This window comes from Lampris incognitus, chromosome 10 (genome assembly GCF_029633865.1).
Source record: "Lampris incognitus isolate fLamInc1 chromosome 10, fLamInc1.hap2, whole genome shotgun sequence".
Taxonomy (NCBI): domain Eukaryota; kingdom Metazoa; phylum Chordata; class Actinopteri; order Lampriformes; family Lampridae; genus Lampris; species Lampris incognitus.
The window spans coordinates 40,153,710-40,225,798 of record NC_079220.1 but is presented as its reverse complement, the minus strand read 5'-3'; positions in this window follow the sequence as shown (position 1 = coordinate 40,225,798).

Sequence of the window (72,089 nt, the reverse complement as noted above, 5' to 3'; positions counted from 1 at the left end):
CTCGAGAGAAACATGATTTCACTAAAAACGTTATAGTTAAAACATGCCTGTTGTACAAGTCTGCAAACATTCAGAGCCTTAAAATAGGGGTTTTACCAATGTGTTTTTTGGTGAGAAACCTTCTATTTCAAGGTTCTCTGCGTTTTCAGACACGTACAATATGTATTTTAAGTGTTTCTGATGAAATCCCTCCTTTTAAAGCATTTTGTCACAGAAAATGATTTTCTCGCCATGGGAAAATGGCTTTTTTGAAAAAGCATATTCTGCTCGAGAAATCGTGTTTTAAACAATAAAAACGACTCCCGGCCTTATTTAGTTCACATTTTTACTTTTGGTAACCTAGCACGTATTCATAACGCACTAAACCTTTTTATCGCGTTAAACGCCTTTTCTCGACAAGAAAAGCACAATTTCATCAAAAACAAACAAAACAAGAAAAATGAATCTATTCAACAAGTCTGCAACACATCCTTAAGAGTTACATGATTTCACCCAATGTCAATGTGTAATTTCTCCAGTTCTGATCATTTTTTAGGTTGTTGGTAGCTTGGTCAATGCCAAAACACAGTGAAATCTTTTTATGGCTTTAAACGCGTTTTCTCCTCGAGAGAAACATGATTTCACTAAAAACGTTTATAGTTTAAACATGCCTGTTGTACATGTGTGCAAACACTCAGAGCCTTGAGATAGGGGTTTCATCAATGTGTTTTTTGGTGAGAAACCTTCTATTTCAAGGTTCTGTGCGTTTTCAGACAAGTACAATATGTATGTATAGTGTTTCTGATGAAATCCCTCCTTTTAATGCATTTTCTCACAGAAAACGAGTCTCTCGCCATGGGAACATGGCTTTTTTGAAAAAGCATATTCTGGTCGAGAAATCGTGTTTTAAACAATAAAAACGACTCCCGGCCTTATTTAGTTCACATTTTTACTTTTGGTAACCTAGCACGTATTCATAACGCACTAAACCTTTTTATCGCGTTAAACGCCTTTTCTCGACAAGAAAAGCACAATTTCATCAAAAACAAACAAAACAAGAAAAATGAATCTATTCAACAAGTCTGCAACACATCCTTAAGAGTTACATGATTTCACCCAATGTCAATGTGTAATTTCTCCAGTTCTGATCATTTTTTAGGTTGTTGGTAGCTTGGTCAATGCCAAAACACAGTGAAATCTTTTTATGGCTTTAAACGCGTTTTCTCCTCGAGAGAAACATGATTTCACTAAAAACGTTATAGTTAAAACATGCCTGTTGTACATGTGTGCAAACACTCAGAGCCTTGAGATAGGGGTTTCACCAATGTGTTTTTTGGTGAGAAACCTTCTATTTCAACGTTCTGTGCGTTTTCTGACACGTACAATATGTATTTTAAGTGTTTCTGAGGAAATCCCTCCTTTTAAAGCATTTTGTCACAGAAAATGATTTTCTCGCCATGGGAAAATGGCTTTTTTGAAAAAGCATATTCTGGTCGAGAAATCGTGTTTTAAACAATAAAAACGACTCCCGGCCTTATTTAGTTCACATTTTTACTTTTGGTAACCTAGCACGTATTCATAACGCACTAAACCTTTTTATCGCGTTAAACGCCTTTTCTCGACAAGAAAAGCACAATTTCATCAAAAACAAACAAAACAAGAAAAATGAATCTATTCAACAAGTCTGCAACACATCCTTAAGAGTTACATGATTTCACCCAATGTCAATGTGTAATTTCTCCAGTTCTGATCATTGTTTAGGTTGTTGGTAGCTTGGTCCAATTCCAAACACAGTGAATCCTTTTTATGGCTTTAAACGCATTTTCTCCTCGAGAGAAACATGATTTCACTAAAAACGTTATAGTTAAAACATGCCTATTGTACAAGTCTGCAAACATTCAGAGCCTTAAAATAGGGGTTTCACCAATGTGTTTTTTGGTGAGAAACCTTCTATTTCAAGGTTCTCTGCGTTTTCAGACACGTACAATATGTATTTTAAGTGTTTCTGATGAAATCCCTCCTTTTAAAGCATTTTGTCACAGAAAATGATTTTCTCGCCATGGGAAAATGGCTTTTTTGAAAAAGCATATTCTGGTCGAGAAATCGTGTTTTAAACAATAAAAACGACTCCCGGCCTTATTTAGTTCACATTTTTACTTTTGGTAACCTAGCACGCATTCATAACGCACTAAACCTTTTTATCGCGTTAAACGCCCTTTCTCGACAAGAAAAGCACAATTTCATCAAAAACAAACAAAACAAGAAAAATGAATCTATTCAACAAGTCTGCAACACGTCCTTAAGAGTTACATGATTTCACCCAATGTCAATGTGTAATTTCTCCAGTTCCGATCATTTTTTAGGTTGTTGGTAGCTTGGTCAATGCCAAAACACAGTGAAATCTTTTTATGGCTTTAAACGCGTTTTCTCCTCGAGAGAAACATGATTTCACTAAAAACGTTATAGTTAAAACATGCCTGTTGTACATGTGTGCAAACACTCAGAGCCTTGAGATAGGGGTTTCACCAATGTGTTTTTTGGTGAGAAACCTTCTATTTCAAGGTTCTGTGCGTTTTCAGACACGTACAATATGTATTTTAAGTGTTTCTGATGAAATCCCTCCTTTTAAAGCATTTTGTCACAGAAAATGATTTTCTCGCCATGGGAAAATGGCTTTTTTGAAAAAGCATATTCTGGTCGAGAAATCGTGTTTTAAACAATAAAAACGACTCCCGGCCTTATTTAGTTCACATTTTTAGTTTTGGTAACCTAGCACGTATTCATAACGCACTAAACCTTTTTATCGCGTTAAACGCCCTTTCTCGACAAGAAAAGCACAATTTCATCAAAAACAAACAAAACAAGAAAAATGAATCTATTCAACAAGTCTGCAACACGTCCTTAAGAGTTACATGATTTCACCCAATGTCAATGTGTAATTTCTCCAGTTCTGATCATTTTTTAGGTTGTTGGTAGCTTGGTCAATGCCAAAACACAGTGAAATCTTTTTATGGCTTTAAACGCGTTTTCTCCTCGAGAGAAACATGATTTCACTAAAAACGTTTATAGTTTAAACATGCCTGTTGTACATGTGTGCAAACACTCAGAGCCTTGAGATAGGGGTTTCACCAATGTGTTTTTTGGTGAGAAACCTTCTATTTCAAGGTTCTGTGCGTTTTCAGACAAGTACAATATGTATGTATAGTGTTTCTGATGAAATCCCTCCTTTTAATGCATTTTCTCACAGAAAACGAGTCTCTCGCCATGGGAACATGGCTTTTTTGAAAAAGCATATTCTGCTCGAGAAATCGTGTTTTAAACAATAAAAACGACTCCCGGCCTTATTTAGTTCACATTTTTACTTTTGGTAACCTAGCACGTATTCATAACGCACTAAACCTTTTTATCGCGTTAAACGCCTTTTCTCGACAAGAAAAGCACAATTTCATCAAAAACAAACAAAACAAGAAAAATGAATCTATTCAACAAGTCTGCAACACATCCTTAAGAGTTACATGATTTCACCCAATGTCAATGTGTAATTTCTCCAGTTCTGATCATTTTTTAGGTTGTTGGTAGCTTGGTCAATGCCAAAACACAGTGAAATCTTTTTATGGCTTTAAACGCGTTTTCTCCTCGAGAGAAACATGATTTCACTAAAAACGTTTATAGTTTAAACATGCCTGTTGTACATGTGTGCAAACACTCAGAGCCTTGAGATAGGGGTTTCACCAATGTGTTTTTTGGTGAGAAACCTTCTATTTCAAGGTTCTGTGCGTTTTCAGACAAGTACAATATGTATGTATAGTGTTTCTGATGAAATCCCTCCTTTTAATGCATTTTCTCACAGAAAACGAGTCTCTCGCCATGGGAACATGGCTTTTTTGAAAAAGCATATTCTGCTCGAGAAATCGTGTTTTAAACAATAAAAACAACTCCCGGCCTTATTTAGTTCACATTTTTACTTTAGGTAACCTAGCACGTATTCATAACGCACTAAACCTTTTTATCGCGTTAAACGCCTTTTCTCGACAAGAAAAGCACAATTTCATCAAAAACAAACAAAACAAGAAAAATGAATCTATTCAACAAGTCTGCAACACATCCTTAAGAGTTACATGATTTCACCCAATGTCAATGTGTAATTTCTCCAGTTCTGATCATTTTTTAGGTTGTTGGTAGCTTGGTCAATGCCAAAACACAGTGAAATCTTTTTATGGCTTTAAACGCGTTTTCTCCTCGAGAGAAACATGATTTCACTAAAAACGTTATAGTTAAAACATGCCTGTTGTACATGTGTGCAAACACTCAGAGCCTTGAGATAGGGGTTTCACCAATGTGTTTTTTGGTGAGAAACCTTCTATTTCAACGTTCTGTGCGTTTTCTGACACGTACAATATGTATTTTAAGTGTTTCTGAGGAAATCCCTCCTTTTAAAGCATTTTGTCACAGAAAATGATTTTCTCGCCATGGGAAAATGGCTTTTTTGAAAAAGCATATTCTGGTCGAGAAATCGTGTTTTAAACAATAAAAACGACTCCCGGCCTTATTTAGTTCACATTTTTACTTTTGGTAACCTAGCACGTATTCATAACGCACTAAACCTTTTTATCGCGTTAAACGCCTTTTCTCGACAAGAAAAGCACAATTTCATCAAAAACAAACAAAGCAAGAAAAATGAATCTATTCAACAAGTCTGCAACACATCCTTAAGAGTTACATGATTTCACCCAATGTCAATGTGTAATTTCTCCAGTTCTGATCATTTTTTAGGTTGTTGGTAGCTTGGTCAATGCCAAAACACAGTGAAATCTTTTTATGGCTTTAAACGCGTTTTCTCCTCGAGAGAAACATGATTTCACTAAAAACGTTATAGTTAAAACATGCCTGTTGTACATGTGTGCAAACACTCAGAGCCTTGAGATAGGGGTTTCACCAATGTGTTTTTTGGTGAGAAACCTTCTATTTCAACGTTCTGTGCGTTTTCTGACACGTACAATATGTATTTTAAGTGTTTCTGAGGAAATCCCTCCTTTTAAAGCATTTTGTCACAGAAAATGATTTTCTCGCCATGGGAAAATGGCTTTTTTGAAAAAGCATATTCTGGTCGAGAAATCGTGTTTTAAACAATAAAAACGACTCCCGGCCTTATTTAGTTCACATTTTTACTTTTGGTAACCTAGCACGTATTCATAACGCACTAAACCTTTTTATCGCGTTAAACGCTTTTTCTCGACAAGAAAAGCACAATTTCATCAAAAACAAACAAAACAAGAAAAATGAATCTATTCAACAAGTCTGCAACACATCCTTAAGAGTTACATGATTTCACCCAATGTCAATGTGTAATTTCTCCAGTTCTGATCATTGTTTAGGTTGTTGGTAGCTTGGTCCAATTCCAAACACAGTGAATCCTTTTTATGGCTTTAAACGCATTTTCTCCTCGAGAGAAACATGATTTCACTAAAAACGTTATAGTTAAAACATGCCTGTTGTACAAGTCTGCAAACATTCAGAGCCTTAAAATAGGGGTTTTACCAATGTGTTTTTTGGTGAGAAACCTTCTATTTCAAGGTTCTCTGCGTTTTCAGACACGTACAATATGTATTTTAAGTGTTTCTGATGAAATCCCTCCTTTTAAAGCATTTTGTCACAGAAAATGATTTTCTCGCCATGGGAAAATGGCTTTTTTGAAAAAGCATATTCTGCTCGAGAAATCGTGTTTTAAACAATAAAAACGACTCCCGGCCTTATTTAGTTCACATTTTTACTTTTGGTAACCTAGCACGTATTCATAACGCACTAAACCTTTTTATCGCGTTAAACGCCTTTTCTCGACAAGAAAAGCACAATTTCATCAAAAACAAACAAAACAAGAAAAATGAATCTATTCAACAAGTCTGCAACACATCCTTAAGAGTTACATGATTTCACCCAATGTCAATGTGTAATTTCTCCAGTTCTGATCATTTTTTAGGTTGTTGGTAGCTTGGTCAATGCCAAAACACAGTGAAATCTTTTTATGGCTTTAAACGCGTTTTCTCCTCGAGAGAAACATGATTTCACTAAAAACGTTTATAGTTTAAACATGCCTGTTGTACATGTGTGCAAACACTCAGAGCCTTGAGATAGGGGTTTCATCAATGTGTTTTTTGGTGAGAAACCTTCTATTTCAAGGTTCTGTGCGTTTTCAGACAAGTACAATATGTATGTATAGTGTTTCTGATGAAATCCCTCCTTTTAATGCATTTTCTCACAGAAAACGAGTCTCTCGCCATGGGAACATGGCTTTTTTGAAAAAGCATATTCTGCTCGAGAAATCGTGTTTTAAACAATAAAAACGACTCCCGGCCTTATTTAGTTCACATTTTTACTTTTGGTAACCTAGCACGTATTCATAACGCACTAAACCTTTTTATCGCGTTAAACGCCTTTTCTCGACAAGAAAAGCACAATTTCATCAAAAACAAACAAAACAAGAAAAATGAATCTATTCAACAAGTCTGCAACACATCCTTAAGAGTTACATGATTTCACCCAATGTCAATGTGTAATTTCTCCAGTTCTGATCATTTTTTAGGTTGTTGGTAGCTTGGTCAATGCCAAAACACAGTGAAATCTTTTTATGGCTTTAAACGCGTTTTCTCCTCGAGAGAAACATGATTTCACTAAAAACGTTTATAGTTTAAACATGCCTGTTGTACATGTGTGCAAACACTCAGAGCCTTGAGATAGGGGTTTCACCAATGTGTTTTTTGGTGAGAAACCTTCTATTTCAAGGTTCTGTGCGTTTTCAGACAAGTACAATATGTATGTATAGTGTTTCTGATGAAATCCCTCCTTTTAATGCATTTTCTCACAGAAAACGAGTCTCTCGCCATGGGAACATGGCTTTTTTGAAAAAGCATATTCTGCTCGAGAAATCGTGTTTTAAACAATAAAAACAACTCCCGGCCTTATTTAGTTCACATTTTTACTTTAGGTAACCTAGCACGTATTCATAACGCACTAAACCTTTTTATCGCGTTAAACGCCTTTTCTCGACAAGAAAAGCACAATTTCATCAAAAACAAACAAAACAAGAAAAATGAATCTATTCAACAAGTCTGCAACACATCCTTAAGAGTTACATGATTTCACCCAATGTCAATGTGTAATTTCTCCAGTTCTGATCATTTTTTAGGTTGTTGGTAGCTTGGTCAATGCCAAAACACAGTGAAATCTTTTTATGGCTTTAAACGCGTTTTCTCCTCGAGAGAAACATGATTTCACTAAAAACGTTATAGTTAAAACATGCCTGTTGTACATGTGTGCAAACACTCAGAGCCTTGAGATAGGGGTTTCACCAATGTGTTTTTTGGTGAGAAACCTTCTATTTCAACGTTCTGTGCGTTTTCTGACACGTACAATATGTATTTTAAGTGTTTCTGAGGAAATCCCTCCTTTTAAAGCATTTTGTCACAGAAAATGATTTTCTCGCCATGGGAAAATGGCTTTTTTGAAAAAGCATATTCTGGTCGAGAAATCGTGTTTTAAACAATAAAAACGACTCCCGGCCTTATTTAGTTCACATTTTTACTTTTGGTAACCTAGCACGTATTCATAACGCACTAAACCTTTTTATCGCGTTAAACGCCTTTTCTCGACAAGAAAAGCACAATTTCATCAAAAACAAACAAAGCAAGAAAAATGAATCTATTCAACAAGTCTGCAACACATCCTTAAGAGTTACATGATTTCACCCAATGTCAATGTGTAATTTCTCCAGTTCTGATCATTTTTTAGGTTGTTGGTAGCTTGGTCAATGCCAAAACACAGTGAAATCTTTTTATGGCTTTAAACGCGTTTTCTCCTCGAGAGAAACATGATTTCACTAAAAACGTTTATAGTTTAAACATGCCTGTTGTACATGTGTGCAAACACTCAGAGCCTTGAGATAGGGGTTTCACCAATGTGTTTTTTGGTGAGAAACCTTCTATTTCAAGGTTCTGTGCGTTTTCAGACAAGTACAATATGTATGTATAGTGTTTCTGATGAAATCCCTCCTTTTAATGCATTTTCTCACAGAAAACGAGTCTCTCGCCATGGGAACATGGCTTTTTTGAAAAAGCATATTCTGCTCGAGAAATCGTGTTTTAAACAATAAAAACGACTCCCGGCCTTATTTAGTTCACATTTTTACTTTTGGTAACCTAGCACGTATTCATAACGCACTAAACCTTTTTATCGCGTTAAACGCCTTTTCTCGACAAGAAAAGCACAATTTCATCAAAAACAAACAAAACAAGAAAAATGAATCTATTCAACAAGTCTGCAACACATCCTTAAGAGTTACATGATTTCACCCAATGTCAATGTGTAATTTCTCCAGTTCTGATCATTTTTTAGGTTGTTGGTAGCTTGGTCAATGCCAAAACACAGTGAAATCTTTTTATGGCTTTAAACGCGTTTTCTCCTCGAGAGAAACATGATTTCACTAAAAACGTTATAGTTAAAACATGCCTGTTGTACATGTGTGCAAACACTCAGAGCCTTGAGATAGGGGTTTCACCAATGTGTTTTTTGGTGAGAAACCTTCTATTTCAACGTTCTGTGCGTTTTCTGACACGTACAATATGTATTTTAAGTGTTTCTGAGGAAATCCCTCCTTTTAAAGCATTTTGTCACAGAAAATGATTTTCTCGCCATGGGAAAATGGCTTTTTTGAAAAAGCATATTCTGGTCGAGAAATCGTGTTTTAAACAATAAAAACGACTCCCGGCCTTATTTAGTTCACATTTTTACTTTTGGTAACCTAGCACGTATTCATAACGCACTAAACCTTTTTATCGCGTTAAACGCCTTTTCTCGACAAGAAAAGCACAATTTCATCAAAAACAAACAAAACAAGAAAAATGAATCTATTCAACAAGTCTGCAACACATCCTTAAGAGTTACATGATTTCACCCAATGTCAATGTGTAATTTCTCCAGTTCTGATCATTGTTTAGGTTCTTGGTAGCTTGGTCCAATTCCAAACACAGTGAATCCTTTTTATGGCTTTAAACGCATTTTCTCCTCGAGAGAAACATGATTTCACTAAAAACGTTATAGTTAAAACATGCCTGTTGTACATGTGTGCAAACACTCAGAGCCTTGAGATAGGGGTTTCACCAATGTGTTTTTTGGTGAGAAACCTTCTATTTCAAGGTTCTGTGCGTTTTCAGACAAGTACAATATGTATGTATAGTGTTTCTGATGAAATCCCTCCTTTTAATGCATTTTCTCACAGAAAACGAGTCTCTCGCCATGGGAACATGGCTTTTTTGAAAAAGCATATTCTGCTCGAGAAATCGTGTTTTAAACAATAAAAACGACTCCCGGCCTTATTTAGTTCACATTTTTACTTTTGGTAACCTAGCACGTATTCATAACGCACTAAACCTTTTTATCGCGTTAAACGCCTTTTCTCGACAAGAAAAGCACAATTTCATCAAAAACAAACAAAACAAGAAAAATGAATCTATTCAACAAGTCTGCAACACATCCTTAAGAGTTACATGATTTCACCCAATGTCAATGTGTAATTTCTCCAGTTCTGATCATTTTTTAGGTTGTTGGTAGCTTGGTCAATGCCAAAACACAGTGAAATCTTTTTATGGCTTTAAACGCGTTTTCTCCTCGAGAGAAACATGATTTCACTAAAAACGTTATAGTTAAAACATGCCTGTTGTACATGTGTGCAAACACTCAGAGCCTTGAGAGAGGGGTTTCACCAATGTGTTTTTTGGTGAGAAACCTTCTATTTCAACGTTCTGTGCGTTTTCTGACACGTACAATATGTATTTTAAGTGTTTCTGAGGAAATCCCTCCTTTTAAAGCATTTTGTCACAGAAAATGATTTTCTCGCCATGGGAAAATGGCTTTTTTGAAAAAGCATATTCTGCTCGAGAAATCGTGTTTTAAACAATAAAAAAGACTCCCGGCCTTATTTAGTTCACATTTTTACTTTTGGTAACCTAGCACGTATTCATAACGCACTAAACCTTTTTATCGCGTTAAACGCCTTTTCTCGACAAGAAAAGCACAATTTCATCAAAAACAAACAAAACAAGAAAAATGAATCTATTCAACAAGTCTGCAACACATCCTTAAGAGTTACATGATTTCACCCAATGTCAATGTGTAATTTCTCCAGTTCTGATCATTGTTTAGGTTCTTGGTAGCTTGGTCCAATTCCAAATACAGTGAATCCTTTTTATGGCTTTAAACGCATTTTCTCCTCGAGAGAAACATGATTTCACTAAAAACGTTATAGTTAAAACATGCCTGTTGTACATGTGTGCAAACATTCAGAGCCTTAAAATAGGGGTTTCACCAATGTGTTTTTTGGTGAGAAACCTTCTATTTCAAGGTTCTGTGCGTTTTCAAACACGTACAATATGTATTTTAAGTGTTTCTGATGAAATCCCTCCTTTTAAAGCATTTTGTCACAGAAAATGATTTTCTCGCCATGGGAAAATGGCTTTTTTGAAAAAGCATATTCTGGTCGAGAAATCGTGTTTTAAACAATAAAAACGACTCCCGGCCTTATTTAGTTCACATGTTTAGTTTTGGTAACCTAGCACGTATTCATAACGCACTAAACCTTTTTATCGCGTTAAACGCCTTTTCTCGACAAGAAAAGCACAATTTCCTCAAAAACAAACAAAACAAGAAAAATTAATCTATTCAACAAGTCTGCAACACATCCTTAAGAGTTACATGATTTCACCCAATGTCAATGTGTAATTTCTCCAGTTCTGATCATTTTTTAGGTTGTTGGTAGCTTGGTCAATGCCAAAACACAGTGAAATCTTTTTATGGCTTTAAACGCGTTTTCTCCTCGAGAGAAACATGATTTCACTAAAAACGTTATAGTTTAAACATGCCTGTTGTACATGTGTGCAAACACTCAGAGCCTTGAGATAGGGGTTTCACCAATGTGTTTTTTGGTGAGAAACCTTCTATTTCAAGGTTCTGTGCGTTTTCAGACAAGTACAATATGTATGTATAGTGTTTCTGATGAAATCCCTCCTTTTAATGCATTTTCTCACAGAAAACGAGTCTCTCGCCATGGGAACATGGCTTTTTTGAAAAAGCATATTCTGCTCGAGAAATCGTGTTTTAAACAATAAAAACGACTCCCGGCCTTATTTAGTTCACATTTTTACTTTTGGTAACCTAGCACGTATTCATAACGCACTAAACCTTTTTATCGCGTTAAATGCCTTTTCTCGACAAGAAAAGCACAATTTCATCAAAAACAAACAAAACAAGAAAAATGAATCTATTCAACAAGTCTGCAACACATCCTTAAGAGTTACATGATTTCACCCAATGTCAATGTGTAATTTCTCCAGTTCTGATCATTTTTTAGGTTGTTGGTAGCTTGGTCAATGCCAAAACACAGTGAAATCTTTTTATGGCTTTAAACGCGTTTTCTCCTCGAGAGAAACATGATTTCACTAAAAACGTTTATAGTTTAAACATGCCTGTTGTACATGTGTGCAAACACTCAGAGCCTTGAGATAGGGGTTTCACCAATGTGTTTTTTGGTGAGAAACCTTCTATTTCAAGGTTCTGTGCGTTTTCAGACAAGTACAATATGTATGTATAGTGTTTCTGATGAAATCCCTCCTTTTAATGCATTTTCTCACAGAAAACGAGTCTCTCGCCATGGGAACATGGCTTTTTTGAAAAAGCATATTCTGCTCGAGAAATCGTGTTTTAAACAATAAAAACGACTCCCGGCCTTATTTAGTTCACATTTTTACTTTTGGTAACCTAGCACGTATTCATAACGCACTAAACCTTTTTATCGCGTTAAACGCCTTTTCTCGACAAGAAAAGCACAATTTCATCAAAAACAAACAAAACAAGAAAAATGAATCTATTCAACAAGTCTGCAACACATCCTTAAGAGTTACATGATTTCACCCAATGTCAATGTGTAATTTCTCCAGTTCTGATCATTTTTTAGGTTGTTGGTAGCTTGGTCAATGCCAAAACACAGTGAAATCTTTTTATGGCTTTAAACGCGTTTTCTCCTCGAGAGAAACATGATTTCACTAAAAACGTTATAGTTAAAACATGCCTGTTGTACATGTGTGCAAACACTCAGAGCCTTGAGATAGGGGTTTCACCAATGTGTTTTTTGGTGAGAAACCTTCTATTTCAACGTTCTGTGCGTTTTCTGACACGTACAATATGTATTTTAAGTGTTTCTGAGGAAATCCCTCCTTTTAAAGCATTTTGTCACAGAAAAAGATTTTCTCGCCATGGGAAAATGGCTTTTTTGAAAAAGCATATTCTGGTCGAGAAATCGTGTTTTAAACAATAAAAACGACTCCCGGCCTTATTTAGTTCACATTTTTACTTTTGGTAACCTAGCACGTATTCATAACGCACTAAACCTTTTTATCGCGTTAAACGCCTTTTCTCGACAAGAAAAGCACAATTTCATCAAAAACAAACAAAACAAGAAAAATGAATCTATTCAACAAGTCTGCAACACATCCTTAAGAGTTACATGATTTCACCCAATGTCAATGTGTAATTTCTCCAGTTCTGATCATTTTTTAGGTTGTTGGTAGCTTGGTCAATGCCAAAACACAGTGAAATCTTTTTATGGCTTTAAACGCGTTTTCTCCTCGAGAGAAACATGATTTCACTAAAAACGTTTATAGTTTAAACATGCCTGTTGTACATGTGTGCAAACACTCAGAGCCTTGAGATAGGGGTTTCACCAATGTGTTTTTTGGTGAGAAACCTTCTATTTCAAGGTTCTGTGCGTTTTCAGACAAGTACAATATGTATGTATAGTGTTTCTGATGAAATCCCTCCTTTTAATGCATTTTCTCACAGAAAACGAGTCTCTCGCCATGGGAACATGGCTTTTTTGAAAAAGCATATTCTGCTCGAGAAATCGTGTTTTAAACAATAAAAACGACTCCCGGCCTTATTTAGTTCACATTTTTACTTTTGGTAACCTAGCACGTATTCATAACGCACTAAACCTTTTTATCGCGTTAAACGCCTTTTCTCGACAAGAAAAGCACAATTTCATCAAAAACAAACAAAACAAGAAAAATGAATCTATTCAACAAGTCTGCAACACATCCTTAAGAGTTACATGATTTCACCCAATGTCAATGTGTAATTTCTCCAGTTCTGATCATTTTTTAGGTTGTTGGTAGCTTGGTCAATGCCAAAACACAGTGAAATCTTTTTATGGCTTTAAACGCGTTTTCTCCTCGAGAGAAACATGATTTCACTAAAAACGTTATAGTTAAAACATGCCTGTTGTACATGTGTGCAAACACTCAGAGCCTTGAGATAGGGGTTTCACCAATGTGTTTTTTGGTGAGAAACCTTCTATTTCAACGTTCTGTGCGTTTTCTGACACGTACAATATGTATTTTAAGTGTTTCTGAGGAAATCCCTCCTTTTAAAGCATTTTGTCACAGAAAATGATTTTCTCGCCATGGGAAAATGGCTTTTTTGAAAAAGCATATTCTGGTCGAGAAATCGTGTTTTAAACAATAAAAACGACTCCCGGCCTTATTTAGTTCACATTTTTACTTTTGGTAACCTAGCACGTATTCATAACGCACTAAACCTTTTTATCGCGTTAAACGCCTTTTCTCGACAAGAAAAGCACAATTTCATCAAAAACAAACAAAACAAGAAAAATGAATCTATTCAACAAGTCTGCAACACATCCTTAAGAGTTACATGATTTCACCCAATGTCAATGTGTAATTTCTCCAGTTCTGATCATTGTTTAGGTTCTTGGTAGCTTGGTCCAATTCCAAACACAGTGAATCCTTTTTATGGCTTTAAACGCATTTTCTCCTCGAGAGAAACATGATTTCACTAAAAACGTTATAGTTAAAACATGCCTGTTGTACATGTGTGCAAACACTCAGAGCCTTGAGATAGGGGTTTCACCAATGTGTTTTTTGGTGAGAAACCTTCTATTTCAAGGTTCTGTGCGTTTTCAGACAAGTACAATATGTATGTATAGTGTTTCTGATGAAATCCCTCCTTTTAATGCATTTTCTCACAGAAAACGAGTCTCTCGCCATGGGAACATGGCTTTTTTGAAAAAGCATATTCTGCTCGAGAAATCGTGTTTTAAACAATAAAAACGACTCCCGGCCTTATTTAGTTCACATTTTTACTTTTGGTAACCTAGCACGTATTCATAACGCACTAAACCTTTTTATCGCGTTAAACGCCTTTTCTCGACAAGAAAAGCACAATTTCATCAAAAACAAACAAAACAAGAAAAATGAATCTATTCAACAAGTCTGCAACACATCCTTAAGAGTTACATGATTTCACCCAATGTCAATGTGTAATTTCTCCAGTTCTGATCATTTTTTAGGTTGTTGGTAGCTTGGTCAATGCCAAAACACAGTGAAATCTTTTTATGGCTTTAAACGCGTTTTCTCCTCGAGAGAAACATGATTTCACTAAAAACGTTATAGTTAAAACATGCCTGTTGTACATGTGTGCAAACACTCAGAGCCTTGAGAGAGGGGTTTCACCAATGTGTTTTTTGGTGAGAAACCTTCTATTTCAACGTTCTGTGCGTTTTCTGACACGTACAATATGTATTTTAAGTGTTTCTGAGGAAATCCCTCCTTTTAAAGCATTTTGTCACAGAAAATGATTTTCTCGCCATGGGAAAATGGCTTTTTTGAAAAAGCATATTCTGCTCGAGAAATCGTGTTTTAAACAATAAAAACGACTCCCGGCCTTATTTAGTTCACATTTTTACTTTTGGTAACCTAGCACGTATTCATAACGCACTAAACCTTTTTATCGCGTTAAACGCCTTTTCTCGACAAGAAAAGCACAATTTCATCAAAAACAAACAAAACAAGAAAAATGAATCTATTCAACAAGTCTGCAACACATCCTTAAGAGTTACATGATTTCACCCAATGTCAATGTGTAATTTCTCCAGTTCTGATCATTGTTTAGGTTCTTGGTAGCTTGGTCCAATTCCAAATACAGTGAATCCTTTTTATGGCTTTAAACGCATTTTCTCCTCGAGAGAAACATGATTTCACTAAAAACGTTATAGTTAAAACATGCCTGTTGTACAAGTCTGCAAACATTCAGAGCCTTAAAATAGGGGTTTCACCAATGTGTTTTTTGGTGAGAAACCTTCTATTTCAAGGTTCTGTGCGTTTTCAAACACGTACAATATGTATTTTAAGTGTTTCTGATGAAATCCCTCCTTTTAAAGCATTTTGTCACAGAAAATGATTTTCTCGCCATGGGAAAATGGCTTTTTTGAAAAAGCATATTCTGGTCGAGAAATCGTGTTTTAAACAATAAAAACGACTCCCGGCCTTATTTAGTTCACATGTTTAGTTTTGGTAACCTAGCACGTATTCATAACGCACTAAACCTTTTTATCGCGTTAAACGCCTTTTCTCGACAAGAAAAGCACAATTTCCTCAAAAACAAACAAAACAAGAAAAATTAATCTATTCAACAAGTCTGCAACACATCCTTAAGAGTTACATGATTTCACCCAATGTCAATGTGTAATTTCTCCAGTTCTGATCATTTTTTAGGTTGTTGGTAGCTTGGTCAATGCCAAAACACAGTGAAATCTTTTTATGGCTTTAAACGCGTTTTCTCCTCGAGAGAAACATGATTTCACTAAAAACGTTATAGTTTAAACATGCCTGTTGTACATGTGTGCAAACACTCAGAGCCTTGAGATAGGGGTTTCACCAATGTGTTTTTTGGTGAGAAACCTTCTATTTCAAGGTTCTGTGCGTTTTCAGACAAGTACAATATGTATGTATAGTGTTTCTGATGAAATCCCTCCTTTTAATGCATTTTCTCACAGAAAACGAGTCTCTCGCCATGGGAACATGGCTTTTTTGAAAAAGCATATTCTGCTCGAGAAATCGTGTTTTAAACAATAAAAACGACTCCCGGCCTTATTTAGTTCACATTTTTACTTTTGGTAACCTAGCACGTATTCATAACGCACTAAACCTTTTTATCGCGTTAAATGCCTTTTCTCGACAAGAAAAGCACAATTTCATCAAAAACAAACAAAACAAGAAAAATGAATCTATTCAACAAGTCTGCAACACATCCTTAAGAGTTACATGATTTCACCCAATGTCAATGTGTAATTTCTCCAGTTCTGATCATTTTTTAGGTTGTTGGTAGCTTGGTCAATGCCAAAACACAGTGAAATCTTTTTATGGCTTTAAACGCGTTTTCTCCTCGAGAGAAACATGATTTCACTAAAAACGTTTATAGTTTAAACATGCCTGTTGTACATGTGTGCAAACACTCAGAGCCTTGAGATAGGGGTTTCACCAATGTGTTTTTTGGTGAGAAACCTTCTATTTCAAGGTTCTGTGCGTTTTCAGACAAGTACAATATGTATGTATAGTGTTTCTGATGAAATCCCTCCTTTTAATGCATTTTCTCACAGAAAACGAGTCTCTCGCCATGGGAACATGGCTTTTTTGAAAAAGCATATTCTGCTCGAGAAATCGTGTTTTAAACAATAAAAACGACTCCCGGCCTTATTTAGTTCACATTTTTACTTTTGGTAACCTAGCACGTATTCATAACGCACTAAACCTTTTTATCGCGTTAAACGCCTTTTCTCGACAAGAAAAGCACAATTTCATCAAAAACAAACAAAACAAGAAAAATGAATCTATTCAACAAGTCTGCAACACATCCTTAAGAGTTACATGATTTCACCCAATGTCAATGTGTAATTTCTCCAGTTCTGATCATTTTTTAGGTTGTTGGTAGCTTGGTCAATGCCAAAACACAGTGAAATCTTTTTATGGCTTTAAACGCGTTTTCTCCTCGAGAGAAACATGATTTCACTAAAAACGTTATAGTTAAAACATGCCTGTTGTACATGTGTGCAAACACTCAGAGCCTTGAGATAGGGGTTTCACCAATGTGTTTTTTGGTGAGAAACCTTCTATTTCAACGTTCTGTGCGTTTTCTGACACGTACAATATGTATTTTAAGTGTTTCTGAGGAAATCCCTCCTTTTAAAGCATTTTGTCACAGAAAAAGATTTTCTCGCCATGGGAAAATGGCTTTTTTGAAAAAGCATATTCTGGTCGAGAAATCGTGTTTTAAACAATAAAAACGACTCCCGGCCTTATTTAGTTCACATTTTTACTTTTGGTAACCTAGCACGTATTCATAACGCACTAAACCTTTTTATCGCGTTAAACGCCTTTTCTCGACAAGAAAAGCACAATTTCATCAAAAACAAACAAAACAAGAAAAATGAATCTATTCAACAAGTCTGCAACACATCCTTAAGAGTTACATGATTTCACCCAATGTCAATGTGTAATTTCTCCAGTTCTGATCATTTTTTAGGTTGTTGGTAGCTTGGTCAATGCCAAAACACAGTGAAATCTTTTTATGGCTTTAAACGCGTTTTCTCCTCGAGAGAAACATGATTTCACTAAAAACGTTTATAGTTTAAACATGCCTGTTGTACATGTGTGCAAACACTCAGAGCCTTGAGATAGGGGTTTCACCAATGTGTTTTTTGGTGAGAAACCTTCTATTTCAAGGTTCTGTGCGTTTTCAGACAAGTACAATATGTATGTATAGTGTTTCTGATGAAATCCCTCCTTTTAATGCATTTTCTCACAGAAAACGAGTCTCTCGCCATGGGAACATGGCTTTTTTGAAAAAGCATATTCTGCTCGAGAAATCGTGTTTTAAACAATAAAAACGACTCCCGGCCTTATTTAGTTCACATTTTTACTTTTGGTAACCTAGCACGTATTCATAACGCACTAAACCTTTTTATCGCGTTAAACGCCTTTTCTCGACAAGAAAAGCACAATTTCATCAAAAACAAACAAAACAAGAAAAATGAATCTATTCAACAAGTCTGCAACACATCCTTAAGAGTTACATGATTTCACCCAATGTCAATGTGTAATTTCTCCAGTTCTGATCATTTTTTAGGTTGTTGGTAGCTTGGTCAATGCCAAAACACAGTGAAATCTTTTTATGGCTTTAAACGCGTTTTCTCCTCGAGAGAAACATGATTTCACTAAAAACGTTATAGTTAAAACATGCCTGTTGTACATGTGTGCAAACACTCAGAGCCTTGAGAGAGGGGTTTCACCAATGTGTTTTTTGGTGAGAAACCTTCTATTTCAACGTTCTGTGCGTTTTCAAACACGTACAATATGTATTTTAAGTGTTTCTGAGGAAATCCCTCCTTTTAAAGCATTTTGTCACAGAAAATGATTTTCTCGCCATGGGAAAATGGCTTTTTTGAAAAAGCATATTCTGGTCGAGAAATCGTGTTTTAAACAATAAAAACGACTCCCGGCCTTATTTAGTTCACATTTTTACTTTTGGTAACCTAGCACGTATTCATAACGCACTAAACCTTTTTATCGCGTTAAACGCCTTTTCTCGACAAGAAAAGCACAATTTCATCAAAAACAAACAAAACAAGAAAAATGAATCTATTCAACAAGTCTGCAACACATCCTTAAGAGTTACATGATTTCACCCAATGTCAATGTGTAATTTCTCCAGTTCTGATCATTGTTTAGGTTCTTGGTAGCTTGGTCCAATTCCAAACACAGTGAATCCTTTTTATGGCTTTAAACGCATTTTCTCCTCGAGAGAAACATGATTTCACTAAAAACGTTATAGTTAAAACATGCCTGTTGTACAAGTCTGCAAACATTCAGAGCCTTAAAATAGGGGTTTCACCAATGTGTTTTTTGGTGAGAAACCTTCTATTTCAAGGTTCTGTGCGTTTTCAAACACGTACAATATGTATTTTAAGTGTTTCTGATGAAATCCCTCCTTTTAAAGCATTTTGTCACAGAAAATGATTTTCTCGCCATGGGAAAATGGCTTTTTTGAAAAAGCATATTCTGGTCGAGAAATCGTGTTTTAAACAATAAAAACGACTCCCGGCCTTATTTAGTTCCCATGTTTAGTTTTGGTAACCTAGCACGTATTCATAACGCACTAAACCTTTTTATCGCGTTAAACGCCTTTTCTCGACAAGAAAAGCACAATTTCCTCAAAAACAAACAAAACAAGAAAAATTAATCTATTCAACAAGTCTGCAACACATCCTTAAGAGTTACATGATTTCACCCAATGTCAATGTGTAATTTCTCCAGTTCTGATCATTTTTTAGGTTGTTGGTAGCTTGGTCAATGCCAAAACACAGTGAAATCTTTTTATGGCTTTAAACGCGTTTTCTCCTCGAGAGAAACATGATTTCACTAAAAACGTTTATAGTTTAAACATGCCTGTTGTACATGTGTGCAAACACTCAGAGCCTTGAGATAGGGGTTTCACCAATGTGTTTTTTGGTGAGAAACCTTCTATTTCAAGGTTCTGTGCGTTTTCAGACAAGTACAATATGTATGTATAGTGTTTCTGATGAAATCCCTCCTTTTAATGCATTTTCTCACAGAAAACGAGTCTCTCGCCATGGGAACATGGCTTTTTTGAAAAAGCATATTCTGCTCGAGAAATCGTGTTTTAAACAATAAAAACGACTCCCGGCCTTATTTAGTTCACATTTTTACTTTTGGTAACCTAGCACGTATTCATAACGCACTAAACCTTTTTATCGCGTTAAACGCCTTTTCTCGACAAGAAAAGCACAATTTCATCAAAAACAAACAAAACAAGAAAAATGAATCTATTCAACAAGTCTGCAACACATCCTTAAGAGTTACATGATTTCACCCAATGTCAATGTGTAATTTCTCCAGTTCTGATCATTGTTTAGGTTCTTGGTAGCTTGGTCCAATTCCAAACACAGTGAATCCTTTTTATGGCTTTAAACGCATTTTCTCCTCGAGAGAAACATGATTTCACTAAAAACGTTATAGTTAAAACATGCCTGTTGTACAAGTCTGCAAACATTCAGAGCCTTAAAATAGGGGTTTCACCAATGTGTTTTTTGGTGAGAAACCTTCTCTTTCAACGTTCTGTGCGTTTTCTGACACGTACAATATGTATTTTAAGTGTTTCTGAGGAAATCCTTCCTTTTAAAGCATTTTGTCACAGAAAAAGATTTTCTCGCCATGGGAAAATGGCTTTTTTGAAAAAGCATATTCTGGTCGAGAAATCGTGTTTTAAACAATAAAAACGACTCCCGGCCTTATTTAGTTCACATTTTTACTTTTGGTAACCTAGCACGTATTCATAACGCACTAAACCTTTTTATCGCGTTAAACGCCTTTTCTCGACAAGAAAAGCACAATTTCATCAAAAACAAACAAAACAAGAAAAATGAATCTATTCAACAAGTCTGCAACACATCCTTAAGAGTTACATGATTTCACCCAATGTCAATGTGTAATTTCTCCAGTTCTGATCATTGTTTAGGTTGTTGGTAGCTTGGTCCAATTCCAAACACAGTGAATCCTTTTTATGGCTTTAAACGCAATTTCTCCTCGAGAGAAACATGATTTCACTAAAAACGTTATAGTTAAAACATGCCTGTTGTACAAGTCTGCAAACATTCAGAGCCTTAAAATAGGGGTTTCACCAATGTGTTTTTTGGTGAGAAACCTTCTATTTCAAGGTTCTCTGCGTTTTCAGACACGTACAATATGTATTTTAAGTGTTTCTGATGAAATCCCTCCTTTTAAAGCATTTTGTCACAGAAAATGATTTTCTCGCCATGGGAAAATGGCTTTTTTGAAAAAGCATATTCTGGTCGAGAAATCGTGTTTTAAACAATAAAAACGACTCCCGGCCTTATTTAGTTCACATTTTTAGTTTTGGTAACCTAGCACGCATTCATAACGCACTAAACCTTTTTATCGCGTTAAACGCCCTTTCTCGACAAGAAAAGCAAAATTTCATCAAAAACAAACAAAACAAGAAAAATGAATCTATTCAACAAGTCTGCAACACGTCCTTAAGAGTTACATGATTTCACCCAATGTCAATGTGTAATTTCTCCAGTTCTGATCATTTTTTAGGTTGTTGGTAGCTTGGTCAATGCCAAAACACAGTGAAATCTTTTTATGGCTTTAAACGCGTTTTCTCCTCGAGAGAAACATGATTTCACTAAAAACGTTATAGTTAAAACATGCCTGTTGTACATGTGTGCAAACACTCAGAGCCTTGAGATAGGGGTTTCACCAATGTGTTTTTTGGTGAGAAACCTTCTATTTCAAGGTTCTGTGCGTTTTCAGACACGTACAATATGTATTTTAAGTGTTTCTGATGAAATCCCTCCTTTTAAAGCATTTTGTCACAGAAAATGATTTTCTCGCCATGGGAAAATGGCTTTTTTGAAAAAGCATATTCTGGTCGAGAAATCGTGTTTTAAACAATAAAAACGACTCCCGGCCTTATTTAGTTCACATTTTTAGTTTTGGTAACCTAGCACGTATTCATAACGCACTAAACCTTTTTATCGCGTTAAACGCCCTTTCTCGACAAGAAAAGCACAATTTCATCAAAAACAAACAAAACAAGAAAAATGAATCTATTCAACAAGTCTGCAACACGTCCTTAAGAGTTACATGATTTCACCCAATGTCAATGTGTAATTTCTCCAGTTCTGATCATTTTTTAGGTTGTTGGTAGCTTGGTCAATGCCAAAACACAGTGAAATCTTTTTATGGCTTTAAACGCGTTTTCTCCTCGAGAGAAACATGATTTCACTAAAAACGTTTATAGTTTAAACATGCCTGTTGTACATGTGTGCAAACACTCAGAGCCTTGAGATAGGGGTTTCACCAATGTGTTTTTTGGTGAGAAACCTTCTATTTCAAGGTTCTGTGCGTTTTCAGACAAGTAAAATATGTATGTATAGTGTTTCTGATGAAATCCCTCCTTTTAATGCATTTTCTCACAGAAAACGAGTCTCTCGCCATGGGAACATGGCTTTTTTGAAAAAGCAAATTCTGCTCGAGAAATCGTGTTTTAAACAATAAAAACGACTCCCGGCCTTATTTAGTTCACATTTTTACTTTTGGTAACCTAGCACGTATTCATAACGCACTAAACCTTTTTATCGCGTTAAACGCCTTTTCTCGACAAGAAAAGCACAATTTCATCAAAAACAAACAAAACAAGAAAAATGAATCTATTCAACAAGTCTGCAACACATCCTTAAGAGTTACATGATTTCACCCAATGTCAATGTGTAATTTCTCCAGTTCTGATCATTGTTTAGGTTGTTGGTAGCTTGGTCCAATTCCAAACACAGTGAATCCTTTTTATGGCTTTAAACGCATTTTCTCCTCGAGAGAAACATGATTTCACTAAAAACGTTATAGTTAAAACATGCCTGTTGTACAAGTCTGCAAACATTCAGAGCCTTAAAATAGGGGTTTCACCAATGTGTTTTTTGGTGAGAAACCTTCTATTTCAAGGTTCTCTGCGTTTTCAGACACGTACAATATGTATTTTAAGTGTTTCTGATGAAATCCCTCCTTTTAAAGCATTTTGTCACAGAAAATGATTTTCTCGCCATGGGAAAATGGCTTTTTTGAAAAAGCATATTCTGGTCGAGAAATCGTGTTTTAAACAATAAAAACGACTCCCGGCCTTATTTAGTTCACATTTTTAGTTTTGGTAACCTAGCACGCATTCATAACGCACTAAACCTTTTTATCGCGTTAAACGCCCTTTCTCGACAAGAAAAGCACAATTTCATCAAAAACAAACAAAACAAGAAAAATGAATCTAATCAACAAGTCTGCAACACGTCCTTAAGAGTTACATGATTTCACCCAATGTCAATGTGTAATTTCTCCAGTTCTGATCATTTTTTAGGTTGTTGGTAGCTTGGTCAATGCCAAAACACAGTGAAATCTTTTTATGGCTTTAAACGCGTTTTCTCCTCGAGAGAAACATGATTTCACTAAAAACGTTATAGTTAAAACATGCCTGTTGTACATGTGTGCAAACACTCAGAGCCTTGAGATAGGGGTTTCACCAATGTGTTTTTTGGTGAGAAACCTTCTATTTCAAGGTTCTGTGCGTTTTCAGACACGTACAATATGTATTTTAAGTGTTTCTGATGAAATCCCTCCTTTTAAAGCATTTTGTCACAGAAAATGATTTTCTCGCCATGGGAAAATGGCTTTTTTGAAAAAGCATATTCTGCTCGAGAAATCGTGTTTTAAACAATAAAAACGACTCCCGGCCTTATTTAGTTCACATTTTTACTTTTGGTAACCTAGCACGTATTCATAACGCACTAAACCTTTTTATCGCGTTAAACGCCTTTTCTCGACAAGAAAAGCACAATTTCATCAAAAACAAACAAAACAAGAAAAATGAATCTATTCAACAAGTCTGCAACACATCCTTAAGAGTTACATGATTTCACCCAATGTCAATGTGTAATTTCTCCAGTTCTGATCATTTTTTAGGTTGTTGGTAGCTTGGTCAATGCCAAAACACAGTGAAATCTTTTTATGGCTTTAAACGCGTTTTCTCCTCGAGAGAAACATGATTTCACTAAAAACGTTATAGTTAAAACATGCCTGTTGTACATGTGTGCAAACACTCAGAGCCTTGAGATAGGGGTTTCACCAATGTGTTTTTTGGTGAGAAACCTTCTATTTCAACGTTCTGTGCGTTTTCTGACACGTACAATATGTATTTTAAGTGTTTCTGAGGAAATCCCTCCTTTTAAAGCATTTTGTCACAGAAAAAGATTTTCTCGCCATGGGAAAATGGCTTTTTTGAAAAAGCATATTCTGGTCGAGAAATCGTGTTTTAAACAATAAAAACGACTCCCGGCCTTATTTAGTTCACATTTTTACTTTTGGTAACCTAGCACGTATTCATAACGCACTAAACCTTTTTATCGCGTTAAACGCCTTTTCTCGACAAGAAAAGCACAATTTCATCAAAAACAAACAAAACAAGAAAAATGAATCTATTCAACAAGTCTGCAACACATCCTTAAGAGTTACATGATTTCACCCAATGTCAATGTGTAATTTCTCCAGTTCTGATCATTGTTTAGGTTGTTGGTAGCTTGGTCCAATTCCAAACACATTGAATCCTTTTTATGGCTTTAAACGCATTTTCTCCTCGAGAGAAACATGATTTCACTAAAAACGTTATAGTTAAAACATGCCTGTTGTACAAGTCTGCAAACATTCAGAGCCTTAAAATAGGGGTTTCACCAATGTGTTTTTTGGTGAGAAACCTTCTATTTCAAGGTTCTCTGCGTTTTCAGACACGTACAATATGTATTTTAAGTGTTTCTGATGAAATCCCTCCTTTTAAAGCATTTTGTCACAGAAAATGATTTTCTCGCCATGGGAAAATGGCTTTTTTGAAAAAGCATATTCTGGTCGAGAAATCGTGTTTTAAACAATAAAAACGACTCCCGGCCTTATTTAGTTCACATTTTTAGTTTTGGTAACCTAGCACGCATTCATAACGCACTAAACCTTTTTATCGCGTTAAACGCCCTTTCTCGACAAGAAAAGCACAATTTCATCAAAAACAAACAAAACAAGAAAAATGAATCTATTCAACAAGTCTGCAACACGTCCTTAAGAGTTACATGATTTCACCCAATGTCAATGTGTAATTTCTCCAGTTCTGATCATTTTTTAGGTTGTTGGTAGCTTGGTCAATGCCAAAACACAGTGAAATCTTTTTATGGCTTTAAACGCGTTTTCTCCTCGAGAGAAACATGATTTCACTAAAAACGTTATAGTTAAAACATGCCTGTTGTACATGTGTGCAAACACTCAGAGCCTTGAGATAGGGGTTTCACCAATGTGTTTTTTGGTGAGAAACCTTCTATTTCAAGGTTCTGTGCGTTTTCAGACACGTACAATATGTATTTTAAGTGTTTCTGATGAAATCCCTCCTTTTAAAGCATTTTGTCACAGAAAATGATTTTCTCGCCATGGGAAAATGGCTTTTTTGAAAAAGCATATTCTGGTCGAGAAATCGTGTTTTAAACAATAAAAACGACTCCCGGCCTTATTTAGTTCACATTTTTAGTTTTGGTAACCTAGCACGTATTCATAACGCACTAAACCTTTTTATCGCGTTAAACGCCCTTTCTCGACAAGAAAAGCACAATTTCATCAAAAACAAACAAAACAAGAAAAATGAATCTATTCAACAAGTCTGCAACACATCCTTAAGAGTTACATGATTTCACCCAATGTCAATGTGTAATTTCTCCAGTTCTGATCATTTTTTAGGTTGTTGGTAGCTTGGTCAATGCCAAAACACAGTGAAATCTTTTTATGGCTTTAAACGCGTTTTCTCCTCGAGAGAAACATGATTTCACTAAAAACGTTATAGTTAAAACATGCCTGTTGTACATGTGTGCAAACACTCAGAGCCTTGAGATAGGGGTTTCACCAATGTGTTTTTTGGTGAGAAACCTTCTATTTCAACGTTCTGTGCGTTTTCAGACACGTACAATATGTATTTTAAGTGTTTCTGAGGAAATCCCTCCTTTTAAAGCATTTTGTCACAGAAAAAGATTTTCTCGCCATGGGAAAATGGCTTTTTTGAAAAAGCATATTCTGGTCGAGAAATCGTGTTTTAAACAATAAAAACGACTCCCGGCCTTATTTAGTTCACATTTTTACTTTTGGTAACCTAGCACGTACTCATAACGCACTAAACCTTTTTATCGCGTTAAACGCCTTTTCTCGACAAGAAAAGCACAATTTCATCAAAAACAAACAAAACAAGAAAAATGAATCTATTCAACAAGTCTGCAACACATCCTTAAGAGTTACATGATTTCACCCAATGTCAATGTGTAATTTCTCCAGTTCTGATCATTTTTTAGGTTGTTGGTAGCTTGGTCAATGCCAAAACACAGTGAAATCTTTTTATGGCTTTAAACGCATTTTCTCCTCGAGAGAAACATGATTTCACTAAAAACGTTTATAGTTTAAACATGCCTGTTGTACATGTGTGCAAACACTCAGAGCCTTGAGATAGGGGTTTCACCAATGTGTTTTTTGGTGAGAAACCTTCTATTTCAAGGTTCTGTGCGTTTTCAGACAAGTACAATATGTATTTTAAGTGTTTCTGATGAAATCCCTCCTTTTAATGCATTTTCTCACAGAAAACGAGTCTCTCGCCATGGGAACATGGCTTTTTTGAAAAAGCATATTCTGCTCGAGAAATCGTGTTTTAAACAATAAAAACGACTCCCGGCCTTATTTAGTTCACATTTTTACTTTTGGTAACCTAGCACGTATTCATAACGCACTAAACCTTTTTATCGCGTTAAACGCCTTTTCTCGACAAGAAAAGCACAATTTCATCAAAAACAAACAAAACAAGAAAAATGAATCTATTCAACAAGTCTGCAACACATCCTTAAGAGTTACATGATTTCACCCAATGTCAATGTGTAATTTCTCCAGTTCTGATCATTTTTTAGGTTGTTGGTAGCTTGGTCAATGCCAAAACACAGTGAAATCTTTTTATGGCTTTAAACGCGTTTTCTCCTCGAGAGAAACATGATTTCACTAAAAACGTTATAGTTAAAACATGCCTGTTGTACATGTGTGCAAACACTCAGAGCCTTGAGATAGGGGTTTCACCAATGTGTTTTTTGGTGAGAAACCTTCTATTTCAACGTTCTGTGCGTTTTCTGACACGTACAATATGTATTTTAAGTGTTTCTGAGGAAATCCCTCCTTTTAAAGCATTTTGTCACAGAAAATGATTTTCTCGCCATGGGAAAATGGCTTTTTTGAAAAAGCATATTCTGGTCGAGAAATCGTGTTTTAAACAATAAAAACGACTCCCGGCCTTATTTAGTTCACATTTTTACTTTTGGTAACCTAGCACGTATTCATAACGCACTAAACCTTTTTATCGCGTTAAACGCCTTTTCTCGACAAGAAAAGCACAATTTCATCAAAAACAAACAAAACAAGAAAAATGAATCTATTCAACAAGTCTGCAACACATCCTTAAGAGTTACATGATTTCACCCAATGTCAATGTGTAATTTCTCCAGTTCTGATCATTTTTTAGGTTGTTGGTAGCTTGGTCAATGCCAAAACACAGTGAAATCTTTTTATGGCTTTAAACGCGTTTTCTCCTCGAGAGAAACATGATTTCACTAAAAACGTTTATAGTTTAAACATGCCTGTTGTACATGTGTGCAAACACTCAGAGCCTTGAGATAGGGGTTTCACCAATGTGTTTTTTGGTGAGAAACCTTCTATTTCAAGGTTCTGTGCGTTTTCAGACAAGTACAATATGTATGTATAGTGTTTCTGATGAAATCCCTCCTTTTAATGCATTTTCTCACAGAAAACGAGTCTCTCGCCATGGGAAAATGGCTTTTTTGAAAAAGCATATTCTGCTCGAGAAATCGTGTTTTAAACAATAAAAACGACTCCCGGCCTTATTTAGTTCACATTTTTACTTTTGGTAACCTAGCACGTATTCATAACGCACTAAACCTTTTTATCGCGTTAAACGCCTTTTCTCGACAAGAAAAGCACAATTTCATCAAAAACAAACAAAACAAGAAAAATGAATCTATTCAACAAGTCTGCAACACATCCTTAAGAGTTACATGATTTCACCCAATGTCAATGTGTAATTTCTCCAGTTCTGATCATTTTTTAGGTTGTTGGTAGCTTGGTCAATGCCAAAACACAGTGAAATCTTTTTATGGCTTTAAACGCGTTTTCTCCTCGAGAGAAACATGATTTCACTAAAAACGTTATAGTTAAAACATGCCTGTTGTACATGTGTGCAAACACTCAGAGCCTTGAGAGAGGGGTTTCACCAATGTGTTTTTTGGTGAGAAACCTTCTATTTCAACGTTCTGTGCGTTTTCTGACACGTACAATATGTATTTTAAGTGTTTCTGAGGAAATCCCTCCTTTTAAAGCATTTTGTCACAGAAAATGATTTTCTCGCCATGGGAAAATGGCTTTTTTGAAAAAGCATATTCTGGTCGAGAAATCGTGTTTTAAACAATAAAAACGACTCCCGGCCTTATTTAGTTCACATTTTTACTTTTGGTAACCTAGCACGTATTCATAACGCACTAAACCTTTTTATCGCGTTAAACGCCTTTTCTCGACAAGAAAAGCACAATTTCATCAAAAACAAACAAAACAAGAAAAATGAATCTATTCAACAAGTCTGCAACACATCCTTAAGAGTTACATGATTTCACCCAATGTCAATGTGTAATTTCTCCAGTTCTGATCATTGTTTAGGTTGTTGGTAGCTTGGTCCAATTCCAAACACAGTGAATCCTTTTTATGGCTTTAAACGCATTTTCTCCTCGAGAGAAACATGATTTCACTAAAAACGTTATAGTTAAAACATGCCTGTTGTACAAGTCTGCAAACATTCAGAGCCTTAAAATAGGGGTTTCACCAATGTGTTTTTTGGTGAGAAACCTTCTATTTCAAGGTTCTCTGCGTTTTCAGACACGTACAATATGTATTTTAAGTGTTTCTGATGAAATCCCTCCTTTTAAAGCATTTTGTCACAGAAAATGATTTTCTCGCCATGGGAAAATGGCTTTTTTGAAAAAGCATATTCTGGTCGAGAAATCGTGTTTTACAACAATAAAAACGACTCCCGGCCTTATTTAGTTCACATTTTTACTTTTGGTAACCTAGCACGTATTCATAACGCACTAAACCTTTTTATCGCGTTAAACGCCTTTTCTCGACAAGAAAAGCACAATTTCATCAAAAACAAACAAAACAAGAAAAATGAATCTATTCAACAAGTCTGCAACACATCCTTAAGAGTTACATGATTTCACCCAATGTCAATGTGTAATTTCTCCAGTTCTGATCATTTTTTAGGTTGTTGGTAGCTTGGTCAATGCCAAAACACAGTGAAATCTTTTTATGGCTTTAAACGCGTTTTCTCCTCGAGAGAAACATGATTTCACTAAAAACGTTTATAGTTTAAACATGCCTGTTGTACATGTGTGCAAACACTCAGAGCCTTGAGATAGGGGTTTCACCAATGTGTTTTTTGGTGAGAAACCTTCTATTTCAAGGTTCTGTGCGTTTTCAGACAAGTACAATATGTATGTATAGTGTTTCTGATGAAATCCCTCCTTTTAATGCATTTTCTCACAGAAAACGAGTCTCTCGCCATGGGAACATGGCTTTTTTGAAAAAGCATATTCTGCTCGAGAAATCGTGTTTTAAACAATAAAAACGACTCCCGGCCTTATTTAGTTCACATTTTTACTTTTGGTAACCTAGCACGTATTCATAACGCACTAAACCTTTTTATCGCGTTAAACGCCTTTTCTCGACAAGAAAAGCACAATTTCATCAAAAACAAACAAAACAAGAAAAATGAATCTATTCAACAAGTCTGCAACACATCCTTAAGAGTTACATGATTTCACCCAATGTCAATGTGTAATTTCTCCAGTTCTGATCATTTTTTAGGTTGTTGGTAGCTTGGTCAATGCCAAAACACAGTGAAATCTTTTTATGGCTTTAAACGCGTTTTCTCCTCGAGAGAAACATGATTTCACTAAAAACGTTATAGTTAAAACATGCCTGTTGTACATGTGTGCAAACACTCAGAGCCTTGAGATAGGGGTTTCACCAATGTGTTTTTTGGTGAGAAACCTTCTATTTCAAGGTTCTGTGCGTTTTCAGACAAGTACAATATGTATGTATAGTGTTTCTGAGGAAATCCCTCCTTTTAATGCATTTTCTCACAGAAAACGAGTCTCTCGCCATGGGAACAGGGCTTTTTTGAAAAAGCATATTCTGCTCGAGAAATCGTGTTTTAAACAATAAAAACGACTCCCGGCCTTATTTAGTTCACATTTTTACTTTTGGTAACCTAGCACGTATTCATAACGCACTAAACCTTTTTATCGCGTTAAACGCCTTTTCTCGACAAGAAAAGCACAATTTCATCAAAAACAAACAAAACAAGAAAAATGAATCTATTCAACAAGTCTGCAACACATCCTTAAGAGTTACATGATTTCACCCAATGTCAATGTGTAATTTCTCCAGTTCTGATCATTTTTTAGGTTGTTGGTAGCTTGGTCCAATTCCAAACACAGTGAATCCTTTTTATGGCTTTAAACGCATTTTCTCCTCGAGAGAAACATGATTTCACTAAAAACGTTATAGTTAAAACATGCCTGTTGTACAAGTCTGCAAACATTCAGAGCCTTAAAATAGGGGTTTCACCAATGTGTTTTTTGGTGAGAAACCTTCTATTTCAAGGTTCTCTGCGTTTTCAGACACGTACAATATGTATTTTAAGTGTTTCTGATGAAATCCCTCCTTTTAATGCATTTTCTCACAGAAAACGAGTCTCTCGCCATGGGAAAATGGCTTTTTTGAAAAAGCATATTCTGCTCGAGAAATCGTGTTTTAAACAATAAAAACGACTCCCGGCCTTATTTAGTTCACATTTTTACTTTTGGTAACCTAGCACGTATTCATAACGCACTAAACCTTTTTATCGCGTTAAACGCCTTTTCTCGACAAGAAAAGCACAATTTCATCAAAAACAAACAAAACAAGAAAAATGAATCTATTCAACAAGTCTGCAACACATCCTTAAGAGTTACATGATTTCACCCAATGTCAATGTGTAATTTCTCCAGTTCTGATCATTTTTTAGGTTGTTGGTAGCTTGGTCAATGCCAAAACACAGTGAAATCTTTTTATGGCTTTAAACGCGTTTTCTCCTCGAGAGAAACATGATTTCACTAAAAACGTTATAGTTAAAACATGCCTGTTGTACATGTGTGCAAACACTCAGAGCCTTGAGAGAGGGGTTTCACCAATGTGTTTTTTGGTGAGAAACCTTCTATTTCAACGTTCTGTGCGTTTTCTGACACGTACAATATGTATTTTAAGTGTTTCTGAGGAAATCCCTCCTTTTAAAGCATTTTGTCACAGAAAATGATTTTCTCGCCATGGGAAAATGGCTTTTTTGAAAAAGCATATTCTGGTCGAGAAATCGTGTTTTAAACAATAAAAACGACTCCCGGCCTTATTTAGTTCACATTTTTACTTTTGGTAACCTAGCACGTATTCATAACGCACTAAACCTTTTTATCGCGTTAAACGCCTTTTCTCGACAAGAAAAGCACAATTTCATCAAAAACAAACAAAACAAGAAAAATGAATCTATTCAACAAGTCTGCAACACATCCTTAAGAGTTACATGATTTCACCCAATGTCAATGTGTAATTTCTCCAGTTCTGATCATTGTTTAGGTTGTTGGTAGCTTGGTCCAATTCCAAACACAGTGAATCCTTTTTATGGCTTTAAACGCATTTTCTCCTCGAGAGAAACATGATTTCACTAAAAACGTTATAGTTAAAACATGCCTGTTGTACAAGTCTGCAAACATTCAGAGCCTTAAAATAGGGGTTTCACCAATGTGTTTTTTGGTGAGAAACCTTCTATTTCAAGGTTCTCTGCGTTTTCAGACACGTACAATATGTATTTTAAGTGTTTCTGATGAAATCCCTCCTTTTAAAGCATTTTGTCACAGAAAATGATTTTCTCGCCATGGGAAAATGGCTTTTTTGAAAAAGCATATTCTGGTCGAGAAATCGTGTTTTACAACAATAAAAACGACTCCCGGCCTTATTTAGTTCACATTTTTACTTTTGGTAACCTAGCACGTATTCATAACGCACTAAACCTTTTTATCGCGTTAAACGCCTTTTCTCGACAAGAAAAGCACAATTTCATCAAAAACAAACAAAACAAGAAAAATGAATCTATTCAACAAGTCTGCAACACATCCTTAAGAGTTACATGATTTCACCCAATGTCAATGTGTAATTTCTCCAGTTCTGATCATTTTTTAGGTTGTTGGTAGCTTGGTCAATGCCAAAACACAGTGAAATCTTTTTATGGCTTTAAACGCGTTTTCTCCTCGAGAGAAACATGATTTCACTAAAAACGTTTATAGTTTAAACATGCCTGTTGTACATGTGTGCAAACACTCAGAGCCTTGAGATAGGGGTTTCACCAATGTGTTTTTTGGTGAGAAACCTTCTATTTCAAGGTTCTGTGCGTTTTCAGACAAGTACAATATGTATGTATAGTGTTTCTGATGAAATCCCTCCTTTTAATGCATTTTCTCACAGAAAACGAGTCTCTCGCCATGGGAACATGGCTTTTTTGAAAAAGCATATTCTGCTCGAGAAATCGTGTTTTAAACAATAAAAACGACTCCCGGCCTTATTTAGTTCACATTTTTACTTTTGGTAACCTAGCACGTATTCATAACGCACTAAACCTTTTTATCGCGTTAAACGCCTTTTCTCGACAAGAAAAGCACAATTTCATCAAAAACAAACAAAACAAGAAAAATGAATCTATTCAACAAGTCTGCAACACATCCTTAAGAGTTACATGATTTCACCCAATGTCAATGTGTAATTTCTCCAGTTCTGATCATTTTTTAGGTTGTTGGTAGCTTGGTCAATGCCAAAACACAGTGAAATCTTTTTATGGCTTTAAACGCGTTTTCTCCTCGAGAGAAACATGATTTCACTAAAAACGTTATAGTTAAAACATGCCTGTTGTACATGTGTGCAAACACTCAGAGCCTTGAGATAGGGGTTTCACCAATGTGTTTTTTGGTGAGAAACCTTCTATTTCAACGTTCTGTGCGTTTTCTGACACGTACAATATGTATTTTAAGTGTTTCTGAGGAAATCCCTCCTTTTAAAGCATTTTGTCACAGAAAATGATTTTCTCGCCATGGGAAAATGGCTTTTTTGAAAAAGCATATTCTGGTCGAGAAATCGTGTTTTAAACAATAAAAACGACTCCCGGCCTTATTTAGTTCACATTTTTACTTTTGGTAACCTAGCACGTATTCATAACGCACTAAACCTTTTTATCGCGTTAAACGCCTTTTCTCGACAAGAAAAGCACAATTTCATCAAAAACAAACAAAACAAGAAAAATGAATCTATTCAACAAGTCTGCAACACATCCTTAAGAGTTACATGATTTCACCCAATGTCAATGTGTAATTTCTCCAGTTCTGATCATTTTTTAGGTTGTTGGTAGCTTGGTCAATGCCAAAACACAGTGAAATCTTTTTATGGCTTTAAACGCGTTTTCTCCTCGAGAGAAACATGATTTCACTAAAAACGTTTATAGTTTAAACATGCCTGTTGTACATGTGTGCAAACACTCAGAGCCTTGAGATAGGGGTTTCACCAATGTGTTTTTTGGTGAGAAACCTTCTATTTCAAGGTTCTGTGCGTTTTCAGACAAGTACAATATGTATGTATAGTGTTTCTGATGAAATCCCTCCTTTTAATGCATTTTCTCACAGAAAACGAGTCTCTCGCCATGGGAACATGGCTTTTTTGAAAAAGCATATTCTGCTCGAGAAATCGTGTTTTAAACAATAAAAACGACTCCCGGCCTTATTTAGTTCACATTTTTACTTTTGGTAACCTAGCACGCATTCATAACGCACTAAACCTTTTTATCGCGTTAAACGCCCTTTCTCGACAAGAAAAGCACAATTTCATCAAAAACAAACAAAACAAGAAAAATGAATCTATTCAACAAGTCTGCAACACATCCTTAAGAGTTACATGATTTCACCCAATGTCAATGTGTAATTTCTCCAGTTCTGATCATTTTTTAGGTTGTTGGTAGCTTGGTCAATGCCAAAACACAGTGAAATCTTTTTATGGCTTTAAACGCGTTTTCTCCTCGAGAGAAACATGATTTCACTAAAAACGTTATAGTTAAAACATGCCTGTTGTACATGTGTGCAAACACTCAGAGCCTTGAGATAGGGGTTTCACCAATGTGTTTTTTGGTGAGAAACCTTCTATTTCAAGGTTCTGTGCGTTTTCAGACAAGTACAATATGTATTTTAAGTGTTTCTGATGAAATCCCTCCTTTTAAAGCATTTTGTCACAGAAAATGATTTTCTCGCCATGGGAAAATGGCTTTTTTGAAAAAGCATATTCTGGTCGAGAAATCGTGTTTTAAACAATAAAAACGACTCCCGGCCTTATTTAGTTCACATTTTTAGTTTTGGTAACCTAGCACGTATTCATAACGCACTAAACCTTTTTATCGCGTTAAACGCCCTTTCTCGACAAGAAAAGCACAATTTCATCAAAAACAAACAAAACAAGAAAAATGAATCTATTCAACAAGTCTGCAACACGTCCTTAAGAGTTACATGATTTCACCCAATGTCAATGTGTAATTTCTCCAGTTCTGATCATTTTTTAGGTTGTTGGTAGCTTGGTCAATGCCAAAACACAGTGAAATCTTTTTATGGCTTTAAACGCGTTTTCTCCTCGAGAGAAACATGATTTCACTAAAAACGTTTATAGTTTAAACATGCCTGTTGTACATGTGTGCAAACACTCAGAGCCTTGAGATAGGGGTTTCACCAATGTGTTTTTTGGTGAGAAACCTTCTATTTCAAGGTTCTGTGCGTTTTCAGACAAGTACAATATGTATGTATAGTGTTTCTGATGAAATCCCTCCTTTTAATGCATTTTCTCACAGAAAACGAGTCTCTCGCCATGGGAACATGGCTTTTTTGAAAAAGCATATTCTGCTCGAGAAATCGTGTTTTAAACAATAAAAACGACTCCCGGCCTTATTTAGTTCACATTTTTACTTTTGGTAACCTAGCACGTATTCATAACGCACTAAACCTTTTTATCGCGTTAAACGCCTTTTCTCGACAAGAAAAGCACAATTTCATCAAAAACAAACAAAACAAGAAAAATGAATCTATTCAACAAGTCTGCAACACATCCTTAAGAGTTACATGATTTCACCCAATGTCAATGTGTAATTTCTCCAGTTCTGATCATTTTTTAGGTTGTTGGTAGCTTGGTCAATGCCAAAACACAGTGAAATCTTTTTATGGCTTTAAACGCGTTTTCTCCTCGAGAGAAACATGATTTCACTAAAAACGTTATAGTTAAAACATGCCTGTTGTACATGTGTGCAAACACTCAGAGCCTTGAGATAGGGGTTTCACCAATGTGTTTTTTGGTGAGAAACCTTCTATTTCAACGTTCTGTGCGTTTTCTGACACGTACAATATGTATTTTAAGTGTTTCTGAGGAAATCCCTCCTTTTAAAGCATTTTGTCACAGAAAATGATTTTCTCGCCATGGGAAAATGGCTTTTTTGAAAAAGCATATTCTGGTCGAGAAATCGTGTTTTAAACAATAAAAACGACTCCCGGCCTTATTTAGTTCACATTTTTACTTTTGGTAACCTAGCACGTATTCATAACGCACTAAACCTTTTTATCGCGTTAAACGCCTTTTCTCGACAAGAAAAGCACAATTTCATCAAAAACAAACAAAACAAGAAAAATGAATCTATTCAACAAGTCTGCAACACATCCTTAAGAGTTACATGATTTCACCCAATGTCAATGTGTAATTTCTCCAGTTCTGATCATTGTTTAGGTTGTTGGTAGCTTGGTCCAATTCCAAACACAGTGAATCCTTTTTATGGCTTTAAACGCATTTTCTCCTCGAGAGAAACATGATTTCACTAAAAACGTTATAGTTAAAACATGCCTGTTGTACAAGTCTGCAAACATTCAGAGCCTTAAAATAGGGGTTTCACCAATGTGTTTTTTGGTGAGAAACCTTCTATTTCAAGGTTCTCTGCGTTTTCAGACACGTACAATATGTATTTTAAGTGTTTCTGATGAAATCCCTCCTTTTAAAGCATTTTGTCACAGAAAATGATTTTCTCGCCATGGGAAAATGGCTTTTTTGAAAAAGCATATTCTGGTCGAGAAATCGTGTTTTACAACAATAAAAACGACTCCCGGCCTTATTTAGTTCACATTTTTACTTTTGGTAACCTAGCACGCATTCATAACGCACTAAACCTTTTTATCGCGTTAAACGCCCTTTCTCGACAAGAAAAGCACAATTTCATCAAAAACAAACAAAACAAGAAAAATGAATCTATTCAACAAGTCTGCAACACATCCTTAAGAGTTACATGATTTCACCCAATGTCAATGTGTAATTTCTCCAGTTCTGATCATTTTTTAGGTTGTTGGTAGCTTGGTCAATGCCAAAACACAGTGAAATCTTTTTATGGCTTTAAACGCGTTTTCTCCTCGAGAGAAACATGATTTCACTAAAAACGTTATAGTTAAAACATGCCTGTTGTACATGTGTGCAAACACTCAGAGCCTTGAGATAGGGGTTTCACCAATGTGTTTTTTGGTGAGAAACCTTCTATTTCAACGTTCTGTGCGTTTTCAGACACGTACAATATGTATTTTAAGTGTTTCTGATGAAATCCCTCCTTTTAAAGCATTTTGTCACAGAAAATGATTTTCTCGCCATGGGAAAATGGCTTTTTTGAAAAAGCATATTCTGGTCGAGAAATCGTGTTTTAAACAATAAAAACGACTCCCGGCCTTATTTAGTTCACATTTTTAGTTTTGGTAACCTAGCACGTATTCATAACGCACTAAACCTTTTTATCGCGTTAAACGCCCTTTCTCGACAAGAAAAGCACAATTTCATCAAAAACAAACAAAACAAGAAAAATGAATCTATTCAACAAGTCTGCAACACGTCCTTAAGAGTTACATGATTTCACCCAATGTCAATGTGTAATTTCTCCAGTTCTGATCATTTTTTAGGTTGTTGGTAGCTTGGTCAATGCCAAAACACAGTGAAATCTTTTTATGGCTTTAAACGCGTTTTCTCCTCGAGAGAAACATGATTTCACTAAAAACGTTTATAGTTTAAACATGCCTGTTGTACATGTGTGCAAACACTCAGAGCCTTGAGATAGGGGTTTCACCAATGTGTTTTTTGGTGAGAAACCTTCTATTTCAAGGTTCTGTGCGTTTTCAGACAAGTACAATATGTATGTATAGTGTTTCTGATGAAATCCCTCCTTTTAATGCATTTTCTCACAGAAAACGAGTCTCTCGCCATGGGAACATGGCTTTTTTGAAAAAGCATATTCTGCTCGAGAAATCGTGTTTTAAACAATAAAAACGACTCCCGGCCTTATTTAGTTCACATTTTTACTTTTGGTAACCTAGCACGTATTCATAACGCACTAAACCTTTTTATCGCGTTAAACGCCTTTTCTCGACAAGAAAAGCACAATTTCATCAAAAACAAACAAAACAAGAAAAATGAATCTATTCAACAAGTCTGCAACACATCCTTAAGAGTTACATGATTTCACCCAATGTCAATGTGTAATTTCTCCAGTTCTGATCATTGTTTAGGTTGTTGGTAGCTTGGTCCAATTCCAAACACAGTGAAATCTTTTTATGGCTTTAAACGCATTTTCTCCTCGAGAGAAACATGATTTCACTAAAAACGTTATAGTTAAAACATGCCTGTTGTACAAGTCTGCAAACATTCAGAGCCTTAAAATAGGGGTTTCACCAATGTGTTTTTTGGTGAGAAACCTTCTATTTCAAGGTTCTCTGCGTTTTCAGACACGTACAATATGTATTTTAAGTGTTTCTGATGAAATCCCTCCTTTTAAAGCATTTTGTCACAGAAAATGATTTTCTCGCCATGGGAAAATGGCTTTTTTGAAAAAGCATATTCTGGTCGAGAAATCGTGTTTTACAACAATAAAAACGACTCCCGGCCTTATTTAGTTCACATTTTTACTTTTGGTAACCTAGCACGCATTCATAACGCACTAAACCTTTTTATCGCGTTAAACGCCCTTTCTCGACAAGAAAAGCACAATTTCATCAAAAACAAACAAAACAAGAAAAATGAATCTATTCAACAAGTCTGCAACACATCCTTAAGAGTTACATGATTTCACCCAATGTCAATGTGTAATTTCTCCAGTTCTGATCATTTTTTAGGTTGTTGGTAGCTTGGTCAATGCCAAAACACAGTGAAATCTTTTTATGGCTTTAAACGCGTTTTCTCCTCGAGAGAAACATGATTTCACTAAAAACGTTATAGTTAAAACATGCCTGTTGTACATGTGTGCAAACACTCAGAGCCTTGAGATAGGGGTTTCACCAATGTGTTTTTTGGTGAGAAACCTTCTATTTCAACGTTCTGTGCGTTTTCAGACACGTACAATATGTATTTTAAGTGTTTCTGATGAAATCCCTCCTTTTAAAGCATTTTGTCACAGAAAATGATTTTCTCGCCATGGGAAAATGGCTTTTTTGAAAAAGCATATTCTGGTCGAGAAATCGTGTTTTAAACAATAAAAACGACTCCCGGCCTTATTTAGTTCACATTTTTAGTTTTGGTAACCTAGCACGTATTCATAACGCACTAAACCTTTTTATCGCGTTAAACGCCCTTTCTCGACAAGAAAAGCACAATTTCATCAAAAACAAACAAAACAAGAAAAATGAATCTATTCAACAAGTCTGCAACACGTCCTTAAGAGTTACATGATTTCACCCAATGTCAATGTGTAATTTCTCCAGTTCTGATCATTTTTTAGGTTGTTGGTAGCTTGGTCAATGCCAAAACACAGTGAAATCTTTTTATGGCTTTAAACGCGTTTTCTCCTCGAGAGAAACATGATTTCACTAAAAACGTTTATAGTTTAAACATGCCTGTTGTACATGTGTGCAAACACTCAGAGCCTTGAGATAGGGGTTTCACCAATGTGTTTTTTGGTGAGAAACCTTCTATTTCAAGGTTCTGTGCGTTTTCAGACAAGTACAATATGTATGTATAGTGTTTCTGATGAAATCCCTCCTTTTAATGCATTTTCTCACAGAAAACGAGTCTCTCGCCATGGGAACATGGCTTTTTTGAAAAAGCATATTCTGCTCGAGAAATCGTGTTTTAAACAATAAAAACGACTCCCGGCCTTATTTAGTTCACATTTTTACTTTTGGTAACCTAGCACGTATTCATAACGCACTAAACCTTTTTATCGCGTTAAACGCCTTTTCTCGACAAGAAAAGCACAATTTCATCAAAAACAAACAAAACAAGAAAAATGAATCTATTCAACAAGTCTGCAACACATCCTTAAGAGTTACATGATTTCACCCAATGTCAATGTGTAATTTCTCCAGTTCTGATCATTTTTTAGGTTGTTGGTAGCTTGGTCAATGCCAAAACACAGTGAAATCTTTTTATGGCTTTAAACGCGTTTTCTCCTCGAGAGAAACATGATTTCACTAAAAACGTTTATAGTTTAAACATGCCTGTTGTACATGTGTGCAAACACTCAGAGCCTTGAGATAGGGGTTTCACCAATGTGTTTTTTGGTGAGAAACCTTCTATTTCAAGGTTCTGTGCGTTTTCAGACAAGTACAATATGTATGTATAGTGTTTCTGATGAAATCCCTCCTTTTAATGTATTTTCTCACAGAAAACGAGTCTCTCGCCATGGGAACATGGCTTTTTTGAAAAAGCATATTCTGCTCGAGAAATCGTGTTTTAAACAATAAAAACGACTCCCGGCCTTATTTAGTTCACATTTTTACTTTTGGTAACCTAGCACGTATTCATAACGCACTAAACCTTTTTATCGCGTTAAACGCCTTTTCTCGACAAGAAAAGCACAATTTCATCAAAAACAAACAAAACAAGAAAAATGAATCTATTCAACAAGTCTGCAACACATCCTTAAGAGTTACATGATTTCACCCAATGTCAATGTGTAATTTCTCCAGTTCTGATCATTTTTTAGGTTGTTGGTAGCTTGGTCAATGCCAAAACACAGTGAAATCTTTTTATGGCTTTAAACGCGTTTTCTCCTCGAGAGAAACATGATTTCACTAAAAACGTTATAGTTAAAACATGCCTGTTGTACATGTGTGCAAACACTCAGAGCCTTGAGATAGGGGTTTCACCAATGTGTTTTTTGGTGAGAAACCTTCTATTTCAACGTTCTGTGCGTTTTCTGACACGTACAATATGTATTTTAAGTGTTTCTGAGGAAATCCCTCCTTTTAAAGCATTTTGTCACAGAAAATGATTTTCTCGCCATGGGAAAATGGCTTTTTTGAAAAAGCATATTCTGGTCGAGAAATCGTGTTTTAAACAATAAAAACGACTCCCGGCCTTATTTAGTTCACATTTTTACTTTTGGTAACCTAGCACGTATTCATAACGCACTAAACCTTTTTATCGCGTTAAACGCCTTTTCTCGACAAGAAAAGCACAATTTCATCAAAAACAAACAAAACAAGAAAAATGAATCTATTCAACAAGTCTGCAACACATCCTTAAGAGTTACATGATTTCACCCAATGTCAATGTGTAATTTCTCCAGTTCTGATCATTTTTTAGGTTGTTGGTAGCTTGGTCAATGCCAAAACACAGTGAAATCTTTTTATGGCTTTAAACGCGTTTTCTCCTCGAGAGAAACATGATTTCACTAAAAACGTTTATAGTTTAAACATGCCTGTTGTACATGTGTGCAAACACTCAGAGCCTTGAGATAGGGGTTTCACCAATGTGTTTTTTGGTGAGAAACCTTCTATTTCAAGGTTCTGTGCGTTTTCAGACAAGTACAATATGTATGTATAGTGTTTCTGATGAAATCCCTCCTTTTAATGCATTTTCTCACAGAAAACGAGTCTCTCGCCATGGGAACATGGCTTTTTTGAAAAAGCATATTCTGCTCGAGAAATCGTGTTTTAAACAATAAAAACGACTCCCGGCCTTATTTAGTTCACATTTTTACTTTTGGTAACCTAGCACGTATTCATAACGCACTAAACCTTTTTATCGCGTTAAACGCCTTTTCTCGACAAGAAAAGCACAATTTCATCAAAAACAAACAAAACAAGAAAAATGAATCTATTCAACAAGTCTGCAACACATCCTTAAGAGTTACATGATTTCACCCAATGTCAATGTGTAATTTCTCCAGTTCTGATCATTTTTTAGGTTGTTGGTAGCTTGGTCAATGCCAAAACACAGTGAAATCTTTTTATGGCTTTAAACGCGTTTTCTCCTCGAGAGAAACATGATTTCACTAAAAACGTTATAGTTAAAACATGCCTGTTGTACATGTGTGCAAACACTCAGAGCCTTGAGAGAGGGGTTTCACCAATGTGTTTTTTGGTGAGAAACCTTCTATTTCAACGTTCTGTGCGTTTTCTGACACGTACAATATGTATTTTAAGTGTTTCTGAGGAAATCCCTCCTTTTAAAGCATTTTGTCACAGAAAATGATTTTCTCGCCATGGGAAAATGGCTTTTTTGAAAAAGCATATTCTGGTCGAGAAATCGTGTTTTAAACAATAAAAACGACTCCCGGCCTTATTTAGTTCACATTTTTACTTTTGGTAACCTAGCACGTATTCATAACGCACTAAACCTTTTTATCGCGTTAAACGCCTTTTCTCGACAAGAAAAGCACAATTTCATCAAAAACAAACAAAACAAGAAAAATGAATCTATTCAACAAGTCTGCAACACATCCTTAAGAGTTACATGATTTCACCCAATGTCAATGTGTAATTTCTCCAGTTCTGATCATTGTTTAGGTTGTTGGTAGCTTGGTCCAATTCCAAACACAGTGAATCCTTTTTATGGCTTTAAACGCATTTTCTCCTCGAGAGAAACATGATTTCACTAAAAACGTTATAGTTAAAACATGCCTGTTGTACATGTGTGCAAACACTCAGAGCCTTGAGAGAGGGGTTTCACCAATGTGTTTTTTGGTGAGAAACCTTCTATTTCAACGTTCTGTGCGTTTTCTGACACGTACAATATGTATTTTAAGTGTTTCTGAGGAAATCCCTCCTTTTAAAGCATTTTGTCACAGAAAATGATTTTCTCGCCATGGGAAAATGGCTTTTTTGAAAAAGCATATTCTGGTCGAGAAATCGTGTTTTAAACAATAAAAACGACTCCCGGCCTTATTTAGTTCACATTTTTACTTTTGGTAACCTAGCACGTATTCATAACGCACTAAACCTTTTTATCGCGTTAAACGCCTTTTCTCGACAAGAAAAGCACAATTTCATCAAAAACAAACAAAACAAGAAAAATGAATCTATTCAACAAGTCTGCAACACATCCTTAAGAGTTACATGATTTCACCCAATGTCAATGTGTAATTTCTCCAGTTCTGATCATTGTTTAGGTTCTTGGTAGCTTGGTCAATGCCAAAACACAGTGAAATCTTTTTATGGCTTTAAACGCGTTTTCTCCTCGAGAGAAACATGATTTCACTAAAAACGTTTATAGTTTAAACATGCCTGTTGTACATGTGTGCAAACACTCAGAGCCTTGAGATAGGGGTTTCACCAATGTGTTTTTTGGTGAGAAACCTTCTATTTCAAGGTTCTGTGCGTTTTCAGACAAGTACAATATGTATGTATAGTGTTTCTGATGAAATCCCTCCTTTTAATGCATTTTCTCACAGAAAACGAGTCTCTCGCCATGGGAACATGGCTTTTTTGAAAAAGCATATTCTGCTCGAGAAATCGTGTTTTAAACAATAAAAACGACTCCCGGCCTTATTTAGTTCACATTTTTACTTTTGGTAACCTAGCACGTATTCATAACGCACTAAACCTTTTTATCGCGTTAAACGCCTTTTCTCGACAAGAAAAGCACAATTTCATCAAAAACAAACAAAACAAGAAAAATGAATCTATTCAACAAGTCTGCAACACATCCTTAAGAGTTACATGATTTCACCCAATGTCAATGTGTAATTTCTCCAGTTCTGATCATTTTTTAGGTTGTTGGTAGCTTGGTCAATGCCAAAACACAGTGAAATCTTTTTATGGCTTTAAACGCGTTTTCTCCTCGAGAGAAACATGATTTCACTAAAAACGTTATAGTTAAAACATGCCTGTTGTACATGTGTGCAAACACTCAGAGCCTTGAGATAGGGGTTTCACCAATGTGTTTTTTGGTGAGAAACCTTCTATTTCAACGTTCTGTGCGTTTTCTGACACGTACAATATGTATTTTAAGTGTTTCTGAGGAAATCCCTCCTTTTAAAGCATTTTGTCACAGAAAATGATTTTCTCGCCATGGGAAAATGGCTTTTTTGAAAAAGCATATTCTGGTCGAGAAATCGTGTTTTAAACAATAAAAACGACTCCCGGCCTTATTTAGTTCACATTTTTACTTTTGGTAACCTAGCACGTATTCATAACGCACTAAACCTTTTTATCGCGTTAAACGCCTTTTCTCGACAAGAAAAGCACAATTTCATCAAAAACAAACAAAACAAGAAAAATGAATCTATTCAACAAGTCTGCAACACATCCTTAAGAGTTACATGATTTCACCCAATGTCAATGTGTAATTTCTCCAGTTCTGATCATTTTTTAGGTTGTTGGTAGCTTGGTCAATGCCAAAACACAGTGAAATCTTTTTATGGCTTTAAACGCGTTTTCTCCTCGAGAGAAACATGATTTCACTAAAAACGTTTATAGTTTAAACATGCCTGTTGTACATGTGTGCAAACACTCAGAGCCTTGAGATAGGGGTTTCACCAATGTGTTTTTTGGTGAGAAACCTTCTATTTCAAGGTTCTGTGCGTTTTCAGACAAGTACAATATGTATGTATAGTGTTTCTGATGAAATCCCTCCTTTTAATGCATTTTCTCACAGAAAACGAGTCTCTCGCCATGGGAACATGGCTTTTTTGAAAAAGCATATTCTGCTCGAGAAATCGTGTTTTAAACAATAAAAACGACTCCCGGCCTTATTTAGTTCACATTTTTACTTTTGGTAACCTAGCACGTATTCATAACGCACTAAACCTTTTTATCGCGTTAAACGCCTTTTCTCGACAAGAAAAGCACAATTTCATCAAAAACAAACAAAACAAGAAAAATGAATCTATTCAACAAGTCTGCAACACATCCTTAAGAGTTACATGATTTCACCCAATGTCAATGTGTAATTTCTCCAGTTCTGATCATTTTTTAGGTTGTTGGTAGCTTGGTCAATGCCAAAACACAGTGAAATCTTTTTATGGCTTTAAACGCGTTTTCTCCTCGAGAGAAACATGATTTCACTAAAAACGTTATAGTTAAAACATGCCTGTTGTACATGTGTGCAAACACTCAGAGCCTTGAGAGAGGGGTTTCACCAATGTGTTTTTTGGTGAGAAACCTTCTATTTCAACGTTCTGTGCGTTTTCTGACACGTACAATATGTATTTTAAGTGTTTCTGAGGAAATCCCTCCTTTTAAAGCATTTTGTCACAGAAAATGATTTTCTCGCCATGGCAAAATGGCTTTTTTGAAAAAGCATATTCTGGTCGAGAAATCGTGTTTTAAACAATAAAAACGACTCCCGGCCTTATTTAGTTCACATTTTTACTTTTGGTAACCTAGCACGTATTCATAACGCACTAAACCTTTTTATCGCGTTAAACGCCTTTTCTCGACAAGAAAAGCACAATTTCATCAAAAACAAACAAAACAAGAAAAATGAATCTATTCAACAAGTCTGCAACACATCCTTAAGAGTTACATGATTTCACCCAATGTCAATGTGTAATTTCTCCAGTTCTGATCATTTTTTAGGTTGTTGGTAGCTTGGTCAATGCCAAAACACAGTGAAATCTTTTTATGGCTTTAAACGCGTTTTCTCCTCGAGAGAAACATGATTTCACTAAAAACGTTTATAGTTTAAACATGCCTGTTGTACATGTGTGCAAACACTCAGAGCCTTGAGATAGGGGTTTCACCAATGTGTTTTTTGGTGAGAAACCTTCTATTTCAAGGTTCTGTGCGTTTTCAGACAAGTACAATATGTATGTATAGTGTTTCTGATGAAATCCCTCCTTTTAATGCATTTTCTCACAGAAAACGAGTCTCTCGCCATGGGAACATGGCTTTTTTGAAAAAGCATATTCTGCTCGAGAAATCGTGTTTTAAACAATAAAAACGACTCCCGGCCTTATTTAGTTCACATTTTTACTTTTGGTAACCTAGCACGTATTCATAACGCACTAAACCTTTTTATCGCGTTAAACGCCTTTTCTCGACAAGAAAAGCACAATTTCATCAAAAACAAACAAAACAAGAAAAATGAATCTATTCAACAAGTCTGCAACACATCCTTAAGAGTTACATGATTTCACCCAATGTCAATGTGTAATTTCTCCAGTTCTGATCATTTTTTAGGTTGTTGGTAGCTTGGTCAATGCCAAAACACAGTGAAATCTTTTTATGGCTTTAAACGCGTTTTCTCCTCGAGAGAAACATGATTTCACTAAAAACGTTATAGTTAAAACATGCCTGTTGTACATGTGTGCAAACACTCAGAGCCTTGAGAGAGGGGTTTCACCAATGTGTTTTTTGGTGAGAAACCTTCTATTTCTACGTTCTGTGCGTTTTCTGACACGTACAATATGTATTTTAAGTGTTTCTGAGGAAATCTCTCCTTTTAAAGCATTTTGTCACAGAAAATGATTTTCTCGCCATGGGAAAATGGCTTTTTTGAAAAAGCATATTCTGGTCGAGAAATCGTGTTTTAAACAATAAAAACGACTCCCGGCCTTATTTAGTTCACATTTTTACTTTTGGTAACCTAGCACGTATTCATAACGCACTAAACCTTTTTATCGCGTTAAACGCCTTTTCTCGACAAGAAAAGCACAATTTCATCAAAAACAAACAAAACAAGAAAAATGAATCTATTCAACAAGTCTGCAACACATCCTTAAGAGTTACATGATTTCACCCAATGTCAATGTGTAATTTCTCCAGTTCTGATCATTTTTTAGGTTGTTGGTAGCTTGGTCAATGCCAAAACACAGTGAAATCTTTTTATGGCTTTAAACGCGTTTTCTCCTCGAGAGAAACATGATTTCACTAAAAACGTTTATAGTTTAAACATGCCTGTTGTACATGTGTGCAAACACTCAGAGCCTTGAGATAGGGGTTTCACCAATGTGTTTTTTGGTGAGAAACCTTCTATTTCAACGTTCTGTGCGTTTTCTGACACGTACAATATGTATTTTAAGTGTTTCTGAGGAAATCCCTCCTTTTAAAGCATTTTGTCACAGAAAATGATTTTCTCGCCATGGGAAAATGGCTTTTTTGAAAAAGCATATTCTGGTCGAGAAATCGTGTTTTAAACAATAAAAACGACTCCCGGCCTTATTTAGTTCACATTTTTACTTTTGGTAACCTAGCACGTATTCATAACGCACTAAACCTTTTTATCGCGTTAAACGCCTTTTCTCGACAAGAAAAGCACAATTTCATCAAAAACAAACAAAACAAGAATAATGAATCTATTCTACAAGTCTGCAACACATCCTTAAGAGTTACATGATTTCACCCAATGTCAATGTGTAATTTCTCCAGTTCTGATCATTGTTTAGGTTCTTGGTAGCTTGGTCCAATTCCAAACACAGTGAATCCTTTTTATGGCTTTAAACGCATTTTCTCCTCGAGAGAAACATGATTTCACTAAAAACGTTATAGTTAAAACATGCCTGTTGTACAAGTCTGCAAACATTCAGAGCCTTAAAATAGGGGTTTCACCAATGTGTTTTTTGGTGAGAAACCTTCTCTTTCAACGTTCTGTGCGTTTTCTGACACGTACAATATGTATTTTAAGTGTTTCTGAGGAAATCCTTCCTTTTAAAGCATTTTGTCACAGAAAAAGATTTTCTCGCCATGGGAAAATGGCTTTTTTGAAAAAGCATATTCTGGTCGAGAAATCGTGTTTTAAACAATAAAAACGACTCCCGGCCTTATTTAGTTCACATTTTTACTTTTGGTAACCTAGCACGTATTCATAACGCACTAAACCTTTTTATCGCGTTAAACGCCTTTTCTCGACAAGAAAAGCACAATTTCATCAAAAACAAACAAAACAAGAAAAATGAATCTATTCAACAAGTCTGCAACACATCCTTAAGAGTTACATGATTTCACCCAATGTCAATGTGTAATTTCTCCAGTTCTGATCATTGTTTAGGTTGTTGGTAGCTTGGTCCAATTCCAAACACAGTGAATCCTTTTTATGGCTTTAAACGCATTTTCTCCTCGAGAGAAACATGATTTCACTAAAAACGTTATAGTTAAAACATGCCTGTTGTACAAGTCTGCAAACATTCAGAGCCTTAAAATAGGGGTTTCACCAATGTGTTTTTTGGTGAGAAACCTTCTATTTCAAGGTTCTCTGCGTTTTCAGACACGTACAATATGTATTTTAAGTGTTTCTGATGAAATCCCTCCTTTTAAAGCATTTTGTCACAGAAAATGATTTTCTCGCCATGGGAAAATGGCTTTTTTGAAAAAGCATATTCTGGTCGAGAAATCGTGTTTTAAACAATAAAAACGACTCCCGGCCTTATTTAGTTCACATTTTTACTTTTGGTAACCTAGCACGTATTCATAACGCACTAAACCTTTTTATCGCGTTAAACGCCTTTTCTCGACAAGAAAAGCACAATTTCATCAAAAACAAACAAAACAAGAAAAATGAATCTATTCAACAAGTCTGCAACACATCCTTAAGAGTTACATGATTTCACCCAATGTCAATGTGTAATTTCTCCAGTTCTGATCATTGTTTAGGTTGTTGGTAGCTTGGTCCAATTCCAAACACAGTGAATCCTTTTTATGGCTTTAAACGCATTTTCTCCTCGAGAGAAACATGATTTCACTAAAAACGTTATAGTTAAAACATGCCTGTTGTACAAGTCTGCAAACATTCAGAGCCTTAAAATAGGGGTTTCACCAATGTGTTTTTTGGTGAGAAACCTTCTATTTCAAGGTTCTCTGCGTTTTCAGACACGTACAATATGTATTTTAAGTGTTTCTGATGAAATCCCTCCTTTTAAAGCATTTTGTCACAGAAAATGATTTTCTCGCCATGGGAAAATGGCTTTTTTGAAAAAGCATATTCTGCTCGAGAAATCGTGTTTTAAACAATAAAAACGACTCCCGGCCTTATTTAGTTCACATTTTTACTTTTGGTAACCTAGCACGTATTCATAACGCACTAAACCTTTTTATCGCGTTAAACGCCTTTTCTCGACAAGAAAAGCACAATTTCATCAAAAACAAACAAAACAAGAAAAATGAATCTATTCAACAAGTCTGCAACACATCCTTAAGAGTTACATGATTTCACCCAATGTCAATGTGTAATTTCTCCAGTTCTGATCATTTTTTAGGTTGTTGGTAGCTTGGTCAATGCCAAAACACAGTGAAATCTTTTTATGGCTTTAAACGCGTTTTCTCCTCGAGAGAAACATGATTTCACTAAAAACGTTTATAGTTTAAACATGCCTGTTGTACATGTGTGCAAACACTCAGAGCCTTGAGATAGGGGTTTCACCAATGTGTTTTTTGGTGAGAAACCTTCTATTTCAAGGTTCTGTGCGTTTTCAGACAAGTACAATATGTATGTATAGTGTTTCTGATGAAATCCCTCCTTTTAATGCATTTTCTCACAGAAAACGAGTCTCTCGCCATGGGAACATGGCTTTTTTGAAAAAGCATATTCTGCTCGAGAAATCGTGTTTTAAACAATAAAAACGACTCCCGGCCTTATTTAGTTCACATTTTTACTTTTGGTAACCTAGCACGTATTCATAACGCACTAAACCTTTTTATCGCGTTAAACGCCTTTTCTCGACAAGAAAAGCACAATTTCATCAAAAACAAACAAAACAAGAAAAATGAATCTATTCAACAAGTCTGCAACACATCCTTAAGAGTTACATGATTTCACCCAATGTCAATGTGTAATTTCTCCAGTTCTGATCATTTTTTAGGTTGTTGGTAGCTTGGTCAATGCCAAAACACAGTGAAATCTTTTTATGGCTTTAAACGCGTTTTCTCCTCGAGAGAAACATGATTTCACTAAAAACGTTATAGTTAAAACATGCCTGTTGTACATGTGTGCAAACACTCAGAGCCTTGAGAGAGGGGTTTCACCAATGTGTTTTTTGGTGAGAAACCTTCTATTTCAACGTTCTGTGCGTTTTCTGACACGTACAATATGTATTTTAAGTGTTTCTGAGGAAATCCCTCCTTTTAAAGCATTTTGTCACAGAAAATGATTTTCTCGCCATGGCAAAATGGCTTTTTTGAAAAAGCATATTCTGGTCGAGAAATCGTGTTTTAAACAATAAAAACGACTCCCGGCCTTATTTAGTTCACATTTTTACTTTTGGTAACCTAGCACGTATTCATAACGCACTAAACCTTTTTATCGCGTTAAACGCCTTTTCTCGACAAGAAAAGCACAATTTCATCAAAAACAAACAAAACAAGAAAAATGAATCTATTCAACAAGTCTGCAACACATCCTTAAGAGTTACATGATTTCACCCAATGTCAATGTGTAATTTCTCCAGTTCTGATCATTTTTTAGGTTGTTGGTAGCTTGGTCAATGCCAAAACACAGTGAAATCTTTTTATGGCTTTAAACGCGTTTTCTCCTCGAGAGAAACATGATTTCACTAAAAACGTTTATAGTTTAAACATGCCTGTTGTACATGTGTGCAAACACTCAGAGCCTTGAGATAGGGGTTTCACCAATGTGTTTTTTGGTGAGAAACCTTCTATTTCAAGGTTCTGTGCGTTTTCAGACAAGTACAATATGTATGTATAGTGTTTCTGATGAAATCCCTCCTTTTAATGCATTTTCTCACAGAAAACGAGTCTCTCGCCATGGGAACATGGCTTTTTTGAAAAAGCATATTCTGCTCGAGAAATCGTGTTTTAAACAATAAAAACGACTCCCGGCCTTATTTAGTTCACATTTTTACTTTTGGTAACCTAGCACGTATTCATAACGCACTAAACCTTTTTATCGCGTTAAACGCCTTTTCTCGACAAGAAAAGCACAATTTCATCAAAAACAAACAAAACAAGAAAAATGAATCTATTCAACAAGTCTGCAACACATCCTTAAGAGTTACATGATTTCACCCAATGTCAATGTGTAATTTCTCCAGTTCTGATCATTTTTTAGGTTGTTGGTAGCTTGGTCAATGCCAAAACACAGTGAAATCTTTTTATGGCTTTAAACGCGTTTTCTCCTCGAGAGAAACATGATTTCACTAAAAACGTTATAGTTAAAACATGCCTGTTGTACATGTGTGCAAACACTCAGAGCCTTGAGAGAGGGGTTTCACCAATGTGTTTTTTGGTGAGAAACCTTCTATTTCTACGTTCTGTGCGTTTTCTGACACGTACAATATGTATTTTAAGTGTTTCTGAGGAAATCTCTCCTTTTAAAGCATTTTGTCACAGAAAATGATTTTCTCGCCATGGGAAAATGGCTTTTTTGAAAAAGCATATTCTGGTCGAGAAATCGTGTTTTAAACAATAAAAACGACTCCCGGCCTTATTTAGTTCACATTTTTACTTTTGGTAACCTAGCACGTATTCATAACGCACTAAACCTTTTTATCGCGTTAAACGCCTTTTCTCGACAAGAAAAGCACAATTTCATCAAAAACAAACAAAACAAGAAAAATGAATCTATTCAACAAGTCTGCAACACATCCTTAAGAGTTACATGATTTCACCCAATGTCAATGTGTAATTTCTCCAGTTCTGATCATTTTTTAGGTTGTTGGTAGCTTGGTCAATGCCAAAACACAGTGAAATCTTTTTATGGCTTTAAACGCGTTTTCTCCTCGAGAGAAACATGATTTCACTAAAAACGTTTATAGTTTAAACATGCCTGTTGTACATGTGTGCAAACACTCAGAGCCTTGAGATAGGGGTTTCACCAATGTGTTTTTTGGTGAGAAACCTTCTATTTCAACGTTCTGTGCGTTTTCTGACACGTACAATATGTATTTTAAGTGTTTCTGAGGAAATCCCTCCTTTTAAAGCATTTTGTCACAGAAAATGATTTTCTCGCCATGGGAAAATGGCTTTTTTGAAAAAGCATATTCTGGTCGAGAAATCGTGTTTTAAACAATAAAAACGACTCCCGGCCTTATTTAGTTCACATTTTTACTTTTGGTAACCTAGCACGTATTCATAACGCACTAAACCTTTTTATCGCGTTAAACGCCTTTTCTCGACAAGAAAAGCACAATTTCATCAAAAACAAACAAAACAAGAATAATGAATCTATTCTACAAGTCTGCAACACATCCTTAAGAGTTACATGATTTCACCCAATGTCAATGTGTAATTTCTCCAGTTCTGATCATTGTTTAGGTTCTTGGTAGCTTGGTCCAATTCCAAACACAGTGAATCCTTTTTATGGCTTTAAACGCATTTTCTCCTCGAGAGAAACATGATTTCACTAAAAACGTTATAGTTAAAACATGCCTGTTGTACAAGTCTGCAAACATTCAGAGCCTTAAAATAGGGGTTTCACCAATGTGTTTTTTGGTGAGAAACCTTCTCTTTCAACGTTCTGTGCGTTTTCTGACACGTACAATATGTATTTTAAGTGTTTCTGAGGAAATCCTTCCTTTTAAAGCATTTTGTCACAGAAAAAGATTTTCTCGCCATGGGAAAATGGCTTTTTTGAAAAAGCATATTCTGGTCGAGAAATCGTGTTTTAAACAATAAAAACGACTCCCGGCCTTATTTAGTTCACATTTTTACTTTTGGTAACCTAGCACGTATTCATAACGCACTAAACCTTTTTATCGCGTTAAACGCCTTTTCTCGACAAGAAAAGCACAATTTCATCAAAAACAAACAAAACAAGAAAAATGAATCTATTCAACAAGTCTGCAACACATCCTTAAGAGTTACATGATTTCACCCAATGTCAATGTGTAATTTCTCCAGTTCTGATCATTGTTTAGGTTGTTGGTAGCTTGGTCCAATTCCAAACACAGTGAATCCTTTTTATGGCTTTAAACGCATTTTCTCCTCGAGAGAAACATGATTTCACTAAAAACGTTATAGTTAAAACATGCCTGTTGTACAAGTCTGCAAACATTCAGAGCCTTAAAATAGGGGTTTCACCAATGTGTTTTTTGGTGAGAAACCTTCTATTTCAAGGTTCTCTGCGTTTTCAGACACGTACAATATGTATTTTAAGTGTTTCTGATGAAATCCCTCCTTTTAAAGCATTTTGTCACAGAAAATGATTTTCTCGCCATGGGAAAATGGCTTTTTTGAAAAAGCATATTCTGGTCGAGAAATCGTGTTTTAAACAATAAAAACGACTCCCGGCCTTATTTAGTTCACATTTTTACTTTTGGTAACCTAGCACGTATTCATAACGCACTAAACCTTTTTATCGCGTTAAACGCCTTTTCTCGACAAGAAAAGCACAATTTCATCAAAAACAAACAAAACAAGAAAAATGAATCTATTCAACAAGTCTGCAACACATCCTTAAGAGTTACATGATTTCACCCAATGTCAATGTGTAATTTCTCCAGTTCTGATCATTGTTTAGGTTGTTGGTAGCTTGGTCCAATTCCAAACACAGTGAATCCTTTTTATGGCTTTAAACGCATTTTCTCCTCGAGAGAAACATGATTTCACTAAAAACGTTATAGTTAAAACATGCCTGTTGTACAAGTCTGCAAACATTCAGAGCCTTAAAATAGGGGTTTCACCAATGTGTTTTTTGGTGAGAAACCTTCTATTTCAAGGTTCTCTGCGTTTTCAGACACGTACAATATGTATTTTAAGTGTTTCTGATGAAATCCCTCCTTTTAAAGCATTTTGTCACAGAAAATGATTTTCTCGCCATGGGAAAATGGCTTTTTTGAAAAAGCATATTCTGCTCGAGAAATCGTGTTTTAAACAATAAAAACGACTCCCGGCCTTATTTAGTTCACATTTTTACTTTTGGTAACCTAGCACGTATTCATAACGCACTAAACCTTTTTATCGCGTTAAACGCCTTTTCTCGACAAGAAAAGCACAATTTCATCAAAAACAAACAAAACAAGAAAAATGAATCTATTCAACAAGTCTGCAACACGTCCTTAAGAGTTACATGATTTCACCCAATGTCAATGTGTAATTTCTCCAGTTCTGATCATTTTTTAGGTTGTTGGTAGCTTGGTCAATGCCAAAACACAGTGAAATCTTTTTATGGCTTTAAACGCGTTTTCTCCTCGAGAGAAACATGATTTCACTAAAAACGTTATAGTTAAAACATGCCTGTTGTACATGTGTGCAAACACTCAGAGCCTTGAGATAGGGGTTTCACCAATGTGTTTTTTGGTGAGAAACCTTCTATTTCAACGTTCTGTGCGTTTTCTGACACGTACAATATGTATTTTAAGTGTTTCTGAGGAAATCCCTCCTTTTAAAGCATTTTGTCACAGAAAAAGATTTTCTCGCCATGGGAAAATGGCTTTTTTGAAAAAGCATATTCTGGTCGAGAAATCGTGTTTTAAACAATAAAAACGACTCCCGGCCTTATTTAGTTCACATTTTTACTTTTGGTAACCTAGCACGTATTCATAACGCACTAAACCTTTTTATCGCGTTAAACGCCTTTTCTCGACAAGAAAAGCACAATTTCATCAAAAACAAACAAAACAAGAAAAATGAATCTATTCAACAAGTCTGCAACACATCCTTAAGAGTTACATGATTTCACCCAATGTCAATGTGTAATTTCTCCAGTTCTGATCATTGTTTAGGTTGTTGGTAGCTTGGTCCAATTCCAAACACAGTGAATCCTTTTTATGGCTTTAAACGCATTTTCTCCTCGAGAGAAACATGATTTCACTAAAAACGTTATAGTTAAAACATGCCTGTTGTACAAGTCTGCAAACATTCAGAGCCTTAAAATAGGGGTTTCACCAATGTGTTTTTTGGTGAGAAACCTTCTATTTCAAGGTTCTCTGCGTTTTCAGACACGTACAATATGTATTTTAAGTGTTTCTGATGAAATCCCTCCTTTTAAAGCATTTTGTCACAGAAAATGATTTTCTCGCCATGGGAAAATGGCTTTTTTGAAAAAGCATATTCTGGTCGAGAAATCGTGTTTTAAACAATAAAAACGACTCCCGGCCTTATTTAGTTCACATTTTTAGTTTTGGTAACCTAGCACGCATTCATAACGCACTAAACCTTTTTATCGCGTTAAACGCCCTTTCTCGACAAGAAAAGCACAATTTCATCAAAAACAAACAAAACAAGAAAAATGAATCTATTCAACAAGTCTGCAACACGTCCTTAAGAGTTACATGATTTCACCCAATGTCAATGTGTAATTTCTCCAGTTCTGATCATTTTTTAGGTTGTTGGTAGCTTGGTCAATGCCAAAACACAGTGAAATCTTTTTATGGCTTTAAACGCGTTTTCTCCTCGAGAGAAACATGATTTCACTAAAAACGTTATAGTTAAAACATGCCTGTTGTACATGTGTGCAAACACTCAGAGCCTTGAGATAGGGGTTTCACCAATGTGTTTTTTGGTGAGAAACCTTCTATTTCAAGGTTCTGTGCGTTTTCAGACACGTACAATATGTATTTTAAGTGTTTCTGATGAAATCCCTCCTTTTAAAGCATTTTGTCACAGAAAATGATTTTCTCGCCATGGGAAAATGGCTTTTTTGAAAAAGCATATTCTGGTCGAGAAATCGTGTTTTAAACAATAAAAACGACTCCCGGCCTTATTTAGTTCACATTTTTAGTTTTGGTAACCTAGCACGTATTCATAACGCACTAAACCTTTTTATCGCGTTAAACGCCCTTTCTCGACAAGAAAAGCACAATTTCATCAAAAACAAACAAAACAAGAAAAATGAATCTATTCAACAAGTCTGCAACACGTCCTTAAGAGTTACATGATTTCACCCAATGTCAATGTGTAATTTCTCCAGTTCTGATCATTTTTTAGGTTGTTGGTAGCTTGGTCAATGCCAAAACACAGTGAAATCTTTTTATGGCTTTAAACGCGTTTTCTCCTCGAGAGAAACATGATTTCACTAAAAACGTTTATAGTTTAAACATGCCTGTTGTACATGTGTGCAAACACTCAGAGCCTTGAGATAGGGGTTTCACCAATGTGTTTTTTGGTGAGAAACCTTCTATTTCAAGGTTCTGTGCGTTTTCAGACAAGTACAATATGTATGTATAGTGTTTCTGATGAAATCCCTCCTTTTAATGCATTTTCTCACAGAAAACGAGTCTCTCGCCATGGGAACATGGCTTTTTTGAAAAAGCATATTCTGCTCGAGAAATCGTGTTTTAAACAATAAAAACGACTCCCGGCCTTATTTAGTTCACATTTTTACTTTTGGTAACCTAGCACGTATTCATAACGCACTAAACCTTTTTATCGCGTTAAACGCCTTTTCTCGACAAGAAAAGCACAATTTCATCAAAAACAAACAAAACAAGAAAAATGAATCTATTCAACAAGTCTGCAACACATCCTTAAGAGTTACATGATTTCACCCAATGTCAATGTGTAATTTCTCCAGTTCTGATCATTTTTTAGGTTGTTGGTAGCTTGGTCAATGCCAAAACACAGTGAAATCTTTTTATGGCTTTAAACGCGTTTTCTCCTCGAGAGAAACATGATTTCACTAAAAACGTTTATAGTTTAAACATGCCTGTTGTACATGTGTGCAAACACTCAGAGCCTTGAGATAGGGGTTTCACCAATGTGTTTTTTGGTGAGAAACCTTCTATTTCAAGGTTCTGTGCGTTTTCAGACAAGTACAATATGTATGTATAGTGTTTCTGATGAAATCCCTCCTTTTAATGTATTTTCTCACAGAAAACGAGTCTCTCGCCATGGGAACATGGCTTTTTTGAAAAAGCATATTCTGCTCGAGAAATCGTGTTTTAAACAATAAAAACGACTCCCGGCCTTATTTAGTTCACATTTTTACTTTTGGTAACCTAGCACGTATTCATAACGCACTAAACCTTTTTATCGCGTTAAACGCCTTTTCTCGACAAGAAAAGCACAATTTCATCAAAAACAAACAAAACAAGAAAAATGAATCTATTCAACAAGTCTGCAACACATCCTTAAGAGTTACATGATTTCACCCAATGTCAATGTGTAATTTCTCCAGTTCTGATCATTTTTTAGGTTGTTGGTAGCTTGGTCAATGCCAAAACACAGTGAAATCTTTTTATTGCTTTAAACGCGTTTTCTCCTCGAGAGAAACATGATTTCACTAAAAACGTTATAGTTAAAACATGCCTGTTGTACATGTGTGCAAACACTCAGAGCCTTGAGATAGGGGTTTCACCAATGTGTTTTTTGGTGAGAAACCTTCTATTTCAACGTTCTGTGCGTTTTCTGACACGTACAATATGTATTTTAAGTGTTTCTGAGGAAATCCCTCCTTTTAAAGCATTTTGTCACAGAAAATGATTTTCTCGCCATGGGAAAATGGCTTTTTTGAAAAAGCATATTCTGGTCGAGAAATCGTGTTTTAAACAATAAAAACGACTCCCGGCCTTATTTAGTTCACATTTTTACTTTTGGTAACCTAGCACGTATTCATAACGCACTAAACCTTTTTATCGCGTTAAACGCCTTTTCTCGACAAGAAAAGCACAATTTCATCAAAAACAAACAAAACAAGAAAAATGAATCTATTCAACAAGTCTGCAACACATCCTTAAGAGTTACATGATTTCACCCAATGTCAATGTGTAATTTCTCCAGTTCTGATCATTTTTTAGGTTGTTGGTAGCTTGGTCAATGCCAAAACACAGTGAAATCTTTTTATGGCTTTAAACGCGTTTTCTCCTCGAGAGAAACATGATTTCACTAAAAACGTTTATAGTTTAAACATGCCTGTTGTACATGTGTGCAAACACTCAGAGCCTTGAGATAGGGGTTTCACCAATGTGTTTTTTGGTGAGAAACCTTCTATTTCAAGGTTCTGTGCGTTTTCAGACAAGTACAATATGTATGTATAGTGTTTCTGATGAAATCCCTCCTTTTAATGCATTTTCTCACAGAAAACGAGTCTCTCGCCATGGGAACAAGGCTTTTTTGAAAAAGCATATTCTGCTCGAGAAATCGTGTTTTAAACAATAAAAACGACTCCCGGCCTTATTTAGTTCACATTTTTACTTTTGGTAACCTAGCACGTATTCATAACGCACTAAACCTTTTTATCGCGTTAAACGCCTTTTCTCGACAAGAAAAGCACAATTTCATCAAAAACAAACAAAACAAGAAAAATGAATCTATTCAACAAGTCTGCAACACATCCTTAAGAGTTACATGATTTCACCCAATGTCAATGTGTAATTTCTCCAGTTCTGATCATTTTTTAGGTTGTTGGTAGCTTGGTCAATGCCAAAACACAGTGAAATCTTTTTATGGCTTTAAACGCGTTTTCTCCTCGAGAGAAACATGATTTCACTAAAAAAGTTTATAGTTTAAACATGCCTGTTGTACATGTGTGCAAACACTCAGAGCCTTGAGATAGGGGTTTCACCAATGTGTTTTTTGGTGAGAAACCTTCTATTTCAAGGTTCTGTGCGTTTTCAGACAAGTACAATATGTATGTATAGTGTTTCTGATGAAATCCCTCCTTTTAATGTATTTTCTCACAGAAAACGAGTCTCTCGCCATGGGAACATGGCTTTTTTGAAAAAGCATATTCTGCTCGAGAAATCGTGTTTTAAACAATAAAAACGACTCCCGGCCTTATTTAGTTCACATTTTTACTTTTGGTAACCTAGCACGTATTCATAACGCACTAAACCTTTTTATCGCGTTAAACGCCTTTTCTCGACAAGAAAAGCACAATTTCATCAAAAACAAACAAAACAAGAAAAATGAATCTATTCAACAAGTCTGCAACACATCCTTAAGAGTTACATGATTTCACCCAATGTCAATGTGTAATTTCTCCAGTTCTGATCATTTTTTAGGTTGTTGGTAGCTTGGTCAATGCCAAAACACAGTGAAATCTTTTTATGGCTTTAAACGCGTTTTCTCCTCGAGAGAAACATGATTTCACTAAAAACGTTATAGTTAAAACATGCCTGTTGTACATGTGTGCAAACACTCAGAGCCTTGAGATAGGGGTTTCACCAATGTGTTTTTTGGTGAGAAACCTTCTATTTCAAGGTTCTGTGCGTTTTCAGACAAGTACAATATGTATGTATAGTGTTTCTGATGAAATCCCTCCTTTTAATGTATTTTCTCACAGAAAACGAGTCTCTCGCCATGGGAACATGGCTTTTTTGAAAAAGCATATTCTGCTCGAGAAATCGTGTTTTAAACAATAAAAACGACTCCCGGCCTTATTTAGTTCACATTTTTACTTTTGGTAACCTAGCACGTATTCATAACGCACTAAACCTTTTTATCGCGTTAAACGCCTTTTCTCGACAAGAAAAGCACAATTTCATCAAAAACAAACAAAACAAGAAAAATGAATCTATTCAACAAGTCTGCAACACATCCTTAAGAGTTACATGATTTCACCCAATGTCAATGTGTAATTTCTCCAGTTCTGATCATTTTTTAGGTTGTTGGTAGCTTGGTCAATGCCAAAACACAGTGAAATCTTTTTATGGCTTTAAACGCGTTTTCTCCTCGAGAGAAACATGATTTCACTAAAAAAGTTTATAGTTTAAACATGCCTGTTGTACATGTGTGCAAACACTCAGAGCCTTGAGATAGGGGTTTCACCAATGTGTTTTTTGGTGAGAAACCTTCTATTTCAAGGTTCTGTGCGTTTTCAGACAAGTACAATATGTATGTATAGTGTTTCTGATGAAATCCCTCCTTTTAATGTATTTTCTCACAGAAAACGAGTCTCTCGCCATGGGAACATGGCTTTTTTGAAAAAGCATATTCTGCTCGAGAAATCGTGTTTTAAACAATAAAAACGACTCCCGGCCTTATTTAGTTCACATTTTTACTTTTGGTAACCTAGCACGTATTCATAACGCACTAAACCTTTTTATCGCGTTAAACGCCTTTTCTCGACAAGAAAAGCACAATTTCATCAAAAACAAACAAAACAAGAAAAATGAATCTATTCAACAAGTCTGCAACACATCCTTAAGAGTTACATGATTTCACCCAATGTCAATGTGTAATTTCTCCAGTTCTGATCATTTTTTAGGTTGTTGGTAGCTTGGTCAATGCCAAAACACAGTGAAATCTTTTTATGGCTTTAAACGCGTTTTCTCCTCGAGAGAAACATGATTTCACTAAAAACGTTATAGTTAAAACATGCCTGTTGTACATGTGTGCAAACACTCAGAGCCTTGAGATAGGGGTTTCACCAATGTGTTTTTTGGTGAGAAACCTTCTATTTCAAGGTTCTGTGCGTTTTCAGACAAGTACAATATGTATGTATAGTGTTTCTGATGAAATCCCTCCTTTTAATGTATTTTCTCACAGAAAACGAGTCTCTCGCCATGGGAACATGGCTTTTTTGAAAAAGCATATTCTGCTCGAGAAATCGTGTTTTAAACAATAAAAACGACTCCCGGCCTTATTTAGTTCACATTTTTACTTTTGGTAACCTAGCACGTATTCATAACGCACTAAACCTTTTTATCGCGTTAAACGCCTTTTCTCGACAAGAAAAGCACAATTTCATCAAAAACAAACAAAACAAGAAAAATGAATCTATTCAACAAGTCTGCAACACATCCTTAAGAGTTACATGATTTCACCCAATGTCAATGTGTAATTTCTCCAGTTCTGATCATTTTTTAGGTTGTTGGTAGCTTGGTCAATGCCAAAACACAGTGAAATCTTTTTATGGCTTTAAACGCGTTTTCTCCTCGAGAGAAACATGATTTCACTAAAAACGTTATAGTTAAAACATGCCTGTTGTACATGTGTGCAAACACTCAGAGCCTTGAGAGAGGGGTTTCACCAATGTGTTTTTTGGTGAGAAACCTTCTATTTCAACGTTCTGTGCGTTTTCTGACACGTACAATATGTATTTTAAGTGTTTCTGAGGAAATCCCTCCTTTTAAAGCATTTTGTCACAGAAAATGATTTTCTCGCCATGGCAAAATGGCTTTTTTGAAAAAGCATATTCTGGTCGAGAAATCGTGTTTTAAACAATAAAAACGACTCCCGGCCTTATTTAGTTCACATTTTTACTTTTGGTAACCTAGCACGTATTCATAACGCACTAAACCTTTTTATCGCGTTAAACGCCTTTTCTCGACAAGAAAAGCACAATTTCATCAAAAACAAACAAAACAAGAAAAATGAATCTATTCAACAAGTCTGCAACACATCCTTAAGAGTTACATGATTTCACCCAATGTCAATGTGTAATTTCTCCAGTTCTGATCATTTTTTAGGTTGTTGGTAGCTTGGTCAATGCCAAAACACAGTGAAATCTTTTTATGGCTTTAAACGCGTTTTCTCCTCGAGAGAAACATGATTTCACTAAAAACGTTTATAGTTTAAACATGCCTGTTGTACATGTGTGCAAACACTCAGAGCCTTGAGATAGGGGTTTCACCAATGTGTTTTTTGGTGAGAAACCTTCTATTTCAAGGTTCTGTGCGTTTTCAGACAAGTACAATATGTATGTATAGTGTTTCTGATGAAATCCCTCCTTTTAATGCATTTTCTCACAGAAAACGAGTCTCTCGCCATGGGAACATGGCTTTTTTGAAAAAGCATATTCTGCTCGAGAAATCGTGTTTTAAACAATAAAAACGACTCCCGGCCTTATTTAGTTCACATTTTTACTTTTGGTAACCTAGCACGTATTCATAACGCACTAAACCTTTTTATCGCGTTAAACGCCTTTTCTCGACAAGAAAAGCACAATTTCATCAAAAACAAACAAAACAAGAAAAATGAATCTATTCAACAAGTCTGCAACACATCCTTAAGAGTTACATGATTTCACCCAATGTCAATGTGTAATTTCTCCAGTTCTGATCATTTTTTAGGTTGTTGGTAGCTTGGTCAATGCCAAAACACAGTGAAATCTTTTTATGGCTTTAAACGCGTTTTCTCCTCGAGAGAAACATGATTTCACTAAAAACGTTATAGTTAAAACATGCCTGTTGTACATGTGTGCAAACACTCAGAGCCTTGAGAGAGGGGTTTCACCAATGTGTTTTTTGGTGAGAAACCTTCTATTTCTACGTTCTGTGCGTTTTCTGACACGTACAATATGTATTTTAAGTGTTTCTGAGGAAATCTCTCCTTTTAAAGCATTTTGTCACAGAAAATGATTTTCTCGCCATGGGAAAATGGCTTTTTTGAAAAAGCATATTCTGGTCGAGAAATCGTGTTTTAAACAATAAAAACGACTCCCGGCCTTATTTAGTTCACATTTTTACTTTTGGTAACCTAGCACGTATTCATAACGCACTAAACCTTTTTATCGCGTTAAACGCCTTTTCTCGACAAGAAAAGCACAATTTCATCAAAAACAAACAAAACAAGAAAAATGAATCTATTCAACAAGTCTGCAACACATCCTTAAGAGTTACATGATTTCACCCAATGTCAATGTGTAATTTCTCCAGTTCTGATCATTTTTTAGGTTGTTGGTAGCTTGGTCAATGCCAAAACACAGTGAAATCTTTTTATGGCTTTAAACGCGTTTTCTCCTCGAGAGAAACATGATTTCACTAAAAACGTTTATAGTTTAAACATGCCTGTTGTACATGTGTGCAAACACTCAGAGCCTTGAGATAGGGGTTTCACCAATGTGTTTTTTGGTGAGAAACCTTCTATTTCAAGGTTCTGTGCGTTTTCAGACAAGTACAATATGTATGTATAGTGTTTCTGATGAAATCCCTCCTTTTAATGCATTTTCTCACAGAAAACGAGTCTCTCGCCATGGGAACATGGCTTTTTTGAAAAAGCATATTCTGCTCGAGAAATCGTGTTTTAAACAATAAAAACGACTCCCGGCCTTATTTAGTTCACATTTTTACTTTTGGTAACCTAGCACGTATTCATAACGCACTAAACCTTTTTATCGCGTTAAACGCCTTTTCTCGACAAGAAAAGCACAATTTCATCAAAAACAAACAAAACAAGAAAAATGAATCTATTCAACAAGTCTGCAACACATCCTTAAGAGTTACATGATTTCACCCAATGTCAATGTGTAATTTCTCCAGTTCTGATCATTTTTTAGGTTGTTGGTAGCTTGGTCAATGCCAAAACACAGTGAAATCTTTTTATGGCTTTAAACGCGTTTTCTCCTCGAGAGAAACATGATTTCACTAAAAACGTTATAGTTAAAACATGCCTGTTGTACATGTGTGCAAACACTCAGAGCCTTGAGATAGGGGTTTCACCAATGTGTTTTTTGGTGAGAAACCTTCTATTTCAACGTTCTGTGCGTTTTCTGACACGTACAATATGTATTTTAAGTGTTTCTGAGGAAATCCCTCCTTTTAAAGCATTTTGTCACAGAAAATGATTTTCTCGCCATGGGAAAATGGCTTTTTTGAAAAAGCATATTCTGGTCGAGAAATCGTGTTTTAAACAATAAAAACGACTCCCGGCCTTATTTAGTTCACATTTTTACTTTTGGTAACCTAGCACGTATTCATAACGCACTAAACCTTTTTATCGCGTTAAACGCCTTTTCTCGACAAGAAAAGCACAATTTCATCAAAAACAAACAAAACAAGAAAAATGAATCTATTCAACAAGTCTGCAACACATCCTTAAGAGTTACATGATTTCACCCAATGTCAATGTGTAATTTCTCCAGTTCTGATCATTGTTTAGGTTCTTGGTAGCTTGGTCCAATTCCAAACACAGTGAATCCTTTTTATGGCTTTAAACGCATTTTCTCCTCGAGAGAAACATGATTTCACTAAAAACGTTATAGTTAAAACATGCCTGTTGTACAAGTCTGCAAACATTCAGAGCCTTAAAATAGGGGTTTCACCAATGTGTTTTTTGGTGAGAAACCTTCTCTTTCAACGTTCTGTGCGTTTTCTGACACGTACAATATGTTTTTTAAGTGTTTCTGAGGAAATCCCTCCTTTTAAAGCATTTTGTCACAGAAAAAGATTTTCTCGCCATGGGAAAATGGCTTTTTTGAAAAAGCATATTCTGGTCGAGAAATCGTGTTTTAAACAATAAAAACGACTCCCGGCCTTATTTAGTTCACATTTTTACTTTTGGTAACCTAGCACGTATTCATAACGCACTAAACCTTTTTATCGCGTTAAACGCCTTTTCTCGACAAGAAAAGCACAATTTCATCAAAAACAAACAAAACAAGAAAAATGAATCTATTCAACAAGTCTGCAACACATCCTTAAGAGTTATATGATTTCACCCAATGTCAATGTGTAATTTCTCCAGTTCTGATCATTTTTTAGGTTGTTGGTAGCTTGGTCAATGCCAAAACACAGTGAAATCTTTTTATGGCTTTAAACGCGTTTTCTCCTCGAGAGAAACATGATTTCACTAAAAACGTTATAGTTAAAACATGCCTGTTGTACATGTGTGCAAACACTCAGAGCCTTGAGATAGGGGTTTCACCAATGTGTTTTTTGGTGAGAAACCTTCTATTTCAACGTTCTGTGCGTTTTCTGACACGTACAATATGTATTTTAAGTGTTTCTGATGAAATCCCTCCTTTTAAAGCATTTTGTCACAGAAAATGATTTTCTCGCCATGGGAAAATGGCTTTTTTGAAAAAGCATATTCTGGTCGAGAAATCGTGTTTTAAACAATAAAAACGACTCCCGGCCTTATTTAGTTCACATTTTTAGTTTTGGTAACCTAGCACGCATTCATAACGCACTAAACCTTTTTATCGCGTTAAACGCCCTTTCTCGACAAGAAAAGCACAATTTCATCAAAAACAAACAAAACAAGAAAAATGAATCTATTCAACAAGTCTGCAACACGTCCTTAAGAGTTACATGATTTCACCCAATGTCAATGTGTAATTTCTCCAGTTCTGATCATTTTTTAGGTTGTTGGTAGCTTGGTCAATGCCAAAACACAGTGAAATCTTTTTATGGCTTTAAACGCGTTTTCTCCTCGAGAGAAACATGATTTCACTAAAAACGTTATAGTTAAAACATGCCTGTTGTACATGTGTGCAAACACTCAGAGCCTTGAGATAGGGGTTTCACCAATGTGTTTTTTGGTGAGAAACCTTCTATTTCAAGGTTCTGTGCGTTTTCAGACACGTACAATATGTATTTTAAGTGTTTCTGATGAAATCCCTCCTTTTAAAGCATTTTGTCACAGAAAATGATTTTCTCGCCATGGGAAAATGGCTTTTTTGAAAAAGCATATTCTGCTCGAGAAATCGTGTTTTAAACAATAAAAACGACTCCCGGCCTTATTTAGTTCACATTTTTAGTTTTGGTAACCTAGCACGTATTCATAACGCACTAAACCTTTTTATCGCGTTAAACGCCCTTTCTCGACAAGAAAAGCACAATTTCATCAAAAACAAACAAAACAAGAAAAATGAATCTATTCAACAAGTCTGCAACACGTCCTTAAGAGTTACATGATTTCACCCAATGTCAATGTGTAATTTCTCCAGTTCTGATCATTTTTTAGGTTGTTGGTAGCTTGGTCAATGCCAAAACACAGTGAAATCTTTTTATGGCTTTAAACGCGTTTTCTCCTCGAGAGAAACATGATTTCACTAAAAACGTTTATAGTTTAAACATGCCTGTTGTACATGTGTGCAAACACTCAGAGCCTTGAGATAGGGGTTTCACCAATGTGTTTTTTGGTGAGAAACCTTCTATTTCAAGGTTCTGTGCGTTTTCAGACAAGTACAATATGTATGTATAGTGTTTCTGATGAAATCCCTCCTTTTAATGCATTTTCTCACAGAAAACGAGTCTCTCGCCATGGGAACATGGCTTTTTTGAAAAAGCATATTCTGCTCGAGAAATCGTGTTTTAAACAATAAAAACGACTCCCGGCCTTATTTAGTTCACATTTTTACTTTTGGTAACCTAGCACGTATTCATAACGCACTAAACCTTTTTATCGCGTTAAACGCCTTTTCTCGACAAGAAAAGCACAATTTCATCAAAAACAAACAAAACAAGAAAAATGAATCTATTCAACAAGTCTGCAACACGTCCTTAAGAGTTACATGATTTCACCCAATGTCAATGTGTAATTTCTCCAGTTCTGATCATTTTTTAGGTTGTTGGTAGCTTGGTCAATGCCAAAACACAGTGAAATCTTTTTATGGCTTTAAACGCGTTTTCTCCTCGAGAGAAACATGATTTCACTAAAAACGTTATAGTTAAAACATGCCTGTTGTACATGTGTGCAAACACTCAGAGCCTTGAGATAGGGGTTTCACCAATGTGTTTTTTGGTGAGAAACCTTCTATTTCAACGTTCTGTGCGTTTTCTGACACGTACAATATGTATTTTAAGTGTTTCTGAGGAAATCCCTCCTTTTAAAGCATTTTGTCACAGAAAAAGATTTTCTCGCCATGGGAAAATGGCTTTTTTGAAAAAGCATATTCTGGTCGAGAAATCGTGTTTTAAACAATAAAAACGACTCCCGGCCTTATTTAGTTCACATTTTTACTTTTGGTAACCTAGCACGTATTCATAACGCACTAAACCTTTTTATCGCGTTAAACGCCTTTTCTCGACAAGAAAAGCACAATTTCATCAAAAACAAACAAAACAAGAAAAATGAATCTATTCAACAAGTCTGCAACACATCCTTAAGAGTTACATGATTTCACCCAATGTCAATGTGTAATTTCTCCAGTTCTGATCATTGTTTAGGTTGTTGGTAGCTTGGTCCAATTCCAAACACAGTGAATCCTTTTTATGGCTTTAAACGCATTTTCTCCTCGAGAGAAACATGATTTCACTAAAAACGTTATAGTTAAAACATGCCTGTTGTACAAGTCTGCAAACATTCAGAGCCTTAAAATAGGGGTTTCACCAATGTGTTTTTTGGTGAGAAACCTTCTATTTCAAGGTTCTCTGCGTTTTCAGACACGTACAATATGTATTTTAAGTGTTTCTGATGAAATCCCTCCTTTTAAAGCATTTTGTCACAGAAAATGATTTTCTCGCCATGGGAAAATGGCTTTTTTGAAAAAGCATATTCTGGTCGAGAAATCGTGTTTTAAACAATAAAAACGACTCCCGGCCTTATTTAGTTCACATTTTTAGTTTTGGTAACCTAGCACGCATTCATAACGCACTAAACCTTTTTATCGCGTTAAACGCCCTTTCTCGACAAGAAAAGCACAATTTCATCAAAAACAAACAAAACAAGAAAAATGAATCTATTCAACAAGTCTGCAACACGTCCTTAAGAGTTACATGATTTCACCCAATGTCAATGTGTAATTTCTCCAGTTCTGATCATTTTTTAGGTTGTTGGTAGCTTGGTCAATGCCAAAACACAGTGAAATCTTTTTATGGCTTTAAACGCGTTTTCTCCTCGAGAGAAACATGATTTCACTAAAAACGTTATAGTTAAAACATGCCTGTTGTACATGTGTGCAAACACTCAGAGCCTTGAGATAGGGGTTTCACCAATGTGTTTTTTGGTGAGAAACCTTCTATTTCAAGGTTCTGTGCGTTTTCAGACACGTACAATATGTATTTTAAGTGTTTCTGATGAAATCCCTCCTTTTAAAGCATTTTGTCACAGAAAATGATTTTCTCGCCATGGGAAAATGGCTTTTTTGAAAAAGCATATTCTGGTCGAGAAATCGTGTTTTAAACAATAAAAACGACTCCCGGCCTTATTTAGTTCACATTTTTAGTTTTGGTAACCTAGCACGTATTCATAACGCACTAAACCTTTTTATCGCGTTAAACGCCCTTTCTCGACAAGAAAAGCACAATTTCATCAAAAACAAACAAAACAAGAAAAATGAATCTATTCAACAAGTCTGCAACACGTCCTTAAGAGTTACATGATTTCACCCAATGTCAATGTGTAATTTCTCCAGTTCTGATCATTTTTTAGGTTGTTGGTAGCTTGGTCAATGCCAAAACACAGTGAAATCTTTTTATGGCTTTAAACGCGTTTTCTCCTCGAGAGAAACATGATTTCACTAAAAACGTTTATAGTTTAAACATGCCTGTTGTACATGTGTGCAAACACTCAGAGCCTTGAGATAGGGGTTTCACCAATGTGTTTTTTGGTGAGAAACCTTCTATTTCAAGGTTCTGTGCGTTTTCAGACAAGTACAATATGTATGTATAGTGTTTCTGATGAAATCCCTCCTTTTAATGCATTTTCTCACAGAAAACGAGTCTCTCGCCATGGGAACATGGCTTTTTTGAAAAAGCATATTCTGCTCGAGAAATCGTGTTTTAAACAATAAAAACGACTCCCGGCCTTATTTAGTTCACATTTTTACTTTTGGTAACCTAGCACGTATTCATAACGCACTAAACCTTTTTATCGCGTTAAACGCCTTTTCTCGACAAGAAAAGCACAATTTCATCAAAAACAAACAAAACAAGAAAAATGAATCTATTCAACAAGTCTGCAACACATCCTTAAGAGTTACATGATTTCACCCAATGTCAATGTGTAATTTCTCCAGTTCTGATCATTTTTTAGGTTGTTGGTAGCTTGGTCAATGCCAAAACACAGTGAAATCTTTTTATGGCTTTAAACGCGTTTTCTCCTCGAGAGAAACATGATTTCACTAAAAACGTTATAGTTAAAACATGCCTGTTGTACATGTGTGCAAACACTCAGAGCCTTGAGATAGGGGTTTCACCAATGTGTTTTTTGGTGAGAAACCTTCTATTTCAAGGTTCTGTGCGTTTTCAGACAAGTACAATATGTATGTATAGTGTTTCTGATGAAATCCCTCCTTTTAATGTATTTTCTCACAGAAAACGAGTCTCTCGCCATGGGAACATGGCTTTTTTGAAAAAGCATATTCTGCTCGAGAAATCGTGTTTTAAACAATAAAAACGACTCCCGGCCTTATTTAGTTCACATTTTTACTTTTGGTAACCTAGCACGTATTCATAACGCACTAAACCTTTTTATCGCGTTAAACGCCTTTTCTCGACAAGAAAAGCACAATTTCATCAAAAACAAACAAAACAAGAAAAATGAATCTATTCAACAAGTCTGCAACACATCCTTAAGAGTTACATGATTTCACCCAATGTCAATGTGTAATTTCTCCAGTTCTGATCATTTTTTAGGTTGTTGGTAGCTTGGTCAATGCCAAAACACAGTGAAATCTTTTTATTGCTTTAAACGCGTTTTCTCCTCGAGAGAAACATGATTTCACTAAAAACGTTATAGTTAAAACATGCCTGTTGTACATGTGTGCAAACACTCAGAGCCTTGAGATAGGGGTTTCACCAATGTGTTTTTTGGTGAGAAACCTTCTATTTCAACGTTCTGTGCGTTTTCTGACACGTACAATATGTATTTTAAGTGTTTCTGAGGAAATCCCTCCTTTTAAAGCATTTTGTCACAGAAAATGATTTTCTCGCCATGGGAAAATGGCTTTTTTGAAAAAGCATATTCTGGTCGAGAAATCGTGTTTTAAACAATAAAAACTACTCCCGGCCTTATTTAGTTCACATTTTTACTTTTGGTAACCTAGCACGTATTCATAACGCACTAAACCTTTTTATCGCGTTAAACGCCTTTTCTCGACAAGAAAAGCACAATTTCATCAAAAACAAACAAAACAAGAAAAATGAATCTATTCAACAAGTCTGCAACACATCCTTAAGAGTTACATGATTTCACCCAATGTCAATGTGTAATTTCTCCAGTTCTGATCATTTTTTAGGTTGTTGGTAGCTTGGTCAATGCCAAAACACAGTGAAATCTTTTTATGGCTTTAAACGCGTTTTCTCCTCGAGAGAAACATGATTTCACTAAAAACGTTTATAGTTTAAACATGCCTGTTGTACATGTGTGCAAACACTCAGAGCCTTGAGATAGGGGTTTCACCAATGTGTTTTTTGGTGAGAAACCTTCTATTTCAAGGTTCTGTGCGTTTTCAGACAAGTACAATATGTATGTATAGTGTTTCTGATGAAATCCCTCCTTTTAATGCATTTTCTCACAGAAAACGAGTCTCTCGCCATGGGAACAAGGCTTTTTTGAAAAAGCATATTCTGCTCGAGAAATCGTGTTTTAAACAATAAAAACGACTCCCGGCCTTATTTAGTTCACATTTTTACTTTTGGTAACCTAGCACGTATTCATAACGCACTAAACCTTTTTATCGCGTTAAACGCCTTTTCTCGACAAGAAAAGCACAATTTCATCAAAAACAAACAAAACAAGAAAAATGAATCTATTCAACAAGTCTGCAACACATCCTTAAGAGTTACATGATTTCACCCAATGTCAATGTGTAATTTCTCCAGTTCTGATCATTTTTTAGGTTGTTGGTAGCTTGGTCAATGCCAAAACACAGTGAAATCTTTTTATGGCTTTAAACGCGTTTTCTCCTCGAGAGAAACATGATTTCACTAAAAAAGTTTATAGTTTAAACATGCCTGTTGTACATGTGTGCAAACACTCAGAGCCTTGAGATAGGGGTTTCACCAATGTGTTTTTTGGTGAGAAACCTTCTATTTCAAGGTTCTGTGCGTTTTCAGACAAGTACAATATGTATGTATAGTGTTTCTGATGAAATCCCTCCTTTTAATGTATTTTCTCACAGAAAACGAGTCTCTCGCCATGGGAACATGGCTTTTTTGAAAAAGCATATTCTGCTCGAGAAATCGTGTTTTAAACAATAAAAACGACTCCCGGCCTTATTTAGTTCACATTTTTACTTTTGGTAACCTAGCACGTATTCATAACGCACTAAACCTTTTTATCGCGTTAAACGCCTTTTCTCGACAAGAAAAGCACAATTTCATCAAAAACAAACAAAACAAGAAAAATGAATCTATTCAACAAGTCTGCAACACATCCTTAAGAGTTACATGATTTCACCCAATGTCAATGTGTAATTTCTCCAGTTCTGATCATTTTTTAGGTTGTTGGTAGCTTGGTCAATGCCAAAACACAGTGAAATCTTTTTATGGCTTTAAACGCGTTTTCTCCTCGAGAGAAACATGATTTCACTAAAAACGTTATAGTTAAAACATGCCTGTTGTACATGTGTGCAAACACTCAGAGCCTTGAGATAGGGGTTTCACCAATGTGTTTTTTGGTGAGAAACCTTCTATTTCAAGGTTCTGTGCGTTTTCAGACAAGTACAATATGTATGTATAGTGTTTCTGATGAAATCCCTCCTTTTAATGTATTTTCTCACAGAAAACGAGTCTCTCGCCATGGGAACATGGCTTTTTTGAAAAAGCATATTCTGCTCGAGAAATCGTGTTTTAAACAATAAAAACGACTCCCGGCCTTATTTAGTTCACATTTTTACTTTTGGTAACCTAGCACGTATTCATAACGCACTAAACCTTTTTATCGCGTTAAACGCCTTTTCTCGACAAGAAAAGCACAATTTCATCAAAAACAAACAAAACAAGAAAAATGAATCTATTCAACAAGTCTGCAACACATCCTTAAGAGTTACATGATTTCACCCAATGTCAATGTGTAATTTCTCCAGTTCTGATCATTTTTTAGGTTGTTGGTAGCTTGGTCAATGCCAAAACACAGTGAAATCTTTTTATGGCTTTAAACGCGTTTTCTCCTCGAGAGAAACATGATTTCACTAAAAACGTTATAGTTAAAACATGCCTGTTGTACATGTGTGCAAACACTCAGAGCCTTGAGATAGGGGTTTCACCAATGTGTTTTTTGGTGAGAAACCTTCTATTTCAAGGTTCTGTGCGTTTTCAGACAAGTACAATATGTATGTATAGTGTTTCTGATGAAATCCCTCCTTTTAATGTATTTTCTCACAGAAAACGAGTCTCTCGCCATGGGAACATGGCTTTTTTGAAAAAGCATATTCTGCTCGAGAAATCGTGTTTTAAACAATAAAAACGACTCCCGGCCTTATTTAGTTCACATTTTTACTTTTGGTAACCTAGCACGTATTCATAACGCACTAAACCTTTTTATCGCGTTAAACGCCTTTTCTCGACAAGAAAAGCACAATTTCATCAAAAACAAACAAAACAAGAAAAATGAATCTATTCAACAAGTCTGCAACACATCCTTAAGAGTTACATGATTTCACCCAATGTCAATGTGTAATTTCTCCAGTTCTGATCATTTTTTAGGTTGTTGGTAGCTTGGTCAATGCCAAAACACAGTGAAATCTTTTTATGGCTTTAAACGCGTTTTCTCCTCGAGAGAAACATGATTTCACTAAAAACGTTATAGTTAAAACATGCCTGTTGTACATGTGTGCAAACACTCAGAGCCTTGAGATAGGGGTTTAACCAATGTGTTTTTTGGTGAGAAACCTTCTATTTCAACGTTCTGTGCGTTTTCTGACACGTACAATATGTATTTTAAGTGTTTCTGAGGAAATCCCTCCTTTTAAAGCATTTTGTCACAGAAAATGATTTTCTCGCCATGGGAAAATGGCTTTTTTGAAAAAGCATATTCTGGTCGAGAAATCGTGTTTTAAACAATAAAAACGACTCCCGGCCTTATTTAGTTCACATTTTTACTTTTGGTAACCTAGCACGTATTCATAACGCACTAAACCTTTTTATCGCGTTAAACGCCTTTTCTCGACAAGAAAAGCACAATTTCATCAAAAACAAACAAAACAAGAAAAATGAATCTATTCAACAAGTCTGCAACACATCCTTAAGAGTTACATGATTTCACCCAATGTCAATGTGTAATTTCTCCAGTTCTGATCATTGTTTAGGTTCTTGGTAGCTTGGTCCAATTCCAAACACAGTGAATCCTTTTTATGGCTTTAAACGCATTTTCTCCTCGAGAGAAACATGATTTCACTAAAAACGTTATAGTTAAAACATGCCTGTTGTACAAGTCTGCAAACATTCAGAGCCTTAAAATAGGGGTTTCACCAATGTGTTTTTTGGTGAGAAACCTTCTATTTCAAGGTTCTGTGCGTTTTCAAACACGTACAATATGTATTTTAAGTGTTTCTGATGAAATCCCTCCTTTTAAAGCATTTTGTCACAGAAAATGATTTTCTCGCCATGGGAAAATGGCTTTTTTGAAAAAGCATATTCTGGTCGAGAAATCGTGTTTTAAACAATAAAAACGACTCCCGGCCTTATTTAGTTCACATGTTTAGTTTTGGTAACCTAGCACGTATTCATAACGCACTAAACCTTTTTATCGCGTTAAACGCCTTTTCTCGACAAGAAAAGCA